Source organism: Triticum aestivum, chromosome 2B (assembly GCF_018294505.1).
Source record: "Triticum aestivum cultivar Chinese Spring chromosome 2B, IWGSC CS RefSeq v2.1, whole genome shotgun sequence".
NCBI classification, from domain to species: Eukaryota; Viridiplantae; Streptophyta; class Magnoliopsida; order Poales; family Poaceae; genus Triticum; species Triticum aestivum.
The window spans coordinates 302,124,691-302,196,779 of NC_057798.1; the positions used below are offsets into that span (position 1 = coordinate 302,124,691).

The window sequence follows — 72,089 nt, forward strand, 5'->3', positions numbered from 1 at the left end:
CTGCGGCTGGCTATAGGTGAGGGGAAGGCCCAAGTGCAGCGCCCAGATAAGGAAAAGGTAGTTCCCTTTTCTCTTGTTTTATAATAAACAAATTTTAGAAAAAGAAAAGAAGGTGGATCTAGGGAAAGAATTTGGAAGATGTAAGAATATCCTCATGCTCCTAGGAACATGCAAGATTTAATAAAATTGGTTTGGCAACTTTTAGAGACAGAAAATTTAAACAAGTTTGAATTTGATTCAAACTTGAGTAAATTCTTAGCCCAACCAAAACAACTTTAAAATAGATGAAATTTGACAAAGAGGTAGTTGGCATGGTTTAAGATTTACAGAAAGTAAGTGAACATTTTACTGGGACAGAAAAATGCCACTTGCAATAAATGGGTGAGAATTGAAAGGAAGAAGCTTGTGATGGGGCGTTGCACTTGATGATGTTTTAGATGGAAAGGGCAAGATGAAACAGAAAAGAAGATGAGAAGAAGTAGTTCACAAAGATAACAAGCACACAAAAAAACTTCAAGATGCAAACCATACTTTTGGAATTAATAAAAAATACTTTGTGCACGAGGGTGGGGGCCCACACCCTGTCCACGAGGGTGGGGGCGCGCCCTACCCCCTGGGCGCACCCCCTGCCACGTGGGCCCCCTAGAGCTCCACCGACCTCAACTCCAACTCTATATATTCACATTTGGGGAGGAAAAAATCAGAGAGAAGGATTCATCGCGTTTTACGATATGGAGCCACCGCCAAGTCCTAATCTCTTTCGGGAGGGCTGATCTGGAGTCTGTTCGGTGCTCCGGAGAGGGGAATCCGTCACCGTCGTCATCATCAACCATCCTCCATCACCAATTTCATCATGCTCACCACCGTGCGTGAGTAATTCCATCGTAGGATTGCTGGACGGTGATGGGTTGGATGAGATTTACCATGTAATCGATTTAGTTTTGTTAGGGTTTGATCCCTAGTATCCATCATGTTCTAAGATTGATGTTGCTATGACTTTGCTATGCTTAATGCTTGTCACTAGGGCCCGAGTGCCATGATTTCAGATCTGAACCTATTATGTTTCATGAATATATGTGAGTTCTTGATCCTATCTTGCAAGTCAATAGTCACCTACTATGTGTTACGATTCGGCAACCCCGAAGTGACAACAATCGGGACCACTCCCGGTGATGACCGTAGTTTGAGGAGTTCATGTATTCACTAAGTGTTAATGCTTTGGTCCGGTACTCTATTAAAAGGAGGCCTTAATATCCTTTAGTTTCCAATAGGACCCCCCTGCCACGGGAGGGTAGGACAAAAGATGTCATGCAAGTTCTTTTCCATAAGCATGTATGACTATGTTCGGAATACATGCCTACATTACATTGATGAACTGGAGCTAGTTCTGTGTCACCCTATGTTACAACTATTGCGTGAGGAATCGCATCTGACATAATTGTCCATCACTGATACAATGCCTATGAGCTTTTCACATATTGCTCTTTGCTTAGTTACTTTACCGTTGCCACTGTTACAATTACTACAAAACTGCTACTGTTACTTTTGCTACCGTTACCGTTACTTCCATACTACTTTGCTACTAAATACTTTGTTGCAGATATTAAGTTATCCAGGTGTGGTTGAATTGACAACTCAACTGCTAATACTTGAGAATATTCTTTGGCTCCCTTTGTGTCGAATCAATAAATTGGTTGAATACTCTACCCTCAAAAACTGTTGTGATCCCCTATACTTGTGGGTTATCAATATTAGCTCATTAGATGAATGGAGAACCCGGGCTTATGAAAATGCAAAGTTATTCAAAGAAAAAGTTAAAAGATGGCATGACAAAAGAATCCAAAAGTGTGAGTTCAAAGTTGGAGAATACGTTCTTTGTACAACTCTCGTTTCAGATTCTTTGCAGGAAAACTCTTCTCCAAATGGGAAGGACCATATGTCATCGAGGAGGTCTATCAGTCCGGAGCTACCAAAATAAATAATGCCGAAGGCACTAACCTGAAGGTTGTCAATGGGCAACGAATAAAGCACTATATCTCAGGTACACTCATTAATGTTGAAAGCAATATTATACAAACTTTGACAGCGGAAGAAGACATAAAGGAAACCTTCCGGAACACTCCAGAATCATGAAAAAAGGGAGGACATGATACGGTAAGTAAACGTACTCCAAAAAATCCGCAAAAGTATTTTTTGTTAGTTTTGTAATATTTAAAAAATTAGGAAAATAAGAAACTTCCAGGAAAGTGACCCTGGTGGGCACGATACACCAGGGCGCGCCAGGCAGGTTGTGCCCACCTCGGGTACTTTTGTACTCCGTTTTTCTTTCGTTCTGCTTGTTCCCCAGGATAAAAAATCTATATATACCTCCCAAACCTGTTGACCTCCGTATCGCGGAGAAATCTCCTGTTTTCTGTTCTTGCTGTTTTCTGTCAGATCCAATCCATCATGGCCGCTTCAAGCTCCTCCAAGGACAAGTTCTTCAACAACATCATCAACCATATCTGCGGGAGGTGATGCAGCACCCTCAAGCTATCCAGATGCGCGATGGGGTGCTGCACATCCGCGATGTGCAAGGACCCAAGGGGACTAGATCCATGGAGGCCAGGCTTGAAGCTATGGAGCAGGACATCTTCAGGTGCAAGGGGATGGTGGAACGTGGACTTAATGCCAATCACCTCATGATCGCAGACTACACCCGTGATCTCAAGGTGGATGGCAAGTCCAGAAAGGACATCATCTTCTCCTTCAACGAACAAATCAACTTCCTCCATAGCCAGATCCACGACCTTCAAAGCCAAGTCTTTGAATATGAGGCAAGGTTTAAAGGCATGAGTTTGGCTGCCAGTTGCAGGATCCGGGAGACTCACTCCTCCTCTTATGATGGTGATCCTCTGCCATGGAAACCCGAGGACAAGAAACCCTCTACTTCTTCACCGCAATCTCCTTCTTCACCACCAAAAGAAAACTAAGTATCGGGTATGGGCACTTCGTTGGAAATATGCCCTAGAGGCAATAATAAAATGATTATTATTATATTTCCTTGTTCATGATAATTGTCTTTTATTCATGCTATAATTGTATTATCCGGAAATCGTAATACACGTATGAATACATAGACCACAACATGTCCCTAGTGAGCCTCTAGTTGACTAGCTCGTTAATCAACGGATAGTCATGGTTTCCTGACTATGGACATTGGATGTCATTGATAACGAGATCACATCATTAGGAGAATGATGTGATGGACAAGACCCAATCCTAAGCATAGCACAAGATCGTGTAGTTCGTTTGCTAGAGCTTTTCCAATGTCAAGTATCTTTTCCTTAGACCATGAGATCGTGTAACTCCCAGATACCGTAGGAGTGCTTTGGGTGTACCAAACGTCACAACGTAACTGGGTGACTATAAAGGTGTACTACAGGTATCTCCGAAAGTGTTTGTTGGGTTGACACGGATCGAGACTGGGATTTGTCACTCCGTATGACGGAGAGGTATCTCTGGGCCCACTCGGTAATGCATCATCATAACGAGCTCAAAGTGACCAAGTGTCTGGTCACGGGATCATGCATGACGGTACGAGTAAAGTGACTTGCCGGTAACGAGATTGAACGAGGTATTGGGATACTGACGATCGAATCTCGGGCAAGTAACATATCGATTGACAAAGGGAATTGTATACGGGGTTGCTTGAATCCTCGACATCGTGGTTCATCCGATGAGATCATCGAGGAGCATGTGGGAGCCAACATGGGTATCCAGATCCCGTTGTTGGTTATTGACCGGAGAGCCGTCTCGGTCATGTCTACGTGTCTCCCGAACCCATAGGGTCTACACACTTAAGGTTTGCTGACGCTAGGGTTGTAGAGATATTAGTATGCAGCAAACCGAAAGTTGTTCGGAGTCCCGGATGAGATCCCGGATGTCACGAGGAGTTCCGGAATGGTCCGGAGGTAAAGAATTATATATGGGAAGTCGAGTTTCGGCTGTCGAGAAAGTTTCAGGGGTCACCGGTATTGTACCGGGACCACCGGAAGGGTCCCGGGGGTCCACCGGGTGGGGCCACCTATCCCGGAGGGCCCCATGGGCTGAAGTGGGAGGGGAACCAGCCTCTGGTGGGCTGGTGCGCCCCCCCCCCCTTGGGCCCCCCTGCTCCTAGGGTTGGGAACCCTAGGGGAGGGGGCACCTCCACTTGCCTTGGGGGGCAAGGCACCCCCCTTGGCCGCCACCCCCCTTGCAGCCACGTAAAAGATGCAACAACAATTAGAGGATGTCTAACTTGTTTTTGCAGCAATTGCTTTGTGATGTGATATGGCCAAAAGTTGTGATGAATGATGAATGATATATTGTGATGTATGAGATCATGTTCTTCTAATAGGAATCACGACTTGCATGTCGATGAGTATGACAACCGGCAGGAGCCATAGGAGTTGTCTTAATTATTGTATGACATGTGTGTCAATGATTTAACACCATGTAATTACTTTACTTTATTGCTAAACCATTAGCTATAGTAGTAGAAGTAATAGTTGGCGAGCAACTTCATGGAGACACGATGATGGAGATCATGATGATGGAGATCATGGTGTCATGCCGTTGACGAAGATGATCATGGAGCCCCGAAGATGGAGATCAAAGGAGCTATATGATATTGGTCATATCATGTCACTACTATTTGATTGCATGTGATGTTTATCATGTTTTTGCATCTTGTTTACTTTGAATGACGGTAGTAAATAAGATGATCCCTCATAATAATTTCAAGAAAGTGTTCCCCCTAATTGTGCGCCGTTGTGACAGTTCGTTGTTTCGAAGCACCACGTGATGATCGGGTGTGATAGATTCTAACGTTCACATACAATGGGTGTAAGACAGATTTACACATGCAAAACACTTAGGTTAACTTGACGAGCCTAGCATGTACGGACATGGTCTTGGAACACAAGAGACCGAAAGGTCGAACATGAGTCGTATGGAAGATATGATCAACATGGAGATGTTCACCGATGATGATTGGTCCGTCTCACGTGATGATCGGACACGGCCTAGTCGACTCGGATCATGTAACACTTAGATGACTAGAGGGATGTCTAATCTGAGTGGGAGTTCATTAAATAATTTGATTAGATGAACTTAATTATCATGAACTTAGTCTAAAATCTTTGCAAAAATGTCTTGTAGATCAAATGGCCAACGCTCATGTCAACATGAACTTCAACGCGTTCCTAGAGAAAACCAAGCTGAAAGATGATGGCAGCAACTATACGGACTGGGTCCGGAACCTGAGGATCATCCTCATAGCTGCCAAGAAAGTATATGTCCTTGAAGCACCGTTAGGTGACCCACCTGCTCTCCCAGCACTGCCAGACGATTTGAACGTTTGGCAGACACGTGCTGATGATTACTCCCTCGTTTAGTGCGGCATGCTTTACAGCTTAGAACCGGGGCTCCAATAGTGTTTTGAGCAACACAGAGCATATGAGATGTTCGAGGAGCTGAAAATGGTTTTCCAAGCTCACGCCCGAGTCGAGAGATATGAAGTCTCTGACAAGTTCTATAGTTGTAAGATGGAGGAAAATAGTTCTGTCAGTGAGCACATACTCAAAATGTCTGGGTTGCACAACCGCCTGTCCCAGCTGGACATTAACCGCCCGGACGAGGCGGTCATTGACAGAATCCTTCAGTCGCTCCCACCGAGCTACAAGAGCTTTGTGATGAACTACAATATGCAAGGGATGGTGAAAACTATTCCTGAAGTATTTTCAATGCTGAAGTCAACAGAGGTAGAAATCAAAAAGGAACATCAAGTGTTGATGGTCAATAAAACCACCAAGTTCAAGAAAGGCAAGGGTAAGAAGAACTTCAAGAAGGACGGCAAGGATGTTGCCGCGCCCGGTAAGCCAGTTGCCGGGAAGAAGTCAAAGAATGGACCCAAGCCTGAAACTGAGTGCTTTTATTGCAAAGGGAAGGGTCACTGGAAACGGAACTGCCTCAAATACTTAGCGGACAAGAAGGCCGGCAACACTAAAGGTATATGTGATATACATGTAATTGATGTGTACCTTACCTGTACTCGTAGTAGCTCCTGGGTATTTGATACCGGTGCCGTTGCTCATATTTGTAACTAAAAGCAGGAGCTGCGGAATAAGCGGAGACTGGCGAAAGACGAGGTGACGATGCGCGTCGGGAATGGTTCCAAGGTCGATGTGATCGCCGTCGGCACGCTACCTCTGCATTTACCTACGGGATTAGTTTTAAACCTCAATAATTGTTATTTAGTACCAAGTTTGAGCATGAACATTGTATCTGGATCTCGTTTAATACGAGATGGCTACTCATTTAAATCTGAGAATAATGGTTGTTCTATTTATATGAGAGATATGTTTTATGGTCATGCCCTGATGGTCAATGGTTTATTCTTAATGAATCTCGAATAATGTTACACATATTCATAGTGTGAATACCAAAAGATGTAAAGTTGATAACGATAGTCCCACATACTTGTGGCACTGCCGCCTTGGTCACATTGGTGTCAAGCGCATGAAGAAGCTCCATGCTGATGGACTTTTAGAGTCTCTTGATTATGAATCATTTGACACATGCGAACCATGCCTCATGGGCAAAATGACCAAGACTCCATTCTCCGGAGCAATGGAGCGAGCAACCAACTTATTGGAAATCATACATACCGATGTGTGCGGTCCAATGAGCATTGAGGCTCGCAGAGGATACCGTTATGTTCTCACTCTCACTGATGACTTGAGTAGATATGGGTATGTCTACTTGATGAAACACAAGTCTGAGACCTTTGAAAAGTTCAAGGAATTTTAGAATGAGGTAGAGAATCAACGTGACCGAAAGATAAAGTTCTTATGATCAGATCATGGAGGAGAATATTTAAGTCATGAATTTGGTACACACTTAAGGAAATGTGGAATCGTTTTACAACTCACGCCGCCTAGAACACCTCAGCGTAACAGTGTGTCCGAATGTCGTAATTGCACTCTATTGGATATGGTGTGATCTATGATGTCTCTTACCGATTTACCGCTATCATTTTGGGAATACGCTCTAGAGACAGCTACATTCACTTTAAATAGGGCTCCGTCTAAATCCGTTGAGATGACACCGTATGAATTATGGTTTGGGAAGAAAACTAAGCTGTCATTTCTAAAAGTTTGGGGATGCGATGCTTATGTCAAGAAACTTCAACCTGAAAAGCTCGAACCCAAGTCGGAAAAATGCGTCTTCATAGGATACCCTAAGGAAACCATTGGGTATACCTTCTACTTAAGATCCAAGGGCAAGATCTTCGTTGCCAAGAACGGGTCCTTTCTGGAGAAAGAGTTTCTCTCGAAAGAACTAAGTGGGAGGAAAGTAGAGCTTGATGAAGTACTACCTCTTGAACCGGTGAGTAGCGCAGCTCAGGAAGATGTTCCTGTGGTGCCAGCACCAACTGAAGAGGAAGTCAATGATCAAGGTACTTCGGATCAAGTTACTACTAAACTTCGTAGGTCCACGAGGACACGTTCCACACCAGAGTGGTATGGCAACCCTGTCCTGGAAATCATGTTGTTAAACAACGGTGAACCTTCAAATTATGAAGAAGCGATGGCAGGCCCAGATTCCAACAAATGGCTTGAAGCCATGCAATCCAAGATAGGATCCATGTATGAAAACGAAGTATGGACTTTGACAGACTTGCCCGATGATCGGCGAGCGATAGAAAACAAATGGATCTTTAAGAAGAAGACGGACGCGGATGGTAATGTTACCATCTATAAAGCTCGACTTTTCGCTAAGGGTTATCTACAAGTTCAAGGGGTTGACTATGATGAGACATTCTCTCCCGTAGCAAAGCTAAAGTCCGTCTGAATCATGTTACCAATTGCCGCATACTATGATTATGAGATATGGCAGATGGACGTCAAAATGGCATTCCTTAACGGACATCTTAAGGAAGAACTGTATATGATGCAGCCGGAAGGTTTTGTCGATCCTAAGAATGCTAACAAGGTGTGCAAGCTCTAGCGATCCATTTATGGGCTGGTGCAAGCATCTCGGAGTTGGAACATTCGCTTTGATGAGATGATCAAAGCGTTTGGGTTTATGCAGAATTATGGAGAAGCCTGCGTTTACAAGAAAGTGAGTGGGAGCTCTGTAGCATTTCTCATATTATATGTAGATGACATACTTTTGATGGGAAATGATATAGAACTTTTGGACAGCATTAAGGCCTACTTGAATAAGTGTTTTTCAATGAAGGACCTTGGAGAAGTTGCTTACATATTAGGCATCAAGATCTATAGGGATAGATCGAGACGCCTCATAGGTCTTTCACAAAGCACATACCTTGATAAGATATTGAAGAAGTTCAATATGGATCAGTCCAAGAATGGGTTCTTGCCTGTATTGCAAGGTGTGAGATTGAGCTCAGCTCAATGCCCGACCACGGCAGAAGATAAACAAGTGATGAGTGTCATCCACTATGCCTCAGCCATAGGATCTATTATGTATGCCATGTTGTGTACCAGACCTGATGTAAACCTTGCCGTAAGTTTGGTAGGAAGGTACCAAAGTAATCCCGACAAGGAACAATGGACAGCGGTCAAGAATATCCTGAAGTACCTGAAAAGGACAAAGGACATGTTTCTCGTGTATGGAGGTGACGAAGAGCTCGTCATAAAGGGTTACGTCGACGCTAGCTTCGACACAGATCTGGATGACTCTAAGTCACAAACTGGATACGTGTATATGTTGAATCGTGGAGCAGTAAGCTGGTGCAGTTGCAAGTAGAGCATCATGGCGGGATCTACATGTGAAGCGGAGTACATGGCAGCCTCGGAGGCAGCGCATGAAGCAACATGGATGAAGGAGTTCATCACTGACCTAGGAGTCATACCCAATGCGTCGGGGCCGATCACTCTCTTCTGTGACAACACTGGAGCTATTTCCCTTGCCAAGGAGCCCAGGTTTCACAAGAAGACCAGGCACATCAAGCGTCGTTTCAACTCCATCCGTGAAAATGTTCAAGATGGAGACACAGATATTTGCAAAGTACATACGGATCTGAATGTCGCAGATTCGTTGACTAAACCTCTTCCGCGAGCAAAACATGATCAACACCAGAACTCTATGGGTGTTCGATTCATCACAATGTAACTAGATTATTGACTCTAGTGCAAGTGGGAGACTGTTGGAAATATGCCCTAGAGGCAATAATAAAAGGATTATTATTATATTTCCTTGTTCATGATAATTGTCTTTTATTCATGCTATAATTGCATTATCCGGAAATCGTAATACACGTGTGAATACATAGACCACAACATGTCCCTAGTGAGCCTCTAGTTGACTAGCTCGTTAATCAACAGATAGTCATGGTTTCCTGACTATGGACATTGGCTGTCATTGATAACGAGATCACATCATTAGGAGAATGATGTGATGGACAAGACCCAATCCTAAGCATAGCACAAGATCGTGTAGTTCGTTTGCTAGAGCTTTTCTAATGTCAAGTATCTTTTCCTTAGACCATGAGATTGTGTAACTCCCGGATACCGTAGGAGTGCTTTGGGTGGACCAAACATCACAACGTAACTGGGTGACTATAAAGGTGTACTGCGGGTATCTCCGAAAGTGTCTGTTGGGTTGACACGGGTCGAGACTGGGATTTGTCAGTCCGTATGACGGACAGGTATCTCTGGGCCCAGTCGGTAATGCATCATCATAACAAGCTCAAAGTGACCAAGTGTCTGGTCACGGGATCATGCATTATGGTACGAGTAAAGTGACTTGCCGGTAACGAGATTGAACGAGGTATAGGGATACCGACGATCGAATCTCGGGCAAGTAACATACCGATTGACAAAGGGAATTGTATACGGGGTTGCTTGAATCCTCGACATCGTGGTTCATCCGATGAGATCATCGAGGAGCATGTGGGAGCCAACATGGGTATCCAGATCCTGCTGTTGGTTATTGACCGGAGAGCCGTCTTGGTCATGTCTACGTGTCTCCCGAACCCGTAGGGTCTACACACTTAAGGTTTGGTGATGCTAGGGTTGTAGAGATATTAGTATGCAGCAAACCGAAAGTTGTTCAGAGTCCCAGATGAGATCCCGGACGTCACGAGGAGTTCTGGAATGTTCTGGAGGTAAAGAATTATATATGGGAAGTCGAGTTTCGGCCATCGAGAAAGTTTTGGGGGTCACCGGTATTGTACGGGGACCACCGGAAGGGTCCCGGGGGTCCACCGGGTGGGGCCACCTACCCCGGGGGGCCCCATGGGCTGAAGTGGGAGGGGAACCAGCCCCTGGTGGGCTGGTGCGCCCCCCCCCCCTTGGGCCCCCTGCGCCTAGGGTTGGGAACCCTAGGGGAGGGGGCGCCTCCACTTGCCTTGGGGGGCAAGGCACCCCCCTTGGCCGCCGCCCCCCCTAGGAGATCCCATCTCCTAGGGCCGGAGCCCCCCTGGGGACCCTATATATAGAGGGGGGAGGGAGGGCAGCCGCACCCTTGCACTTGGCGCCTCCCTTCCCCCTTGCTACACCTCTCTCTCCCACAGACTCTTGGCGAAGCCCTGCCGGGATCCCTGCTGCATCCACCACCACGCCGTCGTGCTGCTGGATCTTCATCAACCTCTCCTTCCCCCTTGCTGGATCAAGAAGGAGGAGACGTCACGCTGAACGTACGTGTGTTAAACGCGGAGGTGCCGTCCGTTTGGCGCTAGGATCTCCGGTGATTTGGATCACGATGAGTACGACTCCCTCAACCTCGTTCTCTTGAACGCTTCCGCTCGCGATCTACAAGGGTATGTAGATGCACTCCCCTCTCTCGTTGCTAGATGAACTCATAGATTGATCTTGGTGAATGTAGGGAAAATTTTATTTTATGCAACGTTCCCCAACAGTGGCATCATGAGCAAGGTCTATGCGTAGTTCTCTTTGCACGAGTAGAACACAAATCTGTTGTGGGCGTACATGTTGTCAACTTTCTTGCCACTACTAGTCTTATTTTGCTTCAGCGGTATTGTGGGATGAAGCGGCCCGGACCGACCTTACACGTACGCTTTCGTGAGACAGGTTCCACCGACTAACATGCACTAGTTGCATAAGGTGGCGAGCGGGTGTTTGTCTCTCCCACTTTAGTTGGAGCGGATTCAATGAAAAGGGTCCTTATGAAGGGTAAATAGAAGTTGACAAATCACGTTGTGGGTTTTTCGTAGGTAAGAAAACGTTCTTGCTAGAACCCTATTGCAGCCACGTAAAAGATGCAACAACAATTAGAGGACGTCTAACTTGTTTTTGCAGCAATTGCTTTGTGATGTGATATGGCCAAAAGTTGTGATGAATGATGAATGATATATTGTGATGTATGAGATCATGTTCTTCTAATAGGAATCACGACTTGCATGTCGATGAGTATGACAACCAGCAGGAGCTATAGGAGTTGTATTAATTATTGTATGACATGTGTATCAATGATTTAACGCCATGTAATTACTTTACTTTATTGCTAAACCGTTAGCTATAGTAGTAGAAGTAATAGTTGGCGAGCAACTTCATGGAGACACGATGATGGAGATCATGATGATGGAGATCATGATGATGGAGATCATGGTGTCATGCCGGTGACGAAGATGATCATGGAGCCCCGAAGATGGAGATCGAAGGAGCTATATGATATTGGCCATATCATGTCACTACTATTTGATTGCATGTGATGTTTATCATGTTTTTGCATCTTGTTTACTTAGAATGACGGTAGTAAATAAGATGATCCCTCATAATAATTTCAAGAAAGTGTTCCCCCTAACTGTGCACCGTTGCGACAGTTCGTTGTTTCGAAGCACCACGTGATGACCGGGTGTGATAGATTCTAACGTTCACATACAACGGGTGTAAGACAGATTTACACATGCAAAACACTTAGGTTAACTTGACGAGCCTAGCATGTACGGATATGGCCTCGGAACACAAGAGACCGAAAGGTCGAACATGAGTCGTATGGAAGATATGATCAACATGGAGATGTTCACCGATGATGACTGGTCCGTCTCACGTGATGATCGGACACGGCTTAGTCAACTCGGATCATGTAAGACTTAGATGACTAGAGGGATGTCTAATCTGAGTGGGAGTTCATTAAATAATTTGATTAGATGAACTTAATTATCATGAACTTAGTCTAAAATCTTTGCAAAAATGTCTTGTAAATCAAATGGCCAACGCTCATGTCAACATGAACTTCAACGCGTTCCTAGAGAAAACCAAGCTGAAAGATGATGGCAGCAACTATACGGACTGGGTCCGGAACCTGAGGATCATCCTCATAGCTACCAAGAAAGCATATGTCCTTGAAGCACCGTTAGGTGACCCACCTGCTCTCCCAGCACTGCAAGACGATTTGAACGTTTGGCAGACACGTGCTGATGATTACTCCCTCGTTCAGTGCAGCATGCTTTACGGCTTAGAACCGGGGCTCCAAAAGCGTTTTGAGCACACGGAGCATCTGAGATGTTCGAGGAGCTGAAAATGGTTTTCCAAGCTCACGCCCGGGTCGAGAGATATGAAGTCTCCGACAAATTCTGTAGTTGTAAGATGGAGGTCCACCGAAAGGGTCTCGGGGGTCCATCGGGTGGGGCCACCTATCCCGAAGGGCCCCATGGGCTGAAGTGGGAGGGGAACCAGCCCCTGGTGGGCTGGTGCACCCCCCCTTGGGCCCCCCTGCGCCTAGGGTTGGGAACCCTCTGGAAGGGGGCGCCTCCACTTGCCTTGGGGGGCAAGGCACCCCCCTTGGCCGCCGCCCCCCTAGGAGATCCCATCTCCTAGGGCCGCCCCCCCCCCCTGGGGACCCTATATATAGAGGGGGGAGGGAGGGAAGACGCACCCTTGCACTTGGCGCCTCCCTTCCCCTTGCTACACCTCTCTCTCCGGCAGACGCTTGGCGAAGCCCTGCCAGGATCCCTGCTGCATCCACCACCACGCCATCGTGCTGCTGGATCTTCATCAACCTCTCCTTCCCCCTTGCTGGATCAAGAAGGAGGAGACGTCACGCTGACCATACGTGTGTTGAACGCGGAGGTGCCGTCCGTTCGGCGCTAGGATCTCCGGTGATTTGGATCACGATGAGTACGACTCCCTCAACCTCGTTCTCTTGAACGCTTCCGCTTGCGATCTACAAGGATATGTAGATGCACTCCCCTCTCTCGTTGCTAGATGAACTCATAGATTGATCTTGGTGAACGTAGGAAAATTTTTATTTTATGCAACGTTCCCCAACAGTGGCATCATGAGCTAGCTCTATGCGTAGTTCTCTTTGCACGAGTAGAACACAAATCTGTTGTGGGCGTAGTTGTTGTCAACTTTCTTGCCACTACTATTCTTATTTTGCTTCAGCGGTATTGTGGGATGAAGCGGCCCGGACCGACCTTACACGTATGCTTACGTGAGACAGGTTCCACCGAGTAACATGCACTAGTTGCATAAGGTGGCTAGCGGGTGTCTGTCTCTCCCACTTTAGTTGGAGCGGAGTCGATGAAAAGGGTCCTTATGAAGGGTAAATAGAAGTTGACAAATCACGTTGTGGCTTTTAGATGAATAAAAGTTTAGTTCAATCCATTCTTTTGTGAGTTTGCTTAGTGATCAATCCTTGTAATCATGTGCGAGATATATAATAAAGTTTAGTTTGAGGTTTGCCTTCTTTATTCTCTTGTTTCAATAAAAAGAAAGGAAATAAAAGAAAGGGACCATATGCTAATCTTATGGTAAGTGATGACATTACTTAAGGAAAAGTATAAGTAGAAAACTGTATTGTAGATTGACAAACATAGCATTGGTCAATGATGCAACTCATGAAAGAATTAATAAGGGAAGAGAAGATTCACATATAAATATACTATCCTGGAAATCTTTTATGATTGTGAGCACCCATCAAAATATTATATGCCAAAAAATTTGACGTTGGACAAGGAAGACAAATTAATGATTTATGTTTGTTCATATTCACATAGAAGTTATATTGTCATAGATCTTTCAACATGTGGTGCTTGCCCCTATCTTTGCTAGCCAAAAAACTCCCACTAAGTAGAGATACTACTTGTGCATCCAAAACCCTTAAAACCTATCTTGTTTGAGAGTCCACCATACCTACCTATGGATTGAGTAAGATCCTTCAAGTAAGTTGTCATCGGTGCAAAAAGGGCAATAAAAATTGCTTCTAAAAGTGTGAGATCATTTAGTGTAAGGGAAAATTGAGCGTTGTACGAACATGTGATGGTGAAGAATAAAAGCAACAGACTGCATAATAAAGGTTTCCATCACAATGGGCAATATAATGTGACGTTCTCTTGCACTAAGGGGTTGAGCATACAAACAAAAAGCGCATGGCAACCTCTGCTTCCCTCTGTGAAGGGCCTATCTTTTACTTTCATGTATTTACTTTTATGCAAGAGTCAAAGTTTTTCTCTCTATTCCTTTTATTTTTCTCCTTTGGCAAGCATCATGTGGTGAGGAAAGATCTAGGCGCATATATCCAGTTTAATATGGGTAGCATGAGTTATTACTGTGGACATCACCCTCAAGGTGATTGCGTTGGGAGGCGAAACTATAAGCCCCTATCTTTCTATGTGTCCGGTTGAAACGTTTAGCTCATGTGTATGCGGTGAGTGTTAGCAATCATAGAAGACTAAAGGATGGTTGAGTATGTGGACTTGCCTAAAGGCTCCGATACGTGACCCTTCCTGAAAAGATGATGAATTGTAGTTGCAAAGTTGACTGAGAACATAGTTTGTTGGTTTCCAATAGAGTTTCTGCTTTATACTTCGATGTTTTCATGAATTGTCACTTGTTCATGAGAAGTCTATGATAAAAGTTCTGTGATAAAAGTATTATGTTGAAGTTTGTTGCTATTATAATAAGTCACATGCTGCTATGTCCATATTTTTGTTTTCTATCGACACCTCTCTCTCTCTCTAAGCATGTGGACATGTTTTTTGATTTCGGTTTTCGCTCAAGGACAAGCGAGGTCTAAGCTTGGGGGAGTTGATACGTCCATTTTGCATCATGTTTTCCTACTGTTATTTATGTTGTTTTATTGTATAATAATGCTTTTTGGAGTAATTATAATGTCTTTTCTCTCATAATATGCAAGGTATGCACAAAGGGGGAGAATTCTGGCAGCTGGAAATCTGGACCTGAAAAAGCTACGTCAAGCTACCTATTCTGCACAACTCCAAATGAGCTGAAACTTCCTGAGGATTTTTTGTGGAATATTTAAGAAGTATTGGAGAGAATAAGTACCAGAGGGGGGCCATCAGGTGGTCACAACCCACCTAGGCGCGCCAGGAGGCCCAGGCGCACCCTGGTGGGTGCTGCCTTCCTCGGCCCACCTCTGATGCCCGTCTTCTGGTATATAAGTCATTTTGACCTAGAAAAAATCAGGAGAGGACTTTCGGGACAAAGCGCTGCCGCCTCGAGGCGGAACTTGGGCAGGAGCACTTTTGCCCTCTAGCGGAGCGATTGCGCTGGGGGAACTTCCCTCCCGGAGGGGGAAATCATCGTCATCATCATCACCAACAACTCTCCCATCTTGGGGAGGCCTATCTTCATCAACATCTTCAACAACACCAACTCCTCTCAAACCCTAGTTCATCTCTTGTGTTCAATCTTTGTACTAAAACTATAGATTGGTGCTTGTGGGTGACTAGTAGTGTTGATTACATCTTGTAGTTGATTACTATATGGTTTATTTGGTGGAAGATTATATGTTCAGATCCATTATGCTATTTAATACCCCTCTGATCTTGAGCATGTTTATCATTTGTGAGTAGTTACTTTTGTTCTTAAGGTCACGGGAGAAATCATGTTGCAAGTAATCATGTGAACTTGATATGTGTTCGATATATTGATGATATGTATGTTGCCATTCTCTTAGTGGTGTCATGTGAACGTCGACTACATGACACTTCACCATATTTGGGCCTAAGGGAATGCATTGTGGAGTAGTTATTAGATGGTGGGTTGCGAGAGTGATAGAAGCTTAAACCCTAGTTTATGCGCTATTCCGTAAGGGACCAATTGGATCCAAAAGTTTAATGCTATGGTTAGAATTTATTCTTAATACTTTTCTCGTAGTTGCGGATGCTTGTGAGAGGGTTAATCATAAGTAGGATGTTTGTTCAAGTAAGAACAGCACCTAAGCACCGGTCCACCCACATATTAAATTATCAAAGTACCGAACACGATTTAAGCCAACATGACGAAAGTGACTAGATGAAATTCCCGTGTACCCTCAAGAACACTTTGCTTATCATAAGAAACTATTTTGGCCTATCCTTTGCCTCAAAAGGATTGGTCCACCTTGCTGCACTATTGTTAATACTATCATTACTTGCTCGTTACAAATTATCTTGGTATCAAACTATTCTGCTACTTACAATTTTAGCCCTTGCAGACATTACCTTGCTGAAAACCACTTGTCATTTCCTTCTGCTCCTCGTTGGGTTAGACACTCTTACTTATCGAAAAGGCTACAATTGACCCCATATACTTGTGGGTCATCATGGTCCTTGCCGCATCCATCGACGTCTAGTTCTTCCTTTTCGCCATACCATTTTGTTGAGGGGTATAAGGTGCGGCATATTGGTGCTTGATCCCCTCATTACTAAGAAACTCATCCAAGGTGTAGTTCTTGAACTCGGTGCCGTTGTCACTTCTAATCATCAAGATCTTTGCATTATGTTGATGTTGAGATTCATTTGCAAAGTTGATGATGGTTTGTTGAGTCTCACTCTTCCTCTTGAAGAAGTATACCATGTATATCTTGAATAGTCATCCACAATCACCAAGCAATACTTTCTTCCACCAAGACTATCAAAGGATGGAGGTCCAAAGAGCTCCATGTGAAGGAGCTCCAAGGGCCTCTTTGAATAGATGATAGTTGTGGGACGGTGAGCCGTTTCATGAAGCTTTCCTTCAATACAAGCACGGTCTTTGGCAAAACTCACATTTGTTAGTCCATGGACGTGATCCCCTTTGAGGAGACTTTGCAAAGATCTCATATTAACATGGGCTAGTAGGTGATGCCAAAGCCAACCCACATCAACTTTAGCCAATAGGCAAGTCGTGATCTTAGTGGACGCTCCGAAAAGTTCACCACATAGAGACCGTTCTCGACATGCCCAACAAAGGCTACTTTAAGAGTCTTGCTCCACAAAAGGGCCATGGTATCAAGATCAAAAAATGTTGCAAAGCCCATAATGCAAGTTGACGAACAGAAAGTAAATTGTATGCAAGGGACTCAACAAGCATGACTTTCTCAATAGTTAAATCTTGAGAGATGACCACCTTGCCAAATCCCAATACCTTAGAAGTTGAGGCATCACCAAATTGGACATGGGTGGGCATAGATGGAATTGGATGCACATCCACCACCAAGTCCTTGCTCCCGGTCATATGATTTGTTGCTCCACTATTGAGCAACCATGACACCCCACCGAAAGCAAACTCCTACAAGAGATAAATGCTTGGATTTAGGTACCCATTCTTGAATGGGTCCTTTGATGTTAGCAACAAGGGTCTTAGGAACCCAAATAGACCATTCAATGTCCTCATAGTAAGAACCAACAAATTTAGCATAAACATGCCCATCACTAGCATGGCACAACACATAAGAAGGGTTAAAGTCGCCGGCTTTGTTGTTAGGGGCAGTTTTGCCCTCTTGGCATTACCACCCACTTCATTGTTCTTCTTCTTCTCATGAGTACCCTCACCTGCCTTGACAAAAGTTTCCTTAAGTGGGAGAGGTTGCTTAGTCTTGTTTCTGTTCTTCTTCTTTGACTTGGGTGAAAATCCATGTTCTTCCTTTGCTACAACTTCCTGATACGTCTCCGTCGTATCTATAATTTTTTATTGTTCCATGCCAATATTCTACAACTTTCATATACTTTTGGCAACTTTTTATACTATTTTTTGGGACTAACATATTGATCCAGTGCCAGTTCCTGTGTGTTGCATGTTTTATGTTTCGCAGAAACCCCATATCAAACGGAATCCAAACAGTATAAAAATGGACGGATAATTATTTTGGAGTATTTGTGATTTTTGGGAAGTAAAATCAACGCGAGACGGTGTCCGAGGGGGCTAGGAGATAGGGGCGCGCCCCAGGGAGGCAGGTGCGCCCTGGACTCTCCTGGGTCCCCCATAAGGCGGTTGACGCTCTTCTTTTGCCGCAAGAAAGCTAATTTTATGAGAAAGATCTGGGCTAAAGATTCACCCCAATCGGAGTTACGGATCTCCGGATATAAAAGAAACGGTGAAGGGGCAGAATCTAAGAACGCGGAAACAGAGAGAGATAGAGAGACAGATCCAATCTCGGAGGGGCTCTCACCCCTCCCAAGCCATGGGAGCCAAGGACCAGAGGGTAAACCCTTCTCCCATCTAGGGAGAAGGTCAAGGAAGAATAAGAAGGGGGGCTCTCTCCCCCTTGCTTCCAGTGGCACCGGAGCGCTGCCGGGGGCCATCATCATCACCGCGATCTTCACCAACACCTCCGCCATCTTCACCAACATCTCCATCACCTGCCCCCATCTATATCCAGCGGTCCACTCTCCCGCAACCCGTTGTACCCTCTACTTGAACATGGTGTTTTATGCATCATATTATTATCCAATGATGAGTTGCCATCCTATGATGTCTGAGTATATTTTCGTTGTCCTATCGGTGATTGATGAATTGCTATGATTGGTTTGAGTTGCATGTTTTATTATTGGTGTTGTCCTATGGTGCTCTCCGTGTCACGCAAGCGTGAGGGATTCCCGCTGTAGGGTTTGCAATATGTTTATGATTTGCTTATGGTGGGTGGCATGAGTGACAGAAGCACAAACCCGAGTAAGTAGGTTGTTTGCGTATGGGATAAAGGGGACTTGATACTTTAATGCTATGGTTGGGTTTTACCTTAATGATCTTCAGTAGTTGCGAATGCTTGCTAGAGTTCCAATCATAAGTGCATATGATCCAAGAAGAGAAAGTATGTTAGCTTATGCCTCTCCGTCAAATAGAATTGCAATAGTGATTACCGGTCTAGTAACGTAGTCAATTGCTCAGGGACAATTTCACAACTCCTACCACCACTTTTCCACACTCACTATATTTACTTTATTGCTTCTTCATCTAAATAGCCCCTACTTTTTATTTACGTGCTCTTTATTATCTTGCAAACCTATCCAACAACACCTACAAAGTACTTCTAGTTTCATACTTGTTCTAGGTAAAGCAAACACTAAGCGCGTGTAGAGTCGTATCAGTGGCAGATAGGACTTGAGGGAATATTTGTTCTACCTTTAGCTCCTCGTCGGGTTCGACACTCTTACTTGTCGAAAGAGGCTACAATTGATCCCGTATACTTGCGGGTTATCACTTCCTTTTGATTGCTCAAAAGGTTGTTGAGGTTCTTCTCTCCTTGTATGCAAGTCACAAGGCCCTTCTCAAGTTGCTCTTTCAACTTAGCGTTTTCCTCCACAATATGCACATGCTCACAACACGGGTTAGTAGCGTGGGCATTATCAATTAGAACGAAAGGAGGACACACGGAAATCTCTTTGGTTAGCTTCACTTGGAGTTGATCATGAGACTCTTTGAGAGAATCATGAAGACCCTTCAAGGCCTTGTGAGCCTTGTCAAGTATATCAAACTCAGAGTCTAGCATGGCCAACCCCAAGTTTGACTTTCTCGGATTTAAGCACACGAGTAAGAACAATAGCATGATCAAGATCTTTTTGCAATTTAGCATGATGAACGGTGTGTGACTCCTCAAGAGTCAAATGAAGATCTTGCTCTTCCTTTAGAGCAGTGGAAAGATCCGCAATCTCATCGGCATAGTCACGACTATGCTCCTCCAACTTAGAGATAGTATCCTCATGAGACTCAATGATATCATTGGCCTCACCAAGTTGCTCCAAGAGAGCAACAAAGTGCTTCTTGGTCTCACCCTTGAGCTTGTTCACAAACTTGGTGAACTCATTCTCATCAACTTTCTCCACCTCACTATCATCAACACAATCTAACAATGAAGGAGTAGTAATGATGGTGGTTTTGATGTTAGGAGTTACCTTGTTGATACCTTTGGCCATGAGACACTTGTAAATGGTGTTTTCGTTGGGGGCACCGAAGAGGGAAACCTTAGAGGGAGAAGATTTAGCAATGGAAATGGTTGCCATTGTCATTCCTTCTCCACTTGTATCTTCCTCATCATCAGAGGTGTACTCTTCATGTGCCACCAAGCCCTTTGGAGGTGTCTTCTTGGTGAAGTTGTTCTTGATAGTGAAGGACTTGGCTTTATCTTTACGAATGAGTTTGCCACCATTGTCTTCCCTCTTCTCGTAAGGGCAATCCACTACAAAGTGACTCACATTGCCACAATTGTAGTAAGTTCTTACATGTTGCTTTTTCTTTGACCCACTTGAGTTTTTCTTGTTGAAGTTGGGTCTACAATTCCTCTTGTTGCTCCAAAATTACCTTAACGCAAGAGCCATGTGCTCATGGTAAGCATATTTGGTGTTCTCAGGGCCACACTCCTCTTCTTCTTCCTCTTCTTCATCCGGAATGGCCTTGTCCTTGAAAGCAAGGGTAGGAGTGCTCTTCTTTGAACGGACACAAGCAAGAGCATTGTCGGTGGGTTTTTTCATGATGCTCATGGCAATAAACTCATCCAACACTTCACTTGAGGTCAAGGTGTGAAAGTCCGGCCTTTGACGAATCATGGAGGACATGGCCTTGTTGAATGGCATGATGGCCTTGAGGAACTTGCGATTGATCCAAGTGCCATATCCTTACTTCCATGGTCTTGGAGAGCAACTGCAAGAGTAGTCACCCTTCGGTAAAGATCACGCAGATCCTCATCTTCAAGCATCACAAATTCATCGGCCTCATCAAGGACCACTTCAAAGTTGGACCGTTGGATGCTTGAGCTTCCCTTGTACATTGAGACAATATGCTCCCAACAATCCTTTGCGCGAGTGAACGGTCGTAGGTGAGCTAGATCTTTGAGAGGAACCGCTTCTTGAAGTAGGAATAATGCGGAATGATTGTATTGATTGTCCACTTCTTCTCTTAGGGTGAAGTTATTTGGATCATGTGGGTAGAAGCCTTGCTCAATGATTCCCCAAAGATTAGTTGAGCAATGATTCAAATGAGCCTTAATGAGAAAGATCCAATTAGCAAATTCACCCTTAACAAGCTTGGGAGGAGGACCATGAATATTTATGCGAATTGTGGGGACCGGTCCTCCATAGACTGGGGGAGGGGGAACCGAGGCAAAGGTTACCGTCCCATCCTTGTCATGAGGGGAAGAAACATGAGTACCTTTAGCCGCTTCCTTGGCGGAGTTGCCGACTCCGATGCTTGTGGGTTTAACCACAAGCAAGGGATCAGGAGTGGATTTCATCCCCTCAAGTAATTCTTTAAGCATGGACTTGACTTCGGCTATCATAGACGTCTTAAGTGAAGCCATAGCTTCATTTAGGTCGTTTCGAGTGATCGAAGTCAACTCCGCGGCCTCGGGCACTTCCTCCATGGTGTCAACCATACTCTTCAGGTGGTGAAACCCTTAATAAAGAGACGAGGCTCTAATACCAATTGAAAGGATCGATATGGTTGACTAGAGGGGGGTGAATAGGCAACTACCAATTTTTAGCTTTTCTTAAAAAATTAGGTTTAGCAACAAATAGGTTGTCTAGATGTGCAACTAGGTGAGCAACCTATATGATGCTAACAACAAAACAACAACAAGTGCAAGCAAAGTATACAACACAATAATGACTTGCACAAAGTAAAGGTAAGAGATAACCACAAGTGGAACCGACGGAGACAAGGATGTGTTACCGAAGTTCCTTCCCTTTGGGGGAAGTACGTCTCCGTTGGAGCGGTGTGGAGGCACAATGCTCCCCAAGAAGACACTAGGGCAACCATATTCTCCTCGCGCCCTCACACAATGTGAGATGTTGTGATTCCACTAGTGGTGCCCTTGAAGGCGGCAACCGAACCTTTACAAACAAGGTTGGGGCTCTCTCCACAACCTAATTGGAGGCTCCCAACGAAACTATGGAGCTTCACCATAATGGAATATGGCTCCGAGGTGACCTGAACCGTCTAGGGTACTCAAACACCCAAGAGTAACAAAATCCACACAAGAAAGTATGGGGGAATCGAATATCCTTTTGTGGAAGTGTAGATCTAGTTCTCCTCCTTCAATCCCTAGCAAATCAACAAGTTTAAGTGGCTAGAGAGAGAGATCGGGCAAGAAAGCTTGAAGGGAATCAATGATGGAGAGAGAGAGAGGAAAGAGGTAACGAGGCTAGGTGGAAGAACCCCCTTTATATAGGAAACCCTAAGATCCAACCGTTATAGCAGTTTTTACACTGCAGCAGTACAACCACTCCTCTCCCCGGTACAACCAGGAATGATGCGAAGCTGCTGAAACCCTAACAGGCGGTACAACCGGTCGCTAGAGCGGTAGTACCGGTTATTAAGAACAACCAGACCAACCGCTTCACTACCGCTCAACAACTTCCTTGAAACAGAAGGGAGTCACCCCTATGGGCGGTGGTTGAGCGGTAGTGCATCTGGAACAACCGCTAGCTCCTGGTGCACGGGGTGGCTAAGTCCCAAGCGGTAGAACCACTCAGGACACCCGGTAGTACCGTTGTACGGAGCACAACCGGAACAACTGGGCCACCACCGCCCAAGTACCGCCTCATCACAGAAACTAGTCCGATGGTCAAGCGGTACCCGGACGGTACAACCGCCCAAGGTGCACCCCCAGAGTTCTTCCATTGGGTGGGCGGTACCACTGCCCTGGGTAGCGGTACAACAGCTTGGTAAGAACCTGGGATGTGCAACCCCAGGGTATCACCCCTAGGGCGGTGGTTGAACCGGACAACAGACCAGTGGTACAACCGCCCGAGTGGGCGGTACAACTGCTGAGGAGAAGCCACTGCACCAGGAAGGACCGTAGGGAACCTCTCTCTACACGGAACAGAATGATGTGGGGTGACGAAAAGAGTGTACGTGCAATTATTCACCCCCAATGCCTTCCGATGTGGATTCCCTCTTGATAGTACGGGTTACCTATGACCAAAGAAATAAACATGCAGACAACTCCGTCTTTGATCTTTTCCTTCCAGAGAGAATAACTCAACAATGCGAACTTGAACATAGATAACCTGAAGAACTAAACACATGATTATAACACAAGGAGAGTTGTCATCATCACCCAAAACACGGGAAATGTTCTAATAGTTGGTATTTCTCATCGCGTGTCTTGTCCTTACACCTCACAATAGAACGGTATAGCCGAGCGCAAGCATCGTCATTTGGTTGAGACAAGGCCCTCCTCGCTCATTCCTCCCTTCCACTTCGCTACTGGGATGAAGCATTCCTTACCGCATGTTATCTTATTAATCGCATGCCTAGCATGACCCTCCATAACATCACACCCATGCAACGCCTCCTCAATGTCACCCCGACTATTCGTTCCTTCGCATTTTTGGATGCGCATGTTGGCCTAGTCTTCACAAATCAACTCTCGTAAACTTGAGTTTTGGTCCAAGATATGTGTTTTTCTTGGTTATAGTCCTTTTCACAAAGGAAACAAGTGCCTAGATAGAACCAACGGCCGGATCTACATCTCTTGTGATGTTGTGTTCGATGAGAATATTTTTCCATTCGCCACCGGTGTTCATCTTGGTTTGTCCCCTTTAAATCTACCAGTGTCATTTCCATCCACGGAGCCAGTAGTTCAGGATGCTAATATGCGAAATTATAATATGTCACTTTTGTTCCCTGAACTTTGTCCTGCAGAAACAGACACGAGGCGACCAGCAGCGACGATCAATATCCATCGATTGAACTACATGCATGTCTCATCGCCATGCAGCCAACCGGCCGGCGCCACGCCCCTGTTGCTGGGCTCCCCTGCGTCTTCACCGAGTGGGCTGGACTCGGCCCAGCCGAGCGAACCATCATCGCCAGCTTTGTCTACGCTCGGGACGCCCGAGCGAACTGTACCAGTGTCTGATGCATCTACTGGCCGTGCACTTGTGCACGCAGCCGAGGTGCCTGTTGCACCAGGCCCCCCAGCTAGCATCTCTCTGTCACCGTTGATCTCTCTGGCGCGGCAAGCCGCTCCTCCATCATCACCGGTTTCTCCAGTACTATCGGCGGCTCCTCCAGTGGAGCGTGCACACACGCATCTCCAGAATAACATTGTTTGTCTGAAGATTCTGAAGGACGGCACAGTCCGGTACAATCCATATCGTCGCGGTTTTGGTGATGTCGTCGTGTAAGACAATAGAGTTGGGGGAACCGGCTCAACCCTCTAGGGGTGGCCTATCTCACATATATATAACAAACGGGTACAAGTTACATCATACGTATATGTACGTATACAACTACAGAGACTATACAGTCTAACACCCTCCCTCAATCTTAGCCACTTCCTAAAGAATCTAGAAGGGTAAGATTGTGCCTACAAGTCTCAAACTGTGGAAGAGGTAATGGCTTGGTGAAGATGTCCGCAAGTTGATCCTTGGAAGAGATAAACTTGATCTGTAGTTGCTTCTGAGATACCCGTTCCCGTACAAAATGATAGTCCACTTCAATGTGTTTCGTTCGGGCATGGAATACCGGATTAGCAGATAGGTATGTAGCACCGATGTTATCACACCAAAGAATAGGGGACTGTGACTGAGATATTCCCAACTCCTGAAGCAAAGACTGTATCCAGATAATTTCTGCAGTTGCATTAGCCACAGCCTTATACTCAGCTTCAGTACTGCTACGTGAAACAGTAGCCTGTTTCCGAGCACTCCAGGCGATCAAAGTAGAACCAAAGAACACAGCATAGCCCCCCGTGGATCGCCTGTCATCTGGACTGCCAGCCCAATCCGCATCAGAATACGCCGAGATGACCCCAGAGGGATTCGGTCGAATGTGCAAACCATAGGACAACGTGAAACGAATGTAGCGCAAGATGCGCTTCACTGCAGACCAATGAGTATCACGAGGTGCCTGAAGATACTGACATACTCTGTTAACTGCAAAAGAGATGTCAGGACGTGTGATAGTCAGGTACTGCAAACCACCAACAATACTCCTGTACTGTGTCGCATCAGCAGAAGACAGGAGATCACCAGCAACAGCAGTAATCCTGTCAGTAGCAGACATAGGTGTAGTAGTCGGTTTGCACTTAAGCATCCCAGCTCGCTGTAACAAATCCAAGGAGTACTTCTTTTGCGTCATAATCAGACCACTGGACACAGAAGCAACCTCAACTCCAAGAAAGTAGTGAAGCCGCCCAAGATCTTTGACCGCAAAATCAGCACCAAGAGACCGAACAAGAGCATCAGCAGCCGACTGAGAGGAACTGACAAGGATAATATCATCCACATAAACAAGCAGATACATGGTAACTGCAGGCCTCTGAAGAAGAAACAACGAGGAGTCAGCAGCTGAGGATGCAAAACCATGAGCACGAAGGGCCGTCGCAAGACGAGCATGCCAAGCACGAGGAGCTTGCTTCAGACCATAGAGTGCTTTAGTAAGCCGACATAGATAATCAGGACGATCGGGATCAGAGAACCCTGGAGGCTGCCGCATATATACCTCCTCTTCGAGAACACCATGGAGAAAAGCATTCTGCACATCCAGCTGACGAAGAGACCAACCCCGAGTAACTGCAAGAGAGAGAAGAAGCCTGATAGTAGTAGGTTTAACCACTGGACTGAAGGTGTCTTCATAATCAAGACCATAACGCTGCCGAAAACCTCGAGCAACCAGCCGCGCCTTGTAGCGCTCAATAGAACCATCTGAATGCTTCTTCACTTTGAAAACCCATTTGGAGTCAATGACATTAACACGGGGTGGTGGCGGAACAAGAGTCCATGTCTTGTTACGAAGGAGAGCATGATACTCCTGCTCCATAGCCTCTCGCCAATGAGGTAGACTCAAAGCAGCCTGATACGTGCGCGGTTCAGAGGAAGGATCCGCACGAGCAGCAGCCATACAGGCAGCCAACCAAGCAACAGTCCCATCATGTCGCTGTTTAGGCTGAAAGATGCCACTGCGACTCCGTGTATGTGGTCGCTGAGGGAGCACAGTAGGTACAGGAGCCGGAGAGGACTCTGGTGATGATGGCGACGATGGCGAGGACAGCTCGGCTGACGACGGAGAGACCTCGGAGAGCGCCGGTGAGGGCACACCGGAGACCGGTGAGCTTGGCCCAGGCGTAACCGGCGAGGAAGGCCGAGGAAGCGACGAGGCCGGCGTGACCGAGCAAGGTGGCGAGGCCGGCTCAGAAGCCAGAGGCACCGAGGGCGGCGAGCAACGCAGCGAGGCCAGGGGCGCCGAGGCCGACGGGGCCACCGGGCTGCATGGCACCGAGGCCGGCTCAGGAGCCGGGTGTGTCGAGGCCGACGGGGCCACCGGGCTGCATGGCGAGGAAACCAGCCTAGGCGAGACCGGCCCAGACTCCTCTGGTGCGGTAGTCGCGACAGGCCGAAGCGGCGAGGCCGGCCCAGAGTCCATGGGCGTAGAAGCATGCGTCGCGGGAAGATCGACCGGACGTGCATGGGCACGGGGGCCGAGGCCATGCAACTCACCATGATCGTCGTGAGCCACTGGCGCCTCCAGAATTTCCAAGCGCGCCCCACGTCCAGTGCCTGCACCATGGTTAGGCAACAATATAGGAGAGTATGCAATATCATCAAATTGGTCAGCAGCAACAGAGGATGAATGCAAGGAGGGTGGTTCAACAGTGGACACAGGAAGCTTGGCAAATGGAAAAACATGCTCATCAAACACGACATCCCGGGATATGTAGACACGATTGGTGGGAACATGAAGACATTTGTACCCTTTATGAAGAGAGCTATAGCCCAGAAAAACACACTTTTTGGAGCGAAACTCAAGCTTGCGCTTGTTGTACGGGCGGAGATGTGGCCAGCAAGCGCACCCAAAGACCTTAAAAAAGGTATAATCAGGTTGTTCATTAAGGAGAACCTCAACGGGAGTCTTCATATTCAAGACACGAGTGGGAGTACGGTTTATGAGAAAACATGCAGTGGTGAGAGCATCACTCCAGAATCGAAACGGAACTGATGCATGGGCCAAAAGAGTAAGACCAGTTTCAACAATGTGACGATGCTTACGTTCGACAGAACCATTCTGTTGATGTGTATGTGGACATGCTAAACGATGAGCTATCCCAAGCGACTGAAAGAAGGAGTCGAGGTTGCGATATTCGCCCCCCCCCAATCGGACTGAACATGAACAATTTTGTGCTTGAGAAGACGTTCAACATGTTTTTGAAACTGAACAACAATATCAAACACATCAGATTTGCGTTTAATAAGATAAAGCCAGGTAAAACGACTATAAGCATCAACGAAACTGATATAATAATTATGACCGCTGACAGAAGTCTGAGCAGGACCCCATACATCTGAAAACACAAGTTCTAAAGGATGTTTCACCTCACGACTAGACTCCGAAAAAGGAAGTTGATGACTCTTCCCCTGCTGACAAGCATCACACACTGCTACATCTTTATTACTTGACACACTAGGAAGCTCATGACGACGCAAAACATGACGAACGATAGGTGTGGCCGGGTGACCAAGACGAGCATGCCACTGTGACGGAGATACCCGAACTCCACTGAACACGCGAGCGACTGCAGGATGCTCCAGACGATAGAGTCCCTGGCACAACCGCCCGCTAAGAAGAATGTCCCTCGTGCCCCGATCCTTAATAAAAAGATCAAAAGGATGAAATTCACAAAGCACATTATTATCACGTGTAAGTTTAGGAACAGAAAGAAGATTACGTGTCACAGAGGGAACTCTAAGCACATTGCGAAGTTGAAGACTCCTATTTGCATGCCTAGTGAGAAGAGATGCTTGACCAATATGAGATATATGCATACCTGCTCCATTGGCAGTGTGGATTTTGTCGGAGCCGTGGTAGGGTTCGCGAGTATGGAGCTTGCCCATCTCACTCGTCAGATGCTCCGTGGCCCCAGAGTCCATGTACCAGTGAGGATCAACAGAGTAGGACTGAGTATGCCCCTGCTGCTTAGTGGACACTGGGCGATCCGCCATGGCCACCTGACGCGCAAAATTGCGCGTGTCCTTGCCATCATTGCCAAGACCCAGAAAGCTCTTCTGAAAGCGCTTGTGGCACTTAGAGGACCAGTGCCCCTCAATGCCACACAGCTGACATACGCGCTTGCCACCAACCCCCGGTAATGTCGCGGTAGGAGGGGGGGCCGATGCAGGCGGCGATGGCAGCCCCGAAGAGGCCCTGGATGAGGAAGAAGGGCGGCCACCCTTGGTGGCGGCGTTGGCCGAGAGGGAGCCCCCACTGGCCCTGGAGCGGCGCGACTCGACCCGCTGTTCCGTGAGAAGGAGGCGGGAAAAGACCTCATGCGCCATCATGGGGTTCGAGTTGCCCCGCTCGTTCATGATCTCGACCAAGGCGTCGTACTCCTCATCGAGACCATTGACAATGAACGAGTTAAACTCGGAATCGGTGAGGGGCTGGCCGATGGAGGCCAACGTGTCGGCAAGGCCCTTGACCTTGTTGTAGAACTCGGTGGCCGTAGAATCCAGCTTTTGACACTCACCAAGCTGGCGACGAAGCGCGGAGACACGGGCCTGCGACTGCGCTGCAAACGAGCGCTCGAGGATGGTCCATGCCTCATGAGAAGTCTTGGCGAAGACAACAAGTCCGGCAACCGCCGGAGTGAGCGACCCCTGGATGGAGGAGAGGTTCGCCTGGTCCTGCCCTGTCCAAACACGGTGCGCCGGATTGTAGACCGGGCCGTGCACGCTATCCACCAGCGCAGGGGGACAGGGGAGAGAACCGTCGACGTAGCCCAGGAGATAATGACTCCCGAGAAGCGGAAGAACCTGCGCACGCCAGAAGATGTAGTTGTCTGCGGACAGCTTGATGGTGATGAGGTTCCCAAAGTGAAACGGCGGCGGCGGCGAGGAGCCCGCGGAGTAGACTGCCGGAGGCGGATACACCGTAGAGGCAGAGGCCGCGGTTGCAGCCACCGTCGCGACCGCAGGAACAGATGACGAAGAGGCCGAGCCCGCAGCAGCAAACCCCGCCATCATGGCCGACGGGGGCGCCACCAGGGTGAGGGCCGAGCCCCCACCAGTCGAGGCGATCGGCGGCTGGCCCCCAGACGGGGCGAGCGGCACGTCGCTGCGGGAAGCGGGCGAGGGAGACGGGGCGATCGGCGGCTGGCCCCCACTCGGGGCGAGCGGCGCGTCGCTGCGAGTCTCGGACGAGGGAGCGCCCGCGGTAGACGGCACGATCGGGAGCCCCGGAGACGAGGAGAAAAAGGACCCGAGGCTCCTCGTCTCGATCGGGGCGGTGGAGACCGCAGAGGCGTCGATGGGTCGGGATAGGAGGGCCGCGAGAGAGACCGGCAAGAAGCTAGCCATGGTGGAGCCGGAGGCGGCGGAGCCCAACATAGCTGGGGCAGCGGCGGCGCGATCTCAGGGACGGCGGCGGCGGCGCACAGACAGACGGCGGCGGGGTTTAGGGTTTGGGCGGAAGCGTGTTGACCTAGCGTGATACCATGTAAGACAATAGAGTTGGGGGAACCGGCTCAACCCTCTAGGGGTGGCCTATCTCACATATATATAACAAACGGATACAAGTTACATCATATGTATATGTACGTATACAACTACAGAGACTATACAGTCTAACACGTCGTCTCTGCACCTTCCACGCATAGGCAGGCACTTGTTGATCCTTCTTGGAAGACGGCCATGCAGGAGGAATTTTCTGCCCTACAGCACACAGCGACGTGGTCTCTTGTCCCGTGTCCTTCAGGCACCAACATTGTTAGTTGTAAGTGGATTTTCAAAGTCAAGCAACATCCTGATGGTTCCCTTGACAAATATAAAGCTCGTCTAGTTGCTTGTGGATTTACTCAACAGTATGGCATTGATTATCTGGATACTTTTAGCCCTGTCAGTAAACCAACAACCGTTTGCCTAGTGCTTTCTCTTGCAGTTTCACGGGGCTGGCGTCTTCGACAAATTGATGTTAGCAATGCTTTTCTTCATGGACTGCTTGATGAGGACGTTTATATGCAGCAGCCGCCCGGTTTTGAGGATCCTAGCTACCCTCGCCATGTGTGCAAGCTTCGGAAGTCTATCTATGGTTTGAAACAGTCACCACGAGCTTGGTATTCTCGCCTTAGTGACCGGCTGCAACAGCTCGGTTTTCACTCATCTAAGGCTGACACTTCACTATTCATCTTCCAGCATGATTCTGTGGTTATTTACATGCTTGTTTATGTTGACGATATTGTCATTGCTGGCTCCTGTTCTCAAGCGGTGGACCGTCTGCTTCGCACCCTCTCTCGGTCCTTTCCTATCAAGGATCTTGGTCGTTTGGGTTACTTTCTTGGGGTTGAAGCCACCTACAACTCAGGGGGAATGGTGCTCTCGCAGCGCAAGTACGCTGATGATCTTCTTCACCGAGCACATATGGAGAATTGCAAGGCGGTTTCCACACCCATGTCAGTTACAGATAAGCTGGCAGCAGATCTTGGCACTCCTCTTACTAATGATGATGCTTTTAGTTACCGCAGTATGGTTGGAGGTTTGCAGTATCTTACGCTCACTCGGCCTGATATTTCTTTTGCTTAAACAAAGTCTGCCAATATTTGTCCAAACCTACTGATGTGCATTGGGAGGCTGTCAAGCGCATATTGAGATACATCAAGGGTACTATAGCCACGGGACTTCAGATTCATCGATCAAATTCCACACTTCTGAGTGTCTTCACTGATGCTGATTGAGCAGGTTGTGCCGATGATAGACGCTCCACGGGAGGTTTTGTGGTCTTTCTTGGATCTAACCTGATATCATGGGGCGCTCGGAAGCAACCAACATTATCAAGTTCAAGCACCGAGGCAGAATATAAGGCTCTTGCAAATGGTGCAGCTGAAGTGGCTTGGGTACAGTCTGTACTTAGAGAATTGGGCGTCCCTCAGCCTCGTCCACCAATTCTATGGTGTGACAATTTGGGCGCCACATACCTCACTACAAATCCGGTATTCCATGCTAGGACGAAGCACATAGAGGTGGACTTTCACTTTGTTAGAGAAAAGTAGCACAAGGAGCATTGGATGTTCAGTTTGTATCCTCTGGTGATCAGGTGGCGGATGCTTTTACTAAACCTGCTACAAAGGTCATGTTGGACAAATTACGACACAATCTCAACCTTGTGGCTGGTTGAGATTGAGGGGAAATGTTAACGTAAATATCTTATGCTTTGTTTAACCGGCATATGATCAAGTAGCGATCATACTCGTGATATTAGGGATTGTGAATCTGTTAGATTGATCCCATGTCATCCCGACTTGATTCTCAAGTTGTAATCTTGTACTAGTATATATGGAAGACAAAGCCCAAGGGGCATAGTACGGCTCCAAATCATGTCTCTATTATTCTTTAACTACATCGTCACTCCGCTTTGCCCCCTGTCTGACCATGAGCCAGAGACCATGCAACACCTGCTCCCGACTTGCTCCTCCAGCAAAATTTGGCATGAGGTCCTGGACTGGTGTCGCTCTCCTTTCACCATCCTGAGCATAGAGACCTCGTCGCGGGCATGGTAGGAAGCCATAGTTGCCTCCGTCCACGGAGCCCGCGGAAGGGCCTATCTCTCATTGTCATTCTCACCTTTTGGCCCATTTGGAAGCACTGGGACGACGTCGTCTTCAACGGTAACGAACCATCGATCTCACGTCTGCTCCAGCAGATCCATGATGAATTGCGCAACTAGGAATGAGTTGGAGCAAGGGGCTTGGCCCAACCACTGCCAGAGACGTAGGCCTTCTCTTCTCTTGGATTGAGGCGACCTTGTTTGCCTTAGCACTCATACTCTCCCCATTAGTGTGCACGTGCTTGTATGACACTTTAACTACCTTTTCAACTTCATAATTTGTACTATTGTCCTTCTAGTGAGAAGATACATAAATCTTTTGCATATTCTCGCGAAAAATATAAGATTAATAGACGGACATAACAAACACGCGTCACCAACAATCTAGTTTTATTCTAAAATATAGTAGTCGATTCCCGCCATACAGGTAGCAATGGCAAGCCCAAGGAGAAAATCTTGCTAGTGTGATCAAGGATAAGAAGGGTCCTAATTTTTTTTTCTCAAATACACACGAGTGTGCGTATTATTCATTAAAGAAGAAGAGGGAAGACTCCCCAATAGTCATATGTACAGAGTTTATTTACATGCCGGATTTTTCGACACCACCGCGAATTTACTATGATCTACTACGACTCGACGACCCACCGATCTACGTCTACCTCAAGTCCTTTCGTGCCCTTCTTGAGCAACCCGGCCTTGGCCCAAAGCCTAGCTTCATCCGCAATCCGTTGTTTCACTTGGGAGAGAGATGGTATCACGCCGTTAAACACCACGTCATTTCTGTGCTTCCAAAGTAACCACATAGTCAGGAGGCATTTGGCTCTCGTTGACTTCCGGTTCATGTTGGTCGCGCCTTGCCTGGTGCACCACACACCTAATCCTTCTGCTGCGAGCGGCTCGAAAGCCGGCCTACCCGTGATCCTCCTTAGCTAGTGCCAGATTTGCCTTGCAAACACGCAGTCAATTAATAGATGTTGGATGGTCTCCTCCCCTTGCTGGCATAGCGGGCATGAGTCCTGATGAGGTAGACCTCGACAGGCTAGGCGATCTGAGGTCCAGCATTTGTTCTTGAAGGCTAGCCAGGCAAAGAAACGACAATGGAGGGGTGCCCGCGATCCCCATGTGAATGCCGCCGTCTGCGACACCTCGAGTCCCATGAATCTAGCCGCGTATGGCGAACGAGCTGAGAACTGACCGTTCTTCTCCCAGCTCTGCTTTACCAATTCGTCCATATTCTCTGTGACCTGCACCACCGCAACTCGCGACCAAAGATGAAGGAATTGAACCAGCGCATCCGCTATGAGATCCGGACCAACGTCACCCGCCCAACTGTTGTTTTCGAGAGCATCAGCCACTGTCTTCGATTTCGTGATCCTAGGCAGGATTTTGTCGTATATCAGAGGGGCCATCTCGCATATCCAATACCTGCTCAACCACTTGTCCTCCCAGAATAGAGTGGACTTCCCATCGTCCACCGTCGTGTTCGCAGCAGCCTGGACCAAAGCAATAGCCTCCTCCGGTACCTTACTCTGGAATTCCGCCCATGGCCGTGCTTTGTCATATTTCTGCAGCCATGGCCATCGGGCTTGCAATGCTTTGTTGGGCCACTGCAAGTTTGGAATCCCTAGTCCAGCAAAGTCCGAAGCTTGACACCTCAAGACATGACAACACGCAGCGAAGATGGTTAAAATCGAGGCGTCCTAAAAAATTACCGCATAATAAGCTTTCAGGATTCCATCGCAAAAGAAAGAACTTCCAAGATTGACAAAACAAGTTAACAGCAGCAAAACCATTGGTTCTCTATTGGTGTTGTGTGCATTATAGATAGTATCACCCCTTAAGAGTTAAGAGGCCCAAAAAAGATAATGTAAACAGGCCAATGCTTAGCGTTGGTCGATCGAACAAAGCAGTCTTAGCATGACGGGTCTTCGGTTATAGGAGTAGTAGACAGGAGGACGAGAGGGTGGGTGGGTGAGTGGTACATGACCATGGTGTCGACGTGACGAGCTTGCCGGGTGTCACGACCCTCCCCATTGGGGCCCGCAAACACATGTTCGCTTTCTCAAGGGGCATTGACAACGCACGCGTGGTGTTTCCGATCGAGCGTTACATCTGTCGGCCGATCAGAAACGCTTGGCATGTAAAATTGTTTCATTTCATATAATGTCATAACTCAGAACGTATGTGTCCGTATCAAAGGCACTCGAGCAATGCACAAGGTTGGGGTAGCTAGCTGGGTAACTCAACGCTATGAATAAATAAAATCCTAACAAAGGCTTGGGAAGCTCTATCGTCCTTGCCGAGAGTATTTCCTCCCGTCTCTTGCAGATAAATATCGGCCTCTGCGCTCCCTGACTGTGTACTCCACCTCATCATACTCATCAGGAACAAAGCTGTTGGAAACGCCAAGCACAGTTTCATCACGTCACAAGCCTTCTCTTTGTGGGGAGAGCAAAATCCAATGCGCACACAAAACAGCCTTACCTCCGCTGGTCATGAAAAGGTTTAGCGATCCGGCGATGGGGAGCAGCAACTTGAGGATTGGGATGACTTCTACTTATCTCGCTTTGGGAGCCTGAAGGGGCTGCTGCTGACTTCTGACCCTAGACAACAACGAAAAAAATCAGAATCAAACAAAATCAGAACGACAAGCATCTCAGGATGTGCTTTTGCGGTTCGCTACCTTGTAGCATTCGCTACAGTTACACATCGCAGGACTTGAAGGCAATAACTCTGGCTCCTAGGAAACACAAGCGCTCCAATAGTCAGCAGTAGTCCATCTGCATCTAAATGTAAGAATTTTTTGAAGTAAATCATAACATTAAACACTACGTACCACCCCGCGGTACGGTTCCTTGCACTGAGGTGCTACTTGAGAAGTTGAAGCCACCGTGAGCTCATGCTCCTAACAACACAGAGTCAGCCTACAATTAACATCAGGATGCAAATAAAACCTAAAAACTGGAAACCATGCACTTACTGTCTTATTATAGTAGCCTTTCTCCGATCCACCACTGGTTGCAGCAAATTCATCAACGTTCTCACACTGATAGTGGTGACCAGCCTTGTCAGCGCTGGAGTAATGCCCACTCTGATAAGCACTTGAGTTATGATCACCTCTAATGCATTCTGGGCAAGATTCATCATGTGCCCTCTCCAAGTATGAATGTCTATATTTACTCCTGCTGTATTCATCTCCTTGCATGGTTGATGCTTCATATGCTGCATGCTTATGTTTTGGATATTTATTATCATGTCGACTCTCGACATAACTTTCCCGGATTCTGCTCCCAGGGTGTGTCCTTCCATATTTATGGCTGGGGTCTACAACCAAGCATTAAAAATAACCCTTTCAGTAACCTCGTGGAAAAAAGAAAGAGGAACACACATTTATCAAAAGAAACCAACCAGGTACTGTAGAATCTCTTCTGTAGTAAGACCTGTATTCTCGCACTGAAACAGGTCTTTCTCCATCATCAACCGCCATGGGAGGCAACCTACCAACATAACCTTCCCGAATTCTGCTCCCTGGGTAGTTGCTATGATTTGAATAAGGACGTCTTTCCGGACCTAAATGCCTGAATCTGTTAGGGTGGGGCTCTCTGTCACCATAATTTTTGCCAATAAATCCTCTCCTGACGCCCAACATGTGACTATCCCCTTGCCATGAAGGCTTTTTGAAAGTAGGCTTTGGTCTTTGTAGGGTAGCCTTCATGCGGATCTGAAAGTATGGAAGTAGTAAGTAGTAACTAACCATAGTTCAAGCAAATAAACCAAAGGTAGAAGTCGCACAACAATAAGGAGCATAAAGGGATTACCTTTCCACTACCTTCACCAAAGCGACCTTTATTGACCATATCAATGCAATCTAATGCCGCTTGTCTTGTAGTAAAGCTGATGAAACCAAAATCTTTACGTTTTGCTGTAAACATATTTCTAGCAAGTTGTATATTATCAATTTCACCAAACTTTCCAAACTTTTCCCTCACGTCGTCTTCATCCCAATGAGGCGGTAAGCCATCCAAGAAAACAGATTTTACCTACATTTCATAATGATAATAAGAGATGTTAAATGGAAAAGGCATGATCATGCAATACCTCTAGTTACAGAAGCAAATAGAAAAAGCTGCTTCGTTTGTGTATGTACCTTCTCCATAACCTTATCATCTTGTGAAATGGTGTTTGAAAATGATATTTGTGCTCTAACATCAGTACCAAGAAACAGATCTCTTTTCTGTAGTTTAAGAAATCCAGCAACAGCATCCACATGTGAGCTGAAGTCAAGAAACGCATAGCCTCTATTTCTTCCCTTTCTATCCGGGTGCTCAATTAAATTGATATCTTCAAGGTTTTCCAACTCAAAGGTTTTCAGCTTCTCTGCTAACTGTAAGAGATCAACCATTACTCAAAATAGCAAGGTGCTTGCAAAAAATGCGAGTATCAAATAAGTAAGACAGCATACATCATCTTTTGACCAATCGAAGCAAATGTTCCGAAGATGAAGGGTCTCATTATCATTGTTCTTGCATATTCCACAAGCTTTTCCCTTGATCTGAAAACCATAATAAGGTGTTATATATATGTGCAGCCCTATTGGCTAGTTAAAAAATATCATTCGTTGAACACACATGGATGTGAGCATTCATTGTCAATACCAAACATGTCCAAGAATTTCAACTATATTGAATAAAGTATCACAGAGTACAATCAGCATGGCAAATGCAATTGCTTTACTATCAAAGAAAATCTAATCGAGATTACCATCTAAATGCTTAAACTTTTAAATGGTAGCAGCAGTACATAATCTAACAGATGTAAACATACTGAAATACAAGAGATCATACCAACTTATACTAACTAAAAGAATGTTGAGTACTACCAGTTGTAATCGTTGATACCTGAGCGGAGAGGGATAACTACGGTACTGAAGATAGCCAGTTATGCCATCTGCAGGGGCTTAGGAAGACATGGGGAAGGAGAAGAGAATAATACTCCCTCCATTCCTAAATATAAGGTGTATTATTTTTTCAAAAAGTCAAACTTCTCTAACTTTGACCAAGTTTTTAGACAAAAATATCAATTTCTAGAATACCAAATCATTGCCACAAGATTCACCATGAAATACATTTTGATATTTTACATATTCAATATTCTAAATCATTATAGATTTTTCTATGAAGTTGGTCAAACATAGACAATGTTTGACTTTTTGAAAAACTAATACACCTTACATTAAGGAACGGAGGGAGTATATTGGTTCTTGCTTCTTCCCAAAGATTTTTGCTTTAAATGCCCACTCTTACATAGAGCTAACCAATTTTGACCCCAAAGACATGGACTTGACTTGGAAACCAACCTGTATATAATAGTCCCTCTGTTCACAAATATAGGATGTTCTAACTTTTTGTGAATCGGATGTATATAGACATGTTTTAGTGTGTTTGTTCACTCATTTCAGTCTGTATGTGGTCCATAATGAAATATCCAAAACATCTTATATTTGTGAACGGAGGGAGTACGTTCTAACTACACCATTATAAATTGACTTCGACTATAACATACTAAATGCCATTAACTGCAGACTCTACTTCCTGATTCTCCTGAATTACGAAGCCTGCTAGCTGCTGCCATTGAGAATGCAGTACTTCTCCCGCCACCACCCCACTGACTAGCAGTCATTGCAAACCATATTTTGTTATGGGGTTACAGATGGTCCTTGTCCATCAGCAGATTGTACTGATAGTGTGGGGTGGTGAACCAAACACACCAATAAAGCCCCAAATGGATGGGGATGTTGCCACTCTGGCTCCACTTAACACTAAAATTTTGGAGCCTTCCTGACATTTACTCCTTGCATTCCTGACTCAAGCGTGTAAGAGCCCTTCTGACACATTGCATGGCAGTGTTCCCTAATGTACTTTCATTGTATCTTCTTTCCTCCTAGTAATTTCTCTCACTACTACGCTAGCTTGAGACTTCATCGCGCTAGAGACTCCCATCGCACCCCCATGGAACACATGTCCTGGCTCCAGCACAATGCAGATAATCAAACCACACAAGTTCCTGATCCTTGCACATGCCTGCTCCAAATAATGTATCAGATGTATGCACACCTTCACTTTACCCATGCACTTCCATACTAATTACAATAACTAATTGAGTCTCTGACTTGGCAACCCCTGACTCAATTGTTTGTCATGCACATGGGTTTATCCAAGGAAGTACTCCCTTCATGCCCTCAATACATGGCACACGCGCATTCCAAGAATGAGGTTTGACCATTAGTTTGACCAACTAATCGCGGCTATTTCACAAAAATTGTATCACCAGATTCGTATTTGAACATGGTATCATTTTTATGACATACAACACATGTTATTAAACAAGTTCGTGGTCAAAGTTAAATCATGCAAAACAAGGGCGCCATGTAAAAGGGGACAGAGGGTATCACTTTATGTGCTGCCAACCATCATAAATTCTGTGCTAGGCTGCACCAAACCCATGACTTCCTGTTGTGGTTTTACGTTCCTCTACCAATACTTTTCCTTGTGCTTCCGCTGACACACAATTTACCATGTCTCTGTTGCCGCCTATTTTGTTGCTCCTGATATATTGGACGACAAGGGTAGTAACCTATGTTTTAAAGGCGTCCGTAAGGCGACGCCTAGGCGACGCCTAGGCGACGCCTAGGCGTCGAGGCGCCCCCCCCAGCGCTTTGCGCTTTAGGCGCCTAGGCGTCCGCTTTAGGCGCCTAGGCGTCGCCTAGGCGTCGAAGCGCCCCCCCAGCGCCTTAAAGCAAGGCGTCGCCTTAAAAACATAGGTAGTAACTCGAAAGTTGAAACCATGTTGACAACAGTTTCTGTAGATCGTGCAACATCATTGTCTGAACCATATTTAATGAAGGCCAAAGCCCTTTGATCTCACTGGTAAAACTTGAGTTGTCTCCACCACTACGTACAGATCAAGATTCGATCAAGCACTTTCTCTATCAGCTCAATCGTGCCGCGGAGGAGTATCCTTCGTGACATCTTCTCGACAACAAAGACCATGGTAGATGTTTGCAGTTCAAGGATGGCTGCCATGAGGTTATCACTTGTGATGCTTTTCATCTCATGTCATGGTGATCAGCTCTACAACCGAATTATTGTGGACTTTAACTCATAACACAGCCACTCTAGCACCCAACATAGCTATATAGCATGTTTTGTGGGATTAGGAAGGCATAGGTTATGAGAAGAGAATATTTCTCAGCCTCATATATTACAATCCTGCTCTTATATAGATCTACCTACATATGGAAAGAAATCTTAGTCTTGAATCTATATCTATTTTATTTTATTTTACCTACTAATAAAGGGAGGTGATATTCTTGGTCCAGTCCGTCATGACGTTTTGCAAAAAAGTCTCTAAGCTTTCTAGAAATCAACCCCGCAATCCAGAAAAACTGTTCATATAATCAACCTGCGGTACTGAGTCATAGGAAGAAAACGATTCGAACGTCTTGACGGGCCAAGTTTGTGCACCTGCACTCTTCAGAAGCCCAGTTAGCTTCGCATGTGTCAGGTGCTAAAAAATTAAAAAAATTACAGCAATGCGTGGGTTGGAGTCGAACTCACAACCGCACACATCAATGAAACATCGGTAACCAACTGGACAACCTAGCTGTTGTGAAGGTCATGACGTTTTGCAGAAAAGTCACTAAGCTTTCTAGAAATCAACCCTACAATCCAGAAAAAATGTTCGTATAATCAACCTGCGGTACTGAGTGGCAGGAAGAAAACGATTCGAACGTCTTGACGGACTGAGTTTGTGCACTGCACTGCTTCAGAAGCCCAGTTAGCTTCGCACGTGTCAGGTACTAAAAAAATAATGCAATGCGTGGGTTGGAGTCGAACTCACAACCGCACACATTAATCAAACATCTGTAACCAACTGGACAACCTAGCTGTTGTGAAAGTATACGTTGTATGTTTTATATATATATATATATATATATATATATATATATATATATATATATATATATTGTGCCCCCAGTTGACTTTGCATGTGTCAGGTGCTAAAAAATTAATGCAATGTGTTTTTCTTAAGCGGAATTAGGACATCCACAGTGTGTAGAGGCAGCATCGCCTCTATACCATGTCGCGCAGATTGCCGCTGAAGTTTTAGAGAAAAGCACGTAGTGTATAGAGGCTGCGGTCACCTTTTAGATGGACCGGATTTAGAAAACAAGTTTCTCAACATATTTTATTCTCCTACAGCCACTCCCTGGAACTGACATATGGGGTCCTCAATTTCTTTATTCATTAGAGGCTGCCTCCATGCTATGAGGTGATGCTAACGACTTTGGACTAGAGGCTGGGGCCTGCAATGTATAGAGGCTGCCTCTAACAGGAGAGAGAAGGCTTAGAGGCAGCAAAAACACTACACTGTGGGTGCTCTTAATGCAATGTGTGGGTTGGAGTCTTCGCTCGATTGCGCATGCCGTCCGTCGTTCAGCTGTGCCTTCGCATGGGCCTTCATATTTTCATACGACGCTGCGATGCTGGTTTTTTGGGGCCAAGTTTCGCAGATTCCGCTCATGTTTATAAAACAAGTTTGTAAACAGATTAAATAGTCCCACCTTGCTTCTTTAGACCTAATTCCACCAATTTGTATATGTCCGTGGGTATAGTGATAGAGTTAGGGTGGCACCGACTGAAGAGAAGCTTGTCCAACATTGTCTGAGATGGTTTGGGCATATACAGCGTAGATCTCCAAAAGGGCCAATGCATAGCGGGCGGTTAAAATGTGTTAATAATGGCAAGAGACGTCATAGTAGACCAAACTTGACATGGGAGGAGTCCCTAAAGAGAGATCTGAAGGACTAGAATATCACCAAAGATTTAGCCATGGACAGGGGTGCATGGAAGTTAGCTATCCACGTGCCATAGCCATGACTTGGTTTCGATATCTTATGGGTTTCAACTCTAGCTTAACCCAACTTGTTTGGGACTGAAAGGCTTTGTTGTTGTTGTAATAAATATGCTGGGGCCAGCAGGAACTACTGCCCAGTCTTTTAGCAAAGGAAATGATTAATCGTCTATGCCGTTAGCACTACAACGTACTACGGAGTAGTTCTAAACTAAACCTTCCTGGCACCATATCCTTCTACATCTCTAGCACAAAATGAGCCAGCCAAACAATTATAAACTAATAACTCAAAGGTATTAGTTTGAACCCAGCTTGTTCGATTTCCCTTATTTATCTATCTACAGTACCTTAAGCCCTGTAAAGCACGAGACCGTACAACAGTTCCCTTACTAAAAATTCAACCTTTTTCCAACCACTTTGTTCCTAGTACTACGTAGCAAATTCTCATCGAAACCAATAAGGCAATGCTTCAGATGTTGCGCAAAGGCCAGAGGCCATTAACTTAGGACCAGTTCGTTCAGTGTTTTCCCCAACCCGACCACTTTCCAGAAATTCACACTACACAGAGCTAGGGAAGAGAATCTAGTGCATGCAATAGCTGTAAAGAATACCATGGCCGTGCGGAGGTCGTTGGCAGCCCACCGCGCCTGCCAAACCTCGGCGAAGCGTACAAAGGCAAAGCCCTTGTTAAGCTGCAGCTCCACCGGATCCCGGACGAGCCGCACCTCCTCGACCTCGCCGGCCTCGGTGAGCGCCGCCGCGACGTCATCCTCCATGGCTTCCCGCGGCAGCCCAAACACGAACACCTCGTACTCCTTCCTCTTCTTCCTCCTCCCCTCGTCCTCCCCTCCTTCCCCAGACACCCCCACCTCCTCCACGACCTCCTTCTCCACAATAGCGTCTTCCTCCTCGGCCGGCGCCACCGCCGTCTCCTCCTCCACGATCATCTCCTCGGGAGCCTCTACCTCTTCCTCCTCCTCCTCCTCCTCAACTACTTCCTCCACCTCGACGACCTCCTCCACCTCCTGGGGCTCCTCCTCCTCGAAATCCTCCATGGCGACGTTGAGGTCGAAGAGCGGACGGCGCGGGGCCGGCGGAAGGTCTTCCATCTCCGGCGATCGCCGGCCGCACGGGGGCTTAGGGTTTCGTAGCGGCGGCGGTCTCCGTTTGGATTTTTGCTGCTGGGTAGTCTACTGGAGCGAGATGTGGCGATGAGATGCGATGTACGGCCCGGGGAGACGGGAAAAAAATTATACGAGACCAGGTCTCATATAAACTAGGTGAGACCCACCCTGATGGATGACATGTGGCATTCACAAATCACAAAGCATCTAGTCTTTCCCCCTTAATTTCAGGTGGGGGATGGGATAGATGCTTTGTGATTTACAAATGTCACGTGTCATCCATCAAGATGGGTCTCACCTACTAACCTGTGAGACCTGGTCTTATATAATTCTTTTCCCGGGGAGACCACGCGGCTGCCAAAAGAAAAGGCGGTTATAAGGGCACTCGTGTCCCTGGAAACGGAGGGCTGGGTTCAGCGACGGCATACCGCATACATGGGGCCCGGTGTCAGTTTCACTGGCAGCCTGCTCGGGACAGGTCTGCATGTCAGTGTGTGTATGATAGTCCAGTGTTCTTCTAGCAATACCTGGTTTGACTCGGTCCAGTTCTATTCTCCCGGAATCTTAGAATCAGATCTGTAGCTTCTCTCAGAATTTTAAACCTCTACCTCCGGAGTCCATTTCTCAGTGAATTTTGAAATGAACCTACTTAGCGCGACAACACAGCCAGCTAGACGCGTCACATCTTTGATGGTTTTCAGGGCTCGGAAGCTTTGATCTTGTTGGGGTTGCCTTCTATCCCTCACTGAGAAACAACGAACCCAAGGAGCTTGTCGGACGGAACGTCAAACACACATTTCTCAGGGTTGAGCTTCAAGTTAATCATTCGTAGATTTGCAAAAGTTTCTTCGAGATCATTTGATGAGTGTAGACTTATCTCTGATCTTGACCACTATATCATCCATGCAGGCTTCTATGTTTCTGTGTAGTTGAGGCTCAAAACCAATCTGCACGGCCCTCGCAAATGTCGATCCAGTGCATTTTAACCCGAAAGCATTCGTACAAAGTAGTACGTGCCACATAGGGTAATAAACGTGGTTTTCTCTTCGCCTTCCTTAGCCATGAAGATCTGATGATAGCCGGAGTACGCGTCAAGGAAGGAGAGCAAATCACATCCTGAAGGGGAGTCAACAATCTGATCGATGCGCGGCAAGGGGAAGGGATCCTTTGGACATGCTTTGTTCAAGTCGGTGTAGTCAATGCAAAGCCTCCACTTCCCATTCACCTTGCGCACCACCACAGAGTTTGCCAACCAAGTTGGGTGCAATACTCCTCTGACTAAGCCTGCTGCTTAAAGTTTCTTAATCTCCTCAGCAATGAATTGTTACCGCTCCAAGGCTTGCTTTTTGACCTTCTGCTTGACGGGGTGGGCGTGAGGACAGATAGCAAGGTGGTGCTCGATTACCTTCCTAGGAACGTCGGGGATGTCAGATGGTCGCAATGCAAACACATCGACATTCGCCCGCAGGAAGGCAACGAGCGCGCTTTCCTATTTGTCATCAAGTGTGGCACTAATGGTGAAGGTACCATCAGTGCCATCCTGCCTCGCCGGAACTTTCTTTGTTGCAGGTAGGGCAACCTTGGATTTCTTGCTAATCGAACATTTCGGCAAATCACTGCCGGGCGTGGCACACTCCGAAGAGGCATGCTTCCCGGGGTCCTTGTCAACATCCTTGCTAGCTTTCTTAACCTTCTTTTCTTTCGTGGCGGGAGCTGGGGCCTTGACAGCCTCAGCTGCTACCGCATCTCTATACATCTTGTCGACGCATATAACAGCATCCCTCTTATCAGATGGGATGGAGATTACCCTGATGTCTACTAGACAACTTGTTCTTGTAGACTCGTGTTGGGCCACCAAGCATAGAGTTTTGTGGGACAGTAGCAAATTTTTCTCAAGTGGATGACCTAAGGTTTATCAATCCGTGGGAGGCATAGGATGAAGGTGGTCTCTCTCAAACAACCTTGCAACAAAATAATAAAGAGTCTCTTGTGTCCCCAACACACCAAATGAAATGGTAAATTGTATAGGTGCACTAGTTCGGCGAAGAGATGGTGATACAAGTGTAGTAATGATAGTAGATATTGATTTTTGTAATAGGAACAGTAAAAAACAGCAAGGTAGCATGTAACAAAAGTGAGCACAAACAGTATTGCAATGCTTAAAAATGAGGCCTAGGGTACGTACTTTCGCTAGTGCAATCTCTCAACAATGCTAATATAATTGGATCATATAACCATCCCTCAACGTGCAATGAAGAATCACTCCAAAGTTCTTATCTAGCAGAGAACATAAGAAGAAATTGTTTGTAGGGTACGAAACCACCTCAAAGTTATCCTTTCCGATTAATCTATCCAAGAGTTTATACTAAAATAACCAGAAGTTATCCTTTCCGATCGATCTATCTAAGAGTTAGTACTAAAATAACACCATATGATACAGATCAACTAACTCTAATGTCAGCTAGATACTCCAATGTCACCGCAAGTGTGTGTGAGTTGATTATGCGATATGCATCAAACAATTTCTGATTCATAATACTCAATCCAACATAAAGAACCTCAAAGAGTGCCCCAATATTTCTACTGGAGAAACAAGGACGAGTGCATCAATCCCTATGCATAGATTACCCCAATGTCACCTCAGGAATCCGCGAGTTGAGTGCCAAAACACATATCAAGTGAATCAATATGATACACCATTGTCACCACGAGGAAAGCGCCGGTTCGATTCCGGCTCATGACATGAAGAAGAAGTCCCAAACAGGGATCAGATGAGTTTGCACAATGAAATCTAATTGTTCTTCCGGTAATTCACTGGTGCAGGCGGAGCAGCAAACCTTCGTAGAAAAGGGAGAGGCTGCGTTGCTGCTTGATCGGCGGGGAGGAAGATCTCAAAGTATGGGGCAAAGGATCAAGCGCTTTGACTTTGCTTTGTCCCCCGGGATCCACCACAGGTACTGATTAGCTGCTTGAACGTGGAAATATTTCGGCATATATGCTCTTAGGTTAGTACGAGAACTCGACTCTACGCACCGGTTTCCCTCAGTTCAGGAAGGGAAGCGAGCTTTCAAGGGTCCAAGGATAAAAAAGGAGTAGATAAGAGCCATCGAACCATATTTGTCATTTGCTTTTCGTTCGAGTAGGGCTCGAAAGCCAGGGACTCTCCTGGCAAAGAATCTGAACGATCTGAGTTCTTTTCTGAGAAAGAAGCTGCGGGTGGCGTTTCCGGTAAAGGGGGAATCTCAAGGAGGGTCTCCAGACCTTCGAAGTGGGTTGGGCCAGCAAGAAGACTTCGACTAGGGAGACGAAGAATGGAATTGAAGAAGGCAGCATAGTCGGTCGTGACGCCTTTTCCTTTTGTATGAGAAAGCGCTACAAAACATAGTCAATTGCAAATCGGCCGGTTGGTTTGCTTCTCACTGTTTCGACCGTAGTGCTCCAACACAAGTCCGTTTCCTCCATTTTGCGGTACGCCACACCCTTCCCGATCAACAGGACCCCGTTTCGACCGTAGGAGGTCCAAGAGAAGTCTCTTTCCTCCGTTTTGCGGTACGCCAGACCCCTCCCGATGGACAGGATCCCATTTCGACTGTGGCCGGTCGAACACAAGGCCGTTTCCTCCCGATGAACACGATGTATTCCGTTGCCTCCCCATGAACACGACGCATTCCGTTGCCTCCCCATGAACACGACGACGACGCAGTTTCTCCGTTCTGACCAAGCCATGTACGCGAGCCCTGGCCGTACGTATGCGCGAGTAGGCGTTCGAGACCCCCCCCCCTGTATGTACGTATGTGACCGTATTTACTTTCTTGCATCCTGGCCGTTGTACATATGTGTACATGCTACGTGCGTGCCTCTACTACGACACGTGCGCGCCTCTACATCGACCAGTATGTACATACATGTTCGCGACCAGAATGACAACACTATGTACTCTTCGACCAAGTGGGTCCCTGTTGGGGAACGTTGCAGAAAATTAAAATTTTTCCTACGGTTTCACCAAGATCCATCTATGAGTTCATCTAAGCAACGAGTCAAGGGGAAGAGTTTGCATCTACATACCACTTGTAGATCACGAGCGGAAGCTTGTCAAGGGGATGGTGATGATGGAGTCGTACTCGAACGTGATTCGGATCACCGATGTCCAAGTGCTGAACGGACAACACCTCCGCGTTCAACACATGTACGGGACGGGAGACGTCTCCTCCGTCTTGATCCAGCAAGGAGGAAGGAGAGGTTGAGGAAGGCAGCTCCAACAGCAGCACGACGGCGTGGTGTAGTTGGTGCAGCAGTACTCCGACAGAGCTTCGCCAAGCACGTACGGAGGAGGAGAAGTGTTGGGGAGGGAAGGGGCTGCGCCTTGAGTTGTGGTGTATTGCAGCCCTCCCCTCACCCCTCTATATATAGGGGAAGGGGCAAGGGGGCCGGCCCTCTAGGGAAAACCCTAGGGGGTCGGCGGCCAAGGGGTGGGGGGCTTGCCCCCCAAGCAAGGGGGGTGCGCCCCCTTTAGGGTTTCCCCCCCAACCCTAGGCGCATGGGCCCAAAGGGGGGGGGCGCGCCAAGCCCACCAGGGGCTGGCTGCTATCCCTACGCAGCCCAAGTGGCCCCCCGGGAGGGGTGGTCCCTCCCGGTGGACCTCCGGAACCTTTCCGGTGGTCCCGGTACAATACCGGTATGACCCCGAAACTTTCCGGTGCCCGTTTAACAACTTCCCATATATATAAAACTTTACCTCCGGACCATTCTGTAACTCCTCGTGACGTCCGGGATCTCATCCGGGACTCCGAACAACATTCGGTAATCACATACTTGTCTTCCTGATAACCCTAGCGTCACCGAACCTTAAGTGTGTAGACCCTACGGGTTCGGGAGACATGCAGACATGACCGAGACTCTCCGGTCAATAACCAACAGCGGGATCTGGATACCCATGTTGGCTCCCACATGCTCCTCGATGAAGTCATCGGATGAACCACGATGTCGAGGATTCGATCAAACCCCGTATACAATTCCCTTTGTCAATCGGTACGTTACTTGCCCGAGACTCGATCGTCGGTATCCCAATACCTTGTTCAGTCTCGTTACTGGCAAGTCACTTTACTCGTACCGTAATGCATGATCCCGTGGCCAACACCTTGGTCACCTTGAGCTCATTATGATGATGCATTACTGAGTGGGCCCAGAGATACCTCTCCGTCATACGGAGTGACAAATCCCAGTCTCGATCCGTGTCAACCCAATAGACACTTTCGGAGATACCTGTAGTGCACCTTTATAGTCACCCAGTTACGTTGTGACGTTTGATACACCCAAAGCATTCCTACGGTATCCAGGAGTTACACGATCTCATGGTCGAAGGAAGAGATACTTGACATTGGAAAATCTCTAGCAAACGAACTAACGGACCTTTGTGCTATGCTTAGGATTGGGTCTTGTCCATCACATCATTCTCCTAATGATGTGATCCCATTATCAACGACATCCAATGTCCATAGCCAGGAAACCATGACTATCTGTTGATCACAACGAGCTAGTCAACTAGAGGCTTACTAGGGACATATTGTGGTCTATGTATTCACACGTGTATTACGATTTCCGGATAATACAGTTATAGCATGAATAAAAGACTATTATCATGAACAAAGAAATATAATAATAATACTTTTATTATTGCCTCTAGGGCATATTTCCAACAGTCTCCCACTTGCACTAGAGTCAATAATCTAGTTACATTGTGATGAATCGAACACCCATAGAGTTCTGGTGTTGATCATGTTTCGCTCGCGAGAGAGGTTTAGTCAACGGATCTGCGACATTCAGATCCGTATGTACTTTGCAAATTTCTATGTCCATCTTGAACATTTTCACGGATGGAGTTGAAACGACGCTTGATGTGCCTGGTCTTCCTGTGAAATCTGGGCTCCTTCGCAAGGGCAATAGCTCCAGTATTGTCACAGAAAAGTTTGATTGGCCCCGACGCATCGGGTATGACTCCTAGGTCGGTGATGAACTCCTTCACCCAAATAGCTTCATGCGCTACCTCCGAGGCTGCCATGTACTCCGCTTCACATGTAGATCCCGCCACGATGCTCTGCTTGCAGCTGCACCAGCTTACTGCTCCACCATTCAACATATACACGTATCCGGTTTGTGACTTAGAGTCATCCAGATCTGTGTCGAAGCTAGCATCGATGTAACCCTTTATGACGAGCTCTTCGTCACCTCCATAAACGAGAAACATGTCCTTTGTCCTTTTCAGGTACTTCAGGATATTCTTGACCGCTGTCCAGTGTTCCTTGCCGGGATTACTCTGGTATCTTGCTACCAAACTTACGGCAAGGTTTACATCAGGTCTGGTACACAGCATGGCATACATAATAGATCCTATGGCTGAAGCATAGGGGATGACACTCATCTCTTCTTTATCTTTTGCCGTGGTCGGTGACTGAGCTGAGCTCAATCTCACACCTTGTAACATAGGCAAGAACCCTTTCTTGGACTCATCCATTTTGAACTTTTTCAAAATCTTATCAAGGTATGTGCTTTGTGAAAGACCTATGAGGCGTCTCGATCTATCTCTATAGATCTTGATGCCTAATATATAAGCAGCTTCTCCAAGGTCCTTCATTGAAAAACATTTGTTCAAGTAGGCCTTAATGCTGTCCAGAAATTCTATATTATTTCCCATCAAGAGTATGTCATCCACATATAATATGAGAAATGCTACAGAGCTCCCACTCACTTTCTTGTAAACGCAGGCTTCTCCATAAGTCTGCATAAACCCAAACGCTTTGATCATCTCATCAAAGCGAATATTCCAACTCTGAGATGCTTGCACCAGCCCATAAATGGATCGCTGGAGCTTGCATACTTTGTTAGCGTTCTTAGGATCGACAAAACCTTCCGGCTGCATCATATACAGCTCTTCCTTAAGATGCCCGTTAAGGAATGCCGTTTTGACGTCCATCTGCCATATCTCATAATCATAGTATGCGGCAATTGCTAACATGATTCGGACGGACTTAAGCTTCGCTACGGGAGAGAATGTCTCGTCGTAGTCAATCCCTTAAACTTGTCGATAACCCTTAGCGACAAGTCGAGCTTTATAGATGGTGACATTACCATCCGCATCCGTCTTCTTCTTAAAGATCCATTTGTTTTCTATCACTCGCCGATCATCGGGCAAGTCAGTCAAAGTCCATGCTTTGTTTTCATACATGGATTCTATCTCGGATTTCATGGCTTCTAGCCATTTGTTGGAATCTGGGCCCGCCATCGCTTCTTCATAGTTCGAAGGTTCACCGTTGTCTAACAACATGATTTCCAGGACAGGGTTGCCGTACCACTCTGGTGCGGAACGTGTCCTTGTGGACCTACGAAGTTCAGTAGCAACTTGATCCGAAGTACCTTGATCATCATCATTGGTTTCCTCTTCAGTTGGTGTGGGCACCACAGGAACATTTTCCTGAGCTGCATCACTTTCCCGTTCGAGAGGTAGTACTTCATCAAGTTCTACTTTCCTCCCACTTACTTCTTTCGAGAGAAACTCTTTTTCCAGAAAGCATCCGTTCTTGGCAACAAAGATCTTGCCCTCGGATCTTAAGTAGAAGGTATACCCTACAGTTTCCTTAGGGTATCCTATGAAGACGCATTTTTCCGACTTGGGTTCGAGCTTTTCAGGTTGAAGTTTCTTGACATAAGCATCGCATCCCCAAACTTTTAGAAACGACAGCTTAGGTTTCTTCCCAAACCATAATTCATACGGTGTCGTCTCAACGGATTTAGACGGTGCCCTATTTAAAGTGAATGTAGCTATCTCTAGAGCGTATCCCCAAAATGATAGCGGTAAATCGGTAAGAGTCATCATAGACCGCACCATATCCAATAGAGTGCGATTACGACGTTCGGACACACCGTTTCGCTGAGGTGTTCCAGGCGGCGTGAGTTGTGAAACGATTCCACATTTCCTTAAGTGTGTGCCAAATTCGTGACTTAAATATTCTCCTCCACGATCTGATCGTAGGAACTTTATCTTTCGGTCACGTTGATTCTCCACCTCATTCTGAAATTCCTTGAACTTTTCAAAGGTCTCAGGCTTGTGTTTCATTAAGTAGACATACCCATATCTATTTAAGTCATCAGTGAGAGTGAGAACATAACGATATCCTCCACGAGCCTCAACGCTCATTGGACCGCACACATCGGTATGTATGATTTCCAACAAGTTGGTTGCTCGCTCCATTGTTCCGGAGAACGGAGTCTTGGTCATTTTTCCCATGAGGCATGGTTCGCATGTGTCAAATGATTCATAATCAAGAGACTCTAAAAGTCCATCAGCATGGAGCTTCTTCATGCGCTTCACACCAATGTGACCAAGGCGGCAGTGCCACAAGTATGTGGGACTATCGTTATCAACTTTACATCTTTTGGCATCTACACTATGAACATGTGTAATATTACGCTCGAGATTCATTAAGAATAAACCATTGACCATCGGAGCATGACCATAATACATATCTCTCATATAAATCGAACAACCATTATTCTCAGACTTAAATGAGTAGCCATCTCGTATTAAACAAGATCCAGATACAATGTTCATGCTCAAACTTGGCACTAAATAACAATTATTAAGGTTCAAAACTAATCCCGTAGGTAAATGTAGAGGCAGCGTGCCGACGGCGATCACATCGACTCCGGAACCATTCCCGACGCGCATCGTCACCTCGTCCTTCGCCAGTCTCCGTTTATTCCGCAGCTCCTGCTGTGAGTTACAAATATGAGCAACGGCACCGGTATCAAATACCCAGGAGTTACTACGAGTACTGGTAAGGTACACATCAATTACATGTATATCAAATATACCTTTGGTGTTGCCGGCCTTCTTAGCCGCTAAGTATTTGGGGCAGTTCCGCTTCCAGTGACCCTTCCCCTTGCAATAAAAGCACTCAGTCTCAGGCTTGGGTCCATTCTTTGACTTCTTCCCGGCAACTGGCTTACCGGGCGCGGCAACCTCTTTGCCGTCCTTCTTGAAGTTCTTTTTACCCTTGCCCTTCTTGAACTTAGTGGTCTTATTGACCATCAACACTTGATGTTCTTTCTTGATTTCAACCTCTGCTGACTTCAGCATAGAAAATACTTCAGGAATGGTCTTTACCATCCCCTGCATATTGTAGTTCATCACAAAGCTCTTGTAGCTTGGTGGGAGCGACTGAAGGATTGTGTCAATGACTGCCTCATCAGGGAGGTTAATATTCAGCTGGGTCATACGGTTGTGCAACCCAGACATCTTGAGTATGTGATCACTGACAGAACTATTTTCCTCCATCTTACAACTATAGAACTTGTCGGAGATGTCATATCTCTCGACCCGGGCGTGAGCTTGAAAAACTAGTTTCAGCTCTTCGAACATCTCATATGCTCCGTGATGCTCAAAACGCTTTTGGAGCCCCGGTTCTAAGCTGTAAAGCATGCCGCACTGAACGAGGGAGTAATCATCAGCACGAGACTGCCAAGCATTCATAATGTCTTGGTTCTCTGGGACGGGAGCGTCACCTAGCGGTCCTTCTAGGACATATTGTTTCTTGGCAGCTATGAGGATGATCCTCAGGTTCCGGACCCAGTCCGTATAGTTGCTGCCATCATCTTTCAGCTTGGTTTTCTCTAGGAACGCGTTGAAGTTCATGTTGACATGAGCGTTGGCCATTTGATCTACAAGACATATTTGCAAAGGTTTTAGACTAAGTTCATGATAATTAAGTTCTAATCAAATTATGAACTCCCACTTAGATTAGACATCCCTCTAGTCATCTAAGTGTTACACGATCCGAGTCGACTAGCCCGTGTCCGATCATCACGTGAGACGGACTAGTCATCGTCGGTGAACATCTTCATGTTGATCGTATCTTCCATACGACTCATGTTCGACCTTTTGGTCTCCGTGTTCCGAGGCCATGTCTGCACATGCTAGGCTCGTCAAGTTAACCCTAAGTGTTTTCGCTGTGTAAAACTGTCTTACACCCGTTGTATGTGAACGTAAGAATCCATCACACCCGATCATCACGTGGTGCTTAGAAGCGACGAACTGTAGCAACGGTGCATAGTTAGGGGAGAACACTTCTTGAAATTTTGTAAGGGATCATCTTATTTACTACCGTCATCCTAAGTAAACAAGATGCATAAAACATAATAAACATCACATGCAATTATATAAAGTAGTGACATGATATGGCCAATATCATATAGCTCCTTTGATCTCCATCTTCGGGGCTCCATGATCATCTTGTCACCGGCATGACACCATGATCTCCATCATCATGATCTCCATCATCGTGTCTTCGTGAAGTTGTCACGCCAATGACTACTTCTACTTCTATGACTAACGCGTTTAGTAATAAAGTAAAGCAAGTTACATGGCGTTCTTCAATGACATGCAGGTCATACAAAAATAAAGACAACTCCTATGGCTCCTGCCGGTTGTCATACCCATCGACATGCAAGTCGTGAATCCTATTACAAGAACATGATCTCATACATCACAATTCATCATTCATCACAACTTCTGGCCATATCACATCACATGATCAATCGCTGCAAAAACAAGTTAGACGTCCTCTAATTGTTGTTGCATCTTTTACGTGGCTGCAATTGGGTTCTAGCAAGAACGTTTTCTTACCTACGAATAACCACAATGTGATTTTGTCAACTTCTATTTACCCTTCATAAGGGCCCTTTTCATCGAATCCGCTCCAACTAAAGTGGGAGAGACAGACACCCGCCAGCCACCTTATGCAACTAGTGCATGTTAATCGGTGGAACCGGTCTCACGTAAGCGTACGTGTAAGGTTGGTCCGGGCCGCTTCATCCCACAATACGGCTGAAGCAAGAAAAGACTAGTAGAGGCAAGCAAGTTGACAAGATCCACGCCCACAACAAAATTGTGTTCTACTCGTGCAAAGAGAACTACGCATAGACCTAGCTCATGATGCCACTGTTGGGGAACGTTGCAGAAAATTAAAATTTTTCCTACGGTTTCACCAAGATCCATCTATGAGTTCATCTAAGCAATGAGTCAAGGGGAAGAGTTTGCATCTACATACCACTTGTAGATCACGAGCGAAAGCTTATCAAGGGGATGGTGATGATGGAGTCGTACTCGAATGTGATTCGGATCACCGATGTCCAAGTGCTGAACGGACAGCACCTCCGCGTTCAACACACGTACGGGACGGGAGACGTCTCCTCTGTCTTGATCCAGCAAGGAGGAAGGAGAGGTTGAGGAAGGCAGCTCCAACGGCAGCACGACGGCGTGGTGTAGTTGGTGCAGCAGTACTCCGACAGAGCTTCGCCAAGCACGTACGGAGGAGGAGAGGTGTTGGGGAGGGGAGGGGCTGCGCCTTGAGTTGTGGTGTATTGCAGCCCTCCCCTCACCCCTCTATATATAGGGGAAGGGGCAAGGGGGGCCGGCCCTCTAGGGAAAACCCTAGGGGGCGGCGGCCAAGGGGTGGGGGGCTTGCCCCCCAAGCAAGGGGGGTGCGCCCCCTTTGGGGTTTCCCCCCAACCCTAGGCGCATGGGCCCAAAGGGAGGGGGGCGCGCCAAGCCCACCAGGGGCTGGGTGCTATCCCTACGCAGCCCAAGTGCCCCCCCGGGAGGGGTGGTCCCTCCTGGTGGACCCCCGGAACCTTTCTGGTGGTCCCGGTACAATACCGGTATGACCCCGAAACTTTCCGGTGCCCGTTTAACAACTTCCCATATATAAAACTTTACCTCCGGACCATTCCGGAACTCCTCGTGACGTCCGGGATCTCATCCGGGACTCCGAACAACATTCGGTAATCACATACTTGTCTTCCTGATAACCCTAGCGTCACCGAACCTTAAGTGTGTAGACCCTACGGGTTCGGGAGACATGCAGACATGACCGAGACTCTCCGGTCAATAACCAACAGCGGGATCTGGATACCCATGTTGGCTCCCACATGCTCCTCGATGAAGTCATTGGATGAACCACGATGTCGAGGATTCGATCAAACCCCGTATACAATTCCCTTTGTCAATCGGTACGTTACTTGCCCGAGACTTGATCGTCGGTATCCCAATACCTTGTTCAGTCTCGTTACTGGCAAGTCACTTTACTCGTACCGTAATGCATGATCCCGTGGCCAACACCTTGGTCACCTTGAGCTCATTATGATGATGCATTACCGAGTGGGCCCAGAGATACCTCTCCGTCATACGGAGTGACAAATCCCAGTCTCGATCCGTGTCAACCCAATAGACACTTTCGGAGATACCTATAGTGTACCTTTATAGTCACCCAGTTACGTTGTGACGTTTGATACACCCAAAGCATTCCTACGGTATCTAGGAGTTACACGATCTCATGGTCGAAGGAAGAGATACTTGACATTGGAAAAGCTCTAGCAAACGAACTAACCGACCTTTGTGCTATGCTTAGGATTGGGTCTTGTCCATCACATCATTCTCCTAATGATGTGATCCCGTTATCAACGACATCCAGTGTCCATAGCCAGGAAACCATGACTATTTGTTGATCAGAACGAGCTAGTCAACTAGAGGCTTACTAGGGACATATTGTGGTCTATGTATTCACACGTGTATTACGATTTCCGGATAATACAGTTATAGCATGAATAAAAGACTATTATCATGAACAAAGAAATATAATAATAATACTTTTATTATTGCCTCTAGGGCATATTTCCAACAGTCCCGGCTGTCAGGCACTTCCTTGTGTGCGAAGATGTAGCTGGTGGGTCCCAGTAGTCAAGGGCGGATCATTTTTTTGGCCCGTAATATGGACGCACTTCCTTCCGTGCGAAGATGTAGTTGGTGGGTCCTAGCAGTCAGGGGGGAAATGTTTTTTGGAAAAATACGGTGGCCCGTCCGGTGGTCCCTGTTGCCAAGTGGACGAATAATTATTTTGCGCGTAATAAGGAGGCACTTCCTTGCGGCTGCCATGGACCCAGCTGTCAACCTCTCCACGCACAGTACTCTTCCGATGGAAGTCGTTCCTTGACCATGTTGACCACGCCGTGCCGAGAGCACCAGGGCGGTGGACGATGGCGAGGCCTAGGAAGGGGACGACACAGAGCCAGGGAAGACGCGGGAGTGGAATCCCACACGGAGAGGAGTACGAGGGTTCACTGGTTCGACTGCGGTGTGAGGCCGCCGTCACCGCAGAATAACAGGGGGTGTGGGTGAGTAGAGGGATGGCCTGGCCAGCGGTGGGAGTAGTATGGGGCGGTGAGGCCTCCGCGACATCACAACCGACCATGGGAGGCAGGAGCACGTGGCACGCCCGACACTGGTTTGGGCAGCTGGAGCAAGAAGACCAGAGATTGAAGAAGCAGTACAGCCGTTGGATGGACATCGTACGGTCACTGGAGCTAGAATCGTTCATATCGACTAAGTTGACAAAGCCCTCTGTCCCCGTCAACTTAGTACACCCACAAGTCAGCCTCCCACTATGGTGGGTCCCAGCTGGCAGGGGGTATTCATTTTTTTTGTGCAATAAGGAGGCACTTCCTTGTGTGCGAAGATATAGCTGGTGGGTCCGACCTGTCAGTGGGGGAAATGTTTTTTTTGCGAAATACAGAGGCCCTTCCAGTGGGTCCCAGATGTCAGGTGGAGGAATCATTATTTTGCGCGTAATAAGGAGGCATTTCCTTGTGTGCGGCCATGGACCCAGCTGTCAGCCTCTCCACGTACAGTCCACTTCTGATGGATGTCGTTCATTGACCATGTTGACCACGCCGCGCTGAGAGAACCAGGGCGGTGGACGACGGCGAGGCCTACGAAGGGAATGACACAGAGCCGGGGAAGACACGACAGTGGCTGCCCACGCAGTGGGGAGTACGAGGGTTGACTGGTTCGGCTGCCGTCGCCGGAAAATAACAGGCCCAGCCCCCGCCAAGTATATGAACTAGTAAAATTATAGGTAGAGATTAGAAAACGGATGTAGGACATGGTGTTTCAAGAGGAAAATAGAATTGGGTTGTGTGTTTGATTCAGTAAAAAAACTGCCTATGAATGTTGTAAGACAAAATATAACTAACACTGGCGGGCTAGAGGCCAATAGATATCTGCTGGATCTTTGTGCCCTGTTGTCGTCATGGGCTGGGCCTGTTAAAAACAAAACCAAGCCTGGGCAGTCTACAACCCAGTTGAAACTTGCTTGACCTGAAAAAACAATATACCTGCTCAATAAATGAGAGAATTCTGCAAGTACAGACTGATAACTGAGATGCAACAGGTATATTATTTTTTCATCGTGATAATAAGTGCATGCACTTGTTTCGAAAAATTTGGAGAACTGAGAATTCGAACGGCATGTGCTTATGCTACCCATCAAATAAAAATCAGGTGCCTGAAAATTCATTTTGAAACAAATGATTCAGCTTTATATCCACGTCGACCCTCGGCATGATGGTTGGAAGAAAATGCCAAGTTCATACTGAAAGATCGTTAACAACAATACCAACTTGCGAACGACAAGGTAGTACAAGTACAGATACCAAAATAACTTATAATCTTTTTACTCCTGGCCCTAGTGTTCGTCTGATAGAAAATCTTGCAAAGGACCAGCTCCCGCTCCTTCTCTTGCTCCAGGTCCCCGAGGTGGTACTGGTGCATCACCCAGTTGGTCCTCTGCTCGTCGAAGTTCTTGTTGGTGTGCAGCACCAGAACCTTTTTGCTGCTCGTCTGCCGGCCGTTGACCATCACCGGCAAGGTATTGCCGATCTTGTGCCACATCGCGTGCATGCCATACTCCGACTGTATCTTGCGATGCGTCCACGTGCCCCTTTTGAACGCCCTGGAATTGCGATGGAAGAAATGCTTGCTTAGGCCCCTTAGTGTGATACCTATAGTATTGTCGAATACAGGTTTTAGTGTACGTAGTTGGCATTTTCACACTTGTTTCACTTTTTATTAACTGACAAATTGTAATCGCTTCACTAGGTCTGCGTCTAAAAAGAAAAATAGAGCTATAAATAAAGGAATATGTTTGTGCAAGTAGACAACCGATCGGTGTCTTACCTGGAAGTTTCTCAGGATGGGTGTAGCATATGTCGTGCTCGTTGTCGATGGTTGGTATGAACAAATCGATGAGAGGGTGAGATCTCGTGCTGTCAGCACTCACTTTGGCCTCAAGGTGCTCGATCAGCACCTGATCTGTGGGATCAAACTTGACGCTAGCCGGCAGCACCGGCCAATCCTTCTTGGACTTGCATCGGTTAATTCCAGTTACATGGTACTCAATGTATGATCAATTGACTGTTTTAAGTGAATGATGAAAGATTTCGACAGATAAGTGGTACTCTAAATCTGAAGTCCAGAATACTCGAACACGCCGTCGGGGTTCTTGTGTCACCTCACGCGCAGCGCGTTGTCATGTCAATTCAATGTGTGGACGTGATGAATAATTTGACCGACGTATACTAGTACTGCTACTGTACTACTTACTAGTCGTATTTAGTGTCACATTTTAACCATAGGTTTAACTAACAAGTACACACTTGAAGCCTAATTGATATGACTATTCTGCACACCACTTCCGCACTGCACGCTGAACGCAAGTGCACGTCATTCTTTGAACCAAGTGTGCTGCAGTACTCACACGAGTGAACTTCTCGTCGAAAAAAACTGCACGCGTTATTTTTTCGGTACTGTTTTTGCTCTAATTTTTTAACCATTTATCGGAATGAGGCGTGTAATATACCGTTGAAAATCTATGGATTAGGCGCAACTTCAACATGTTGAACACTTGTCAAGATTCCACACGGTTTAGGAGCAGTATTGAAAATGGTGCGGCCCATGATGAGTGGCAGCGAGCGTTTTTTCGCGATTTCTTCTAACCCGCTCGTCGGAATGAAGCAAACAATATGCTGTTGGATAGATATCGTCGAGGCGCATCTTTTTCATATATAAATGTTTCTCTAATTCCGTATGGTTTAAGAGTAGTTTCAAATTTACTAAATCGTGGAATTCTGTTTTTCAATTTTTTTCAAATTTTTGGTACTGTTTTCGCTCCAGTTTTTGAACCGTTTGTCAAAACGAGGCGTATGATACACTGTTGGAAAGCTACGAACGAGGCACAACTTTCATATGTTGAAATATTTTCGAAATTCCTTACGGTTTTAAGTTAATTTTGAAAATCATGCGGCGGACGACGAGTGGCAGCGGCCGTTTTTGGCGAATTTTTTGCAAACTGTTGGTCGGAATGATTCGAACGATACGCCGTTGGAAAGATATCAATGATATGCAACTCTTTCATGTAGAACACTCTCTCTAATTTTTATGGTTTAAGAGGAATTTTGAATTTACCGAAATGCGAACACTCTGTTTTTCGCGACACCCAAATCGACATGCGTACTTCATCTGACTGAAAACCGCACTGCATCGAACGAAAACCGCACTGCATCAGACGGCTAAGAGAACTGCATAGTTTCTTTTATTCAAACACAAATTTTTCAAGGACGAGAAAGTAGAGTGCACTTCACATCGGGTGTAAATGAACCACAACACTATCAAGAAGTGAACCACATTACTTTTCTTCGCTTCTGTAACATTTTTTTGCACTTACGGGATGAACAACATCATATAGCCGACCGCACTGCTTCAGAATGAAAACTGCACTGCATCAGATGGGCTAGTGAACTTCATGTTTTTGTTGTGAGACGTAAGACTTTCCAGATGAGTTTTTGTTGTTTCTTTTTCATTTTTTTCACGAACGATAATGGACCGCAGGGCAAGTGAACCGCACTGCATCAGACGGGGCAAACAAACTGCATGATTTTTTTTGTTTTTTATCCTAAAAATTTATGAAGAGTGGACCGCAGGGCAAGTGAACCACTATACGAATTGATGAGAGCTGCAAAATTTTTTTGTAGTTGTACTTAACTTTTTTTGTACAAACATGTCCCAACTGAATTGTCAAGGCTAGTGAACCTCATATAACAAACATGTCTCAATTACATAGTCGATGATAATGTACTGCATTAATCTTTAGGAAAAAAGAGGTTCACTAGAACATCCCCAAGAAGAGTGTTGAACTGCGCAAACAGGCCGGCCGCACTGCATCAACAACACCCAAAACCGCTATGAATTGATCTGCTAGGAGCTCTACTGCACCAAACTATAGATAAAAGCAACACCGAAAACTGAAGAAATTTGCACCGTTTTGAAGCTCACTGAAGAAATTAGCAGGCACACACCTAAAACCAAAAGTAAATTCCAATCAAGTCATATATACACGGCAGACTAAACCACATAACCACACGCTTGCTACTACTCTTTTCCTGTAGAAGATTCAAATCGCGCCCGAGCTCGCTAAAGCTAACTGAAGATGCAAATTAATAAAAAACTGCACTGCATGCTCGCAGTAGAGTTGAACGCATAGGGTGGAGCGAGAGGTACATCGGTCCAGCGAACACCTGCAACAAACTGAAGTACACTGCATACCCTCTTGTGTCAAACTGCAAGGCACATAGTCTGACCACGGCAAGTGTACCGCATGCGTGTGGAATCCATCGCCGGTGACGGTGCTCAGCCGTTCCCCATAATGGACAGCACGCACGAGCCGACAAACTGCACAACACATACATGCACCAAACTGAATCTCATTTGAATGGAGCGGCCTGGCCTCCTCCTGCTCGCTGTCACATGTTGTGGTAGCCTCCTCTAGACTGGAGAGGCCATGGATGGGGGCGCCAGGGGGTGCTGTCGCCGGTGGAGGTGCCGCCGGGGGAAGCATCTTGGCCAGAAAAAAAACAAAGAGCCTGGTGGGACGTGGGAGGACGGAAGGGGTTGGAGGGGCCGCGATGGGAGATGCTCCGATGCAAGGCGCTGGTGGCAGCCAACGGCAGAGGAGGGAAGCGACGGGGCATCCGTGGGGCGGTTTCTGGGTCGGATCCACCCCCACCGCACTGCGTCATGAATCCGTGGGGAGCAGGGCAGCTTGATCCTGGGGAGGGTGCGACGGCTGGGGCGACTGTCCTGTTGACCATCGAGGCGTGCACAGAGGGGCGGAACGGGGAGAAGAAGGTGGTGGTGGTGGGAGGCTGAGGAGGGGTTGCAAGGCGGCGGCCCGTCATGAATCCGGCAGCGGCGGCCCGGAGAGGTGCGACTCAGGTTTTAGAGGAGGGGAAGACAGGGAGGTAGAGCCGGATCTCGTCGGATCCGGCCGTTGCTTGATGGGGCGTGGCCGGCGGATGTAGGTTGCTTGGCGGGGGAGGCGGCCTAGTGCGGGGATGGCGCGGCGGTGGCACAGGGGAGGGAGCTGGCGTGGCGGTGGGAGGTTGTGGGGCAGGGACGAGCAAGGGTCGTCGGGTCCCCTAGGAGGCCGGTGAGGCGCGATGGGAGGGGAGGGCGGAGGCGCGCTGACCGGCGGAGGGGCTGGCATTGGAGATCTGGGACGGGGATGGTGGGGAAGGAGGTGGGGCACCGGAGCCGGCCTGGCGCTGGGAGGCATGGTTGAGGTCCGTCGTGGGGAGAGGTGGCAGGTGGGTTGGATCGGTGGTGTTAGCTAGGAGGAAGAAAGTGGAGGGGATCGGGGGGAGGAAGAAGATGGAGAAAAGTGAGGTCGTGGGAGGAGAGGGAAGAGTGGGTGGGGTGGGGATTGCTTCGACCGGCTCTGTGGTAGTGTGGTGCACGTCGGGTCGGTTAGTGTGGTGTTATCAGAATATACCCACCCTAGAGGGTGTTATCATAATAGACCCACCCTATATATATATGGCTTCTGCACAACATCTCCATCATCATTATCAGTACATCCTACGCAGATGAGTTAGGATGCACTTGATCCCAGAAAGGTATCTATCCTTCAAACCAGAGGAGTGCTTCAAACTAACAACAATACATAATATCCAACAAAAGAGGGTCGTGCTATAGCAACAGAATACATGGCTCAGTCTAGATATCAGTACAAATCAATTTTTGCATATTTGCTGTTGGCATGAACCACATCGACGCATGTCGGGTTTGCAAAAGCCATCCATCGCATGGAAGCTTGATGCCTTTCACACGCTGAAGACTATCTGGCAACAAGCTGTATCAACGAATCTTTGGATATGGTGATTCATGAAACCCATGGTATGATGTGTAAACACAGTCCCCCTTGGCGAATGGAAGTTGCATAGCACGGTAATCATCGCCGGTGATATGATCGATGATTGGTTGGAAGATCGGATAATTGAGCCCGAGGAACATGGAGTGGTTGCCGAGGCTGTAAACCCGCCTCCAGTTGAATACGCCTGCCCCAACGGAGCTGGGATCTTTCTCAAACACGAAGCAGCCATAGCCATCAATGTCACGAACGCCCCATGCATTGTACTGCATGTGGTTTGATGTAATGGTTTGGTCAATTTGGTACGTGCGAATGAGCATCAAATGACCATCATCAGCTGAACGAGCGATATACCACCACCCATCGGCTGGTATGATTCCAGGTCCTGGAATCATGAAGGCCAACGCATTTGCTTCTGCTACAACAATTCAAATTGGAGACCAAAGGGACAAAAATAAACAATCATGTTTAGAGTATGTGTGGAATTAAGATTATTATAACAGTGACACATATCATAGACAGAGAATTGCAATGCCGTGGTCATAATCATACCCAAGTTAAAAAAATAAGCCAATGGCTTTCATATTCTAGCAATATGTCATGGTTCAAACATCATGTAACAATGAGAGGAAAACAGCTATGACAGGGCCTACTCATATTCTACCATAGCACTTACTACTGTCCTCATATCAACTCTAAGCAATAACATGTGTTGTTATAGAAATATTGGAAATGAGAGTAACATATAGCAATCATGAGGTTATGCTCATAATATCTATTCTAATACATTAGATGCAAATTGTTCTCATATCAACTCTAACAATAACATGTGTGGTCACAAAAATCTAGGAAATGAGAGGAACATATAGCAATGATGTGGTTATAGACATACTATCTATTCTAAATTTGTAAGAACGAACATGCACTCATATTCATAAGGTAAAGATGAGATGAGATAGAACAATTACACGATGATAGATTCCACCAGTATAGGCAGCCAATCTGTGCGTCGATCATGTAAATGATGCCATCATGCACTATAGCATCAGACATAAATGCTGCCTCAACAAGATTGACGATGAGCCATAACAATGTATGGCGACCGGATTCCAGATAGACTAATCCCATGTTGAACAAGGCAATGAGCTTGTAATCCATATAGTCTTCTGATGGTGTGGGCACTTCGCAGATTACAACTTTCAGCAAACAGAGGTCGAGCCAAAAGCTTGACGCGTCTTGTGCGTAATAGGCAGGAGTGTCCGGTGGGCCACGAGGCTCGATGGCGGTGGTATCGAATGATGGAAGGGTGATCTCTCGCTGGGTGTAGATATCTACGAGACACCACGGACTACTAGATTGGTGGATGAGGACGACCCAGTTGGCCTTCATGCCCGCCCAGTAGTGGCCGCGCATGAAGGACAGGTGGACGGGTAGTGGTAGCATGTCGAGGGGCACCACGGCAACCTCCGTAGAATCGTCAAGTCGGTTTCTAGGCCACCTGCGAGGATCGAGCATCAGCAAGCAGGGTGTCTTGAAAAGAGATGGCCGGTTGCAGACGAGTAGATGGTACAAAGACAACGAGCATGCGGCCAGACAGACGGTGCTGAGTAGGTCCATACGATTACAGATTTGCTCCAAGAGAACATCGGGGAGGGAATTCCAATCGCGGCTCTGCGTGTCAGTCGGTTCTGCCATTGGGGTTTTTGATGCTTGCGAGCCAACGGGGAAGTGGATTCAGGCGGGCGAGCGAAGAAGCTTCTCCTCGTGTGGCCGAGCAGTGAGCGGGGGGATATGGTACGCGCGAGCTACCAAGGAAGATGGTGCGGGCGGGCGAGCAGTGAGCTGGGGAAAATGGTGTGCAGCCGACGATGGGGAAGAGATGGTGTGCAACCGACGATGGGGAAGAGAGGAGGAAGAAGAAGAGTGAAACGCGGGGAACAAAGTGCATTAAATCATAATTCTACTAGAACTACTACTAGAATATATCGTCCTTCGGAGTGTAAATAGTTACACCGATGACATGTGGGTCTACCTCAAGAGGGCCCATATGCCAGTTAATGGAGGAGAGGGTACGTAGGCGTATTTGCGGAAGCGTGCTCTACTGGCAAACATGATGGCAATACTTGGTAAGGCTGATTTAGTAACACCAACACGCTGGTTCAGCTTATTAATTAAGTGTCCCATCTGCTGCAGCGTGTATTGTCACTTCACTGCGAAGACTAGTTGAATAGTTCTCTCTGACCAAGATGGGGAATAATGGACCGCGAAGACTTCCTATCTACAGTATCCCTATGCTTCTACGCTCACTTCACTCATCTTGCTCTGTACGTAGTCACTTGTTGAAATCTCTAGAAAGACAAATACTCCGTATTTGGGAAGAGAGGAAGGCTTTTACTCCGTATTTGGGAACAGAGGGAGTATCACCATATGGAGGGAACAAAGGAAGCTTGAAATATGAACATGTCAATGGGAGGGAGTAAAAGCCTCATGCATGCATGCATGCAACATGCAACATTCACACATACACATGGACGCACGCAACACTCACGCACCCATGCGGCACACAGCACACGAGGCAACACACATGCTCACGCTAAAGTGCTCAACCTACTCCCTACGTCCGTGAAAGACTGTGCATTTAGAGATTTACACATTGACCAGGGCATAATTAACGCCCAAAAGTAGCAGACTTATGTGTGCATGAGACCATTGAGAGAAGAATATTAAATGAAGGTTGTTGCATGCTGTAATTAAGGATAGACATGTAGCCTATACCTAGAGCACAAGTAGGTGCATTAGTCAATCAATATCGATTTAGATTAAAGGCTAAATGCATTGGAAGTGTAGATGTACACTCTTTGTTTTTTAGCCAATGTACACTCTTTGTTGGAAGACCGAGGGAGTATATGTGCATGCACTCACATACACAGCCAGGGTGGTTCACGTGCAAGGGTTGGACTCCTGTCGTGCCTGCGTAAAGTTTCGTTTAACTGATTTCTTTGCTCTGCCAACTGACAGGTGGGACCCAGAAACCAGGTGACAATTTAACCAGTCAACAAAGTGCCACGTCGACTATGTGGTCGGTGAGCAGGGTCCAATACGGTGAGCTAGTGATCGTATAATCACCGCAAAACTATATATAGTGACCATAAAGAGCATATTGTTACATACGTTGACCGCCAGTGTATTTTTCTCGTTTCAAATTAAGCCATATTAACCGGAAAGGACGCAGTATGGACTAGTACTAGTACTGCTTCGATGTGTCCCATCAACTCACCAAACGTGGAGAAGCTTGCTTACTACGCCTCTCCCTCTCCCACGTGCGCGGTGGCTCGCAGGACAAGGAGAGGGTTTTGACTACAGTGCCCTCTCCCTCTCCCTATCCCTCGCCCTCACGGTGGACGCGCAGCAGTTTAATCAGTGTCAGATTGCCAGAAGCATATTGTACTGTAGTATCATCATTGTTGGACCTTCTGAAGAGGCGAAGAGCCAAGTGCAAGGTTCACACGAGTACGAACTGTTGAACCTCCCGAAGAGGCAAAGAGCTAAGTGCAAGGTTTTATAGGAGTTGTCGTCCTAGTAGGAGTATACTACAACTATAGCGAACGATGCTACTGTATGTTGCCGCCATGTCACCTATATCCAAAGCTGTGCCACCTTTTTTTCTCAAAGAGCATGTTGGAGCCCGTGCAACAACCACACAAGTTGCACGTACACATAACACATTTACTAGTAATAAATTCTAAAGGACAAATGCCAATATGCCACACAAGTTCATCTCCAATTCATGTGATAAATTTGTGCACGACTAGTCTAAATATATTCACAACGCTACCGTTCACAATTTACCATACTCCACTTACACGTTATAGATGGGCCACATGTCCTCCTCCAGGTTCCAATCCCATGTGTTCTTCATGGATGGCACTATCCATAGCGGTGGGCAACGGGAATCATTGTCGCAGCTTTCTAGTCCCGTTCCACATGATGGAGACTCATCCAAGCTGAAGCGGCATAAATCAGGGATAGCGTGTCCCAGCATGTCGTTCATTCGGCTGTGCGCACTAAAGACACAACCATGATTCATGAACGACAGGCCTTCGGTGTCGTGCACGGAATGTGGCATCCGCTTCACAATGGGGTAGCTGTCCCCAATGAAAAGCGAGTACTCTCCAAGAGTGTTCCTCGGCACCCACGTAGCATCATAGGGGTCGAACTCGGCGTCGTTCATCTGGTACATGTGGCATCTTAGATCTGGACACATGGTGACTTACATAGTCAAGGTCCATGCATAATAATGTTGTGCTCAAATATGGCGGTCAGTAATACTGTGCAGCAAATAGTACTACTCCAGTATAGAGGAATTAAAATAACCGGCTTATTATATATAGCCACTCTTGGCTACATGGATGAGATAGTAAGACATGGAAAAACAAAAATGGTGGCAACTAGTGGGTTCAAGTCTTCAAGGGCCTAGCTAGCTATACGCGTCCTCCAAGGTAAAAAGTACTCCTACTAGTACTAGTAAGTAGTACAACAATGAAAGAGAAGGCGAGAGGGTTAAAAAATATAGTACTAAATGGAATAACTGGGTAGATGGTGACGGTCCGATCGTGGTAGATTGTGTGACCATGTTGCACATCAGTGGTACCATGGGTAACGACTGCTAAGATAGTTGATCCCAATATGCCAAAGTCAGCTACAAGGTTCCAAGTTAGACCGAATCGCGAATGCAAATGCACATCCAGAATCGGTGATCTTATTCTGATCAGGGGATGACTGGTCCTTGCAAAATAATGGAATACCGTTAGGATGCAAATGATGGTTTGTGCATTCTGCTTGTAATCTCCCGTACCGTAGGATGGCAACCAGATGAAACAAGTCCCCTGGCTTGTCACCGCGAAGATGTGACCTAGATGGCGCACAACGTCTTTGAACGTGTAGGGGTACAAATCTGCCACGGCCAACATGCGCCAACCTCTGCCATTACTGCCTCTTGCATTGATGGCAAACCTTATGTCGAACACCATGATTAGATAGTAATCATCATAGCCGCGTCGCTTTGTTGGCGGGTCCGCAATTGCTATCTTCTTCAATCTCATGTAGGCATCATCATACGTATTCAAGCCTAGCTAGTCCGGAAGGCCGATCACAATGGTGGAGAAGGGGTCTACGGGAACGGCCGCGCTGCTGTGGATGTTGTGCAAAATGATGGTGGTATCCGGCCGAAGGTATGCAAGCCAATCTTTGTTGGCACCGACCCAGGCCTATATATAAGACAGTGGGCAGCGGAGAAATTACGGGATGGAAATGGAATAACTAAGTACTACATGATCAAACTCCATGACTGACTTGCTCATCGAACAAAATCCGACTACCTCTCAACGCCGACAACTCTAGCGGAGTCAACGTGCAATCATGGCCATGGAGCGGTGGACTGTTCGAAGGATTGTCCCATAGAAGAACCTTCTCCTCGAGGACGCATGGAAGACCAACAAGCATGGCCTTTTCCCAAGCTTGTTTAAGCACCGTCTTGGAAAAGTTGGTGAGGAAGCACCGAGTCTTGCGGCGGTGAGGACGTTGGAGCGGCATGCGATTTCTCCCAGAGGATCGCCGTCCAAGGTCTCCCAGCCCCGACGAGGAGGAGAACCGCCTGGCGAATCCATGGGAGCAGCGACGAACTGCCTTCTCTTCGGGGGGAGGGGAACTGGCGAGGAGGAGATAAGAGCGTAGTGACCGTAGGGCCTCGTCCCTTCCAACTGTAGCTCCTCGATCGTTCCTTAGCAAAGGGGTGAGGCTATTATTTACTACGTACTCGTACTGTAGCAGTACTAGTACTACTTTCTCAACTAGTAGTGCGATGTACTATACTTCTAGTATAGTGCACCAGTTTTGAACTCTTGATTCTCAGGGCCAAGGAGCTACAGTTGGAAGTGGAGGGTACTACTATTCTCTAGAACCATTGATGTACTATCAATGCAGGGAAAGTACACCTGCGTAGTGGGTACTCTCGGTGCTCTATTCAAGCGCGTAGCTGACCTACTCAGCCGCTCCTCCCACGCACACACTAGCAGCCTGTTTATCAGCGACGGTTACTGTGGGGGCAGAACATTTGAGTTATTTGATACAGCGAGACTAGGCATTTCGCTTCCATTTGTGGAGGTGTAATGGATCTCGTCGACCTTTGTTAGTAGTTCCTTCTTTATGAATGAGATGAGGCAAAGCTGTTGCCTCCGTTTAAAAAAAATCATGTCAAGAGGAATTTCTTTTATAGAGCCGATAATGGAGTGAAGTCCATGCGTGCAATGCCACAAGCTACAGAGTAGTAGAGTACTAGTAGCACTTTACGTACAGAGCCATATTGCACCGTTCCCAATGCCACGTCAAGCTTTTCCGGCTCCTCGGGCTTAATTGGGAGGTGCTAGTTTAAATATGCTACTAGCTGATGAGGAAGCTGCAAGCGAGGTGCGGCTAGGGCGAGCACGCGAGCCACGAGATGATGGGAAGGAAAACCCGTTCACGTGGCTAGGCTATCCAGTGCACCCAGATTGTGGTACTGCACGTCTGTTCGACTTCAAAGCTCAAACTACACGTGTACAATGTTGGCTTGGGGCGAAGTTACTATTTAAAAAAAGGCCGTCATGCGTTCGACCAGGATCGAACCCACAAAACGAGGTATACAATCCCGCGACCACTAGTAGTACTCGTTGGAGTACATCGCAACCTAGAATCGCCTTTTGTCGCTACTAGTACATTGTTCCTTACAAGAAACCACTAATAATGCCAAGAAACTACTAGCACTTGCATACGTGGCAGACTTAAGATAAGACTACCTTATCAACCATTGTACTTGCCCTTACCAACCAGCCCTACCAAGAAATGACTACTCTACAAAGTGCTGTCATAGGCACGTTTCAACCCATGTTGCCCCTTAAGTCAACGCCTTCTATTTGACCAACAAGTTAGTCGTTATGACTTGTGGGACCTACATGTCAGTCTACACAAAAATTCCCGAGTGACCTCCTACCTTCGGACCGTCCACCTAGTCATCCTCGGCCATGGGACGCAGCTACCACCGCCAGCAGAAAGCGAGGTCAAAACCACCAGTAGTTTGGAGCCCATCTTGGGGCAGACCGGATGCCAGCTCTGTCCGGCGCTTGCAGCTGCTAGCTAGCCAAGATAGCTCCGTCCAGCTGCTTGTCTGCAAGGTTTGCTAGCTAGATTGGCACGGCGGCGCGGCGGCTTGCTCGCACGCGCCGCGGTAAGGCCAGCCATCTAGCTCTAGTGAAGGCCAGCGCGGCGGCTTGCTCGCTCATGAGTCACGCTCGGGCCAGCCCGCCAACCCGTGCGGAGGCCAGCGCAGCGTCTGGCCCGTCCGGCGGAGCGGCGGCCAACTCGCTCATCACCGACGCCACCGACGAACACGCATCAGTACCGTTTGAAGTAATGTTCAGGAAAAATAATGATTTGAGGGGGAATAACATGATAGAAGGTCAGATGTGGGTCCCTTGTGTCAACGGTCAAACAAAATGTGTTGGTTTAAGCTGCATCGTCAGCACGGACGTGTGGGCCAACCATGTCATAAACGGGTTTAAACGAGCCTAATCGACACTAGGTAGTAGTTTTTGGCGTGGATTAAGAAATTTTGGGTATGTTTTTGCTATTTTTTTGTACAATAATTTCTTCCTAGGGCTGGTTCAAAGTGGTAGTTTTTTGTTAAATACTCTACATATTGTAAGTACGAGTGAAAGTGAAGCTTTGGAAGCCAATAAGCAAGGCTAGTTACATAGTGCATATGTGTACGTGATTGAAAGTAAATATCAACCATGAGTGACTAATATCTTAATGGAAAACTCGAAACTATGGAAATACTAGGAATTTTTTTTGCATGGTTGGAAATACTAGCAATGTTCATGTGCATTGAAATGGGCCATAATTAGAATAATACTTATTCACAAACTTGATACAAAACACTCTAATTTTGATATACATACATCACTAAATATATATTATGTTTCAATCAGAATATATTCCTTGGGCTGTTTTGGTGAGGTGAGGGAGGGATGTGGTTGGTGTTAAGATACTAAAGGCCTGTTCGGCATCCCTCCGACTCCACGCTCTCGCTCCTGGAGTTGGCGGAGCTGAAGGTAAAAAGTACGGAGCGGGGGGACAGGTGCTCTGCAGATCCTTGAATTTCAGGGAGCAGTTGACTGCCGAACAGCCCCTAATTATGGGTTTTTCTGCAAATTGGTAGAGAAGTGGGATGTTGGTGAGAAAAGGCAACAACTTACCTCACAATCATTATATGTAGATCTAATGGTCAGAAATGATGGATGGCAGACACACCATCATCACCAACTTAGTCTTCTGTAGGAGCACTAGTAAGATGTACTTGCATTGCACAGAACATCAAGATGCATTTTTTATAAAACACTTGTTGTGATTGACCCATGCGGGAGTAATCCCATGTGTAAAAACTAATGATATCTCAAGAAATAGGAGATAAGGTGAAGAGGAGTGGGGTGTGGTGGTGATTGGTGGTCGAACTGAGCGAAGGCATGGGGATGGACGACGCCGGCAGCGGCCACCAAGCCAGTTTGTTCCAGAGGCTTCCTTTTTTAATTGCTCAACAATCACTACAAAAAAATACACTTCCGTGATGATATGTGTTTGTCGTAGTAGGTCACGTTTTCTGTCATGCATGTACATCCATGACGATTTTTTGACAGAATCAAGATAGTCATACCTGTGCTGTCGTAGAAGTGTTCCATGACATTACCAAAATTATCATCACGGAAGTGTCCACTTCCATGACGATAAATCGTGTGTCATAAAAGTGCTTTCGTCAAGGGTGACCGACACGTAGAATCCACCGTAACGGGACACCGTTAAGCTATCGGGTCCGATTTTGGATTCGATAACCCGTTAACAGCCCGGACCAATGGAGATTTTGCACGTGTAAAATTCTCATTGGCCGGAGGAAACACGTGTTTGCTCCACGGTGGGCCAGATGTCATCCACTCATTGGACAGGAGGCGCCTATGATACGTCGACACGTGGCACGGTGCAACATAGGCCCATTCCGGTGAAAAGGCCGACCCGTTTGACTTGGTCAAAAGGTAACGGGCCGGCCCACGGAAAGCATGTTAACGACCTGTTCGTATATCGCCCATTTACGACCCGCTAACACTCGGCCAATTACGGCCTATCGGAATTAAGCCCAGTAGCTTCATCTGGGCCGTCCAATATGTTTCCAGCCCGTTGTAACTTCTGGCCCATGTATGGCCCATGATGTCTTTCGGCCCATATGAGGCCCTTCGTAACTCTGGTCCCATTAAAGGCCCGAGATGAAACTAGCCCATAATGAATAGTGTATCACTTTATACCCATTAACGACCCATTATTTCGTCCGCTGTTTCCAGCCCGTGTTAACTTTCGGCCTTCTAAGGGCCCATTTATTCTTAGGGTCATTTCTAGAATTCGGTTAGTTACGGTCTGTTACTGGCCTGTTCCGTTTGTGAGCCAAATTTAGCTCGTGGTTACATTCGGCCCATTTGTGGCCCGTTAACCCGTTGGGCTGCTTTCATATCATCATAAAATACAGCCTATTAACGACCTATTAACGGCAAAAAAAACGTTCGACTGTTTTCATAGATTTATCAAATACGGCCTATTAATGGCCCGTTATGGTCCACGAATAGTATGGACCATGATTGGCGAAATGATTATATGCCCCATAGAAGGCCCATGGATCCTACGGCCCGTAGAATACCAATGGATCCTACGGCCCGTAGAAGGCCCATGGACCGTACGCCCCATAGAAAGTCCATGGATCCTACGACCCATAGAAGGCCCATGGATCCTACGGCGTGTACAAGGCCCATGGATCCTACCGCCCATATAGAAGACCAATGGATCCTACGGCCCATAAAAGGCCCATGGATCATACAGCCTGCAGGAGGCCCATGGTTACAACAGTCCACGTGTTGCCATGATTATTGTGGCCTAGTTACCAAAAATATTGTGGCCACTAGAAAAACACGGAAAAAGAACTGCAGTGACTACAAGCAAACAACTAAACAAGACAATAAGGAAATAAATAAGCAAGCAACTAATGCTAGCCTATTACCGCTATTGTAGGACCTTGAGAAGAGGTGTCTAGAGGGGGGGTGATTAGACACTAAGTACCAAAGTTGTAGTTTTTAAGTTTCTTTAAAGTTTGAGTGGAGTTTAGGCACAAGTTTAACATTCACAACATATAGCAAGCAAGCATGCAAAGAGTATATGAGCAGCGAAAATAAAGCATGCAACTTGCAAGAATGTAAAGGGAAGGGATTGGAGGATTCAAACGCAATTTGAGACACAGATGTTTTTGGCGTGGTTCCGATAGGTGGTGCTATCGTACATCCACGTTGATGGAGACTTAAACCCACAAAGGGTAACGGTTGCGCGAGTCCATGGAGGGCTCCACCCACGAAGGGTCCACGAAGAAGCAATCTTGTCTATCCCACCATGGCCGTCACCCACGAAGGACTTGCCTCACTAACGGTAGATCTTCACGAAGTAGGCAATCTCCTTTCCCTTACAAACTCCTTGGTTCAACTCCACAATCTTGTCGGAGGCTCCCAAGTGACACCTAGCCAATCTAGGAGACACCACTCTCCAAGAAGTAACAAATGGTGCGTTGATGATGAACTCCTTGCTCTTGTGCTTCAAATGATAGTCTCCCCAACACTCAACTCTCTCTCATAGGATTTGGATCTGGTGGAAAGAGGGTTTGAGTGGAAAGCAACTTGGGGAAGGCTAGAGATCAAGATTCATATGGTAGGAATGGAATATCTTGGCCTCAACACATGAGTAGGTAGTTCTCTCTCAGAAATAGGATGCTGGAAGTGTAGGTTCAGTCTGATGGCTCTCTCCACGAATGAAGAGGAGGTGGAGGGGTATATATAGCCTCCACACAAAATCTAACCGTTACACACAACCTACCAAACTCGGTGGGACCGAATCATTAAACTCGGTCAGACCGATTTAGCAAATAATGTGACCATTAGGGTTTTCGGTGGGACCGGAATGCAACTCGGTGGGACCGATTCGGTTAGGGTTAGAGCATAACGTAATCTCGGTAAGACCGACTACACAAACTCGGTGGGACCGATTTTGGTAATAAGCTTTCCAGAGAGTTGGTCAGGCAAACTCGGTTTGACCGATTA

At 46.8% G+C, this 72,089-nt stretch overlaps 1 protein-coding gene across 2 annotated transcripts; it reads right to left on the reverse strand.

Moving 5' to 3' along the window:
- Positions 1 to 33,887: 33,887 nt before the first annotated feature.
- On the reverse strand, positions 33,888 to 41,902 carry LOC123044791 (uncharacterized). 2 transcript variants are annotated; one of them, XM_044467671.1, is made up of 10 exons: positions 41,273 to 41,902; positions 36,211 to 36,300; positions 35,896 to 36,132; positions 35,567 to 35,788; positions 35,157 to 35,469; positions 34,729 to 35,072; positions 34,585 to 34,653; positions 34,432 to 34,488; positions 34,233 to 34,345; positions 33,888 to 34,141 (listed from the first exon to the last, which is right to left on the reverse strand). In XM_044467671.1, the coding sequence occupies exons 1-10, from the start codon at positions 41,768 to 41,770 to the stop codon at positions 34,036 to 34,038; spliced, it is 2,049 nt and encodes a 682-aa protein (XP_044323606.1). In that variant the 5' UTR covers positions 41,771 to 41,902; the 3' UTR covers positions 33,888 to 34,035. The 2 variants fall into 2 exon arrangements, with proteins under 2 accessions (XP_044323606.1, XP_044323605.1); XM_044467670.1 differs by having other exon boundaries at positions 34,233 to 34,351.
- Positions 41,903 to 72,089: the final 30,187 nt, after the last annotated feature.

Bases quoted from the DNA above. Each gene is read 5' to 3' on its own strand.
- LOC123044791 (XM_044467670.1), bottom strand. From the start codon at position 41,770: ATGGAAGACCTTCCGCCGGCCCCGCGCCGTCCGCTCTTCGACCTCAAC. The intron at 36,133-36,210 runs GTATGCTGTCTT...GATCTCTTACAG, and splicing joins TCGATTGGTCAAAAGATGAT to TTAGCAGAGAAGCTGAAAAC. The intron at 34,489-34,584 runs GTACGTAGTGTT...TGTGTTTCCTAG, and splicing joins AGGAACCGTACCGCGGGGTG to GAGCCAGAGTTATTGCCTTC.